The 60,948-nt window shown below is 40.9% G+C and overlaps 3 protein-coding genes across 3 annotated transcripts; 2 read left to right on the top strand and 1 right to left on the bottom strand.

Annotated features, from left to right (window-relative positions):
- Positions 1-303: 303 nt before the first annotated feature.
- On the bottom strand, positions 304-27,512 carry cfap57 (cilia and flagella associated protein 57). The gene is made up of 23 exons (XM_061722803.1): positions 27,356-27,512; positions 26,030-26,343; positions 25,141-25,400; positions 23,859-24,033; positions 23,633-23,785; positions 19,899-20,071; positions 19,611-19,776; positions 18,554-18,667; positions 18,213-18,425; positions 17,525-17,698; positions 17,235-17,396; positions 15,738-15,893; positions 12,366-12,459; positions 12,088-12,278; positions 10,886-11,059; positions 10,547-10,705; positions 7,568-7,711; positions 6,713-6,829; positions 4,757-4,891; positions 4,465-4,605; positions 2,380-2,483; positions 1,405-1,481; positions 304-320 (listed from the first exon to the last, which is right to left on the bottom strand). Exons 1-23 carry the CDS (start codon positions 27,510-27,512, stop codon positions 304-306), a joined length of 3,570 nt encoding a protein of 1,189 aa, XP_061578787.1.
- Positions 27,513-28,400: 888 nt separating this feature from the next.
- ska1 (spindle and kinetochore associated complex subunit 1) lies at positions 28,401-40,791 on the top strand. The gene is made up of 7 exons (XM_061722712.1): positions 28,401-28,644; positions 32,332-32,417; positions 32,506-32,621; positions 33,866-33,960; positions 34,315-34,452; positions 36,257-36,426; positions 39,001-40,791. The coding sequence occupies exons 2-7, from the start codon at positions 32,336-32,338 to the stop codon at positions 39,147-39,149; spliced, it is 750 nt and encodes a 249-aa protein (XP_061578696.1). The 5' UTR covers positions 28,401-28,644; positions 32,332-32,335; the 3' UTR covers positions 39,150-40,791.
- A 1,567-nt stretch (positions 40,792-42,358) lies between these two features.
- On the top strand, positions 42,359-52,136 carry fem1b (fem-1 homolog b). Its single transcript, XM_061722270.1, has 2 exons — positions 42,359-43,032; positions 48,451-52,136. The coding sequence occupies exons 1-2, from the start codon at positions 42,785-42,787 to the stop codon at positions 50,084-50,086; spliced, it is 1,884 nt and encodes a 627-aa protein (XP_061578254.1). The 5' UTR covers positions 42,359-42,784; the 3' UTR covers positions 50,087-52,136.
- The last annotated feature ends 8,812 nt before the right edge of the window (positions 52,137-60,948 follow it).

Below are 60,948 nucleotides of genomic sequence, written 5' to 3'. Positions count from 1 at the left end.
CCCCCGTGGACCACGCCCAATCTTCCACTATGCCACACACATTAAAAAAAAAAGTCAGGTGATGGTGAGAAGGGGAGGGGTTGCTCACTTTCTCACAATGATATTTGTTTTATCACCTTCCATCTTTTCAAATCTGTCTAGCACACGAGGAATGGACACAAATGCAGACACAAAGGGAAAACGGTTCAAAAGATTTATTGGAGTAAATCTGAGTAGGCAAGGATCAGGCAAAAATCAGACGAGGGGCAGGCAAAGGTCAAAGTCCAAAAGGCTGTCAGCGAAGGCAGAGGTACCGGCAAGGGCTTAGGCAAAAACGTGGTCTGGGGGCAGAAAATGATCAAGAGGTCAAAGGGTCAAAAACTTGGAGAACTCACTTGGCTTGATAGACGGCTGAAGGCTTGGAGAACACAAGACAATCTGGCATGGACTGAAGAGTGACTGAGGCTTAAATGCTGTGGGCATGATTGCACCAGAGTGATTGCAGGTGTTGCCAGGTAGGTGGGGAGGAGCCAGACACACCCACTCAACCTCAGACCGTGACAAAATCTTACCGGACCACTGCCCTGAAAGAACTGCCATCTCAAGACTGTTGAACTGTTTTATTAACAACTTACTGACAATTTAAATGGAGAAATTCACAAAAAGAGAAATAAAAATGCTTTTATCCACCTTTAAATGGTCAAAGTGTAAATCAAAAGTTAATATTGTCTGTTCTCGCAAAAATTACTGAGATAAGAGAAATTCAAGCATCAGGGTTCATACACATTTTAACCAACAAATTTCCATGACTTTTCCATGAATTGGCAGCAAGTTTCCATGACTATACACGACCTCTAAAACATCAATGTATGAATGAAATATAGGAATAAAACTATGTAAAAAGTCACCACAGTGGAGATCTAATGATAATTATGGTTTTATACAAAATAAACATTTGTTTAAACTAACACTGACATACCAGCAATATGTTGTAGTATATGTTGTATAGTAATCTAATATAACTGTAATAACTGTAGTAATAACTGATCTGCATGATGGGCAAGATGCTCGGCACGACTTTTCTATACAAATTATTTATTGATCAATTTTAAATCTACCTTATAGGCTGTTATTACTAAATGTTATCATTAAGTGAGAAAAATAAATTCCATGACTTTTCCAAAACTTTTGGGGTGAACTTAAGTTTCCAAAACTTTTCCAGGCCTTGAAAATCACATTTTCAAATTCCATGACTTTTCCAGGTTTTTTCAAAACCTCTGAACCCTGAAGCCTTTATTCTAAATGTCTACAGCACACACTTGCTAATATAGATACATTGTTTTAAATGAAGACAGATTGTGTCTTTTAAAATACAAACAACAATAGTTTTCATCTGTTTTACTGTGGACTGCTCTGAGTGCTCACCGAGGAGATGGTTCTGCTGACCTTCCCTGGGTTTACTGTCCTCTTCCGGTCCTTTCTCTGTCTTAGGGCCTGATTTACTAAAGGTTTGCGTGCGTAAAAACGTGTGCAAACTTGACAGCACCCGCAAACCAATGTGCAAGCTGATCTACTAACAGCGTGCAAAGAGGACTGCGCCTCTCAAATGAGCAAAATAGCACACGCTGTTCATTTAGTACTTTTGCCCTGATGAATAATCAATATGGGGCGTACCCGCCAGAAAGCGCTAAACACTGGGAGGGGAAAATGCAAATAGGTCCATTTACCACACGCAATGAGATTTACCAAGCCTGAAAGTAACTGCGGGGATTGTGATTGCGTCTGTATTTAATACGTTGGAAAGGAAGGTGCTAATCTGCCCAGCATTACGCACCGATGGCTGCTGTTATTGTGGCAAGGAGGCGACATCGCCAAAAAAAGAATAGCAGAGAGAGAGTCTTTATTCTGCTGCATGCTATTTTAAAAATGGTTGCACAAGTTTTATTAAAGGCCACTTTTTCTTTAGTTCTTCGCCTTATATCTTGCCACCTTCTTTTAACCTCATCTGCCGTTCTTTTTGTCTTACCAACTGCATTTATTCTATCGCAGATTTTCTCCCATATTGCGTTTCTTTTGGTAATGTTTAAATTTCTTTGCTGTAGTTCATGAATGTGTTTATTTGCCTCTTCCACTAATATCTCTAACTCCAACTCGTCAAATTTCATTTTGCGCTTACTATCCTACTTTCCATCCAGACTCTCCATGGCGCAAACCGTAAGACACGCAACACCTCATTTAAATACTGCTGTTTGCACCTGTTATCAATTGCGCAAGCATTCTTAGTTGATCACCCGCAAAACACACAACAGCACGCGCAAACTTTTTCAGTGCACACGCAATTTAGTACTCTTTATTTAGGATCTTAGTAAATCAGGCCCTTAGTGCGGAACGTTTCTGGACTTCTTTAACAGGAGCAGCTGAGACTCGCAGTCTTTAAGCTGACGTCTCACCAGCAGCAGCTCCTTCTGCAGCTCGTTGTTTTCAGCAGCCACAGTGGCTTTTTCCTGCAAAGACCAGCGTCACTATTACAACACAGCTCGCTCACTCGGGACTGACAGTTATATGTGAGCTTCAAATGAAGAGTTGCCGTGGTTACATGACCATTATATGGTTTAATGATATCCTTTTTACAAACCTTGTGCATAGGCTTGCCACCCGTCCCTTGAAATACAGAATTGATACGTAATTGGGAATTAAAAGTTGCGTTCCGTATTGAACCAATACGGACATATATTATGCTCTTATTTATTAATGTCATAATATACAGGTGAAGGTCTGAACATTTGAATATATTGCAAAACTTCATTCGTAGTAAATTCAACTAAAGTGAAACAAATATATGATTTCCCACTACATTCAAAGTGAGATATTTCAAGCCTTTATTTGTTAGAATTTTGGTGATTATGGCAAAATTATAACAAATAAAGGTTTAACACATGTTGCTTTGCATGTAATGAGACTATGTAATATACCGGTATTAGTTTCACCTTTTAAGTTAAATTATTGAAATAAATTAACTTTTACACCATATTCTAATTTTCCGACCTTCACCTGTAGCTATATTTATATTTACCATAGGAGCATAGGCAATTTCATTTGCTAGTATGGTTGGCTGTCTGCACAGTCATGCAAATTCAATGCTACTTTAAACTTTAAATCAAAGCATTTTGTTTTTTCATATAAAATAAATACATGTCTATGCAGTTTAGAAGTTTTGGGGATGTCCCTTTTTTTACTTGTGCACCAACTACTTCTTGGAGTTACTACTAGAGGACGTTCTTGGGGAATGACAGGGATGGATAACATTAAGAACAGAGGGCTGAACAGGAGGGGAAGTAAGAGAGTGGATGGACATGGTTGGGACATAAAGAGCAGAGACGGATGGAAAAAAGGGGAAGAGTAAAGATGAGATTTATAGATGTGGTGACAGAAGGTTTGTCGTTGGTTGATGTGACAGAGGAAGATGCAGAAGACACACGATGGAAACTAGCGCTCCATGGGAGAGAAAAGAAAGATACAGCACTGGTATGGAGTGTCAGAGGACGAAATCAGCAAAATCAGACTATCCAGAGCAAACAAACGATAATCATGACAAAAAGTTCACCTCATCAACACGTTGCAACCAGTACTCGAGTTGTGAAAAAAAATCAGGGAGGATGGTGGATTTTATCATATGGGGACAGATAATTTGTGCTGATTACAAATAATATAACATATTACAAATAATAGCAGTGACCAAAACACCTGCAGAAATACTGCAGGAATGACATAGCAGCAGTTAAATGCAGCCTTCTGTAAGCTTTAAATATCCACTGGGCTTACATCAAATACATCAAAACACAACAATAAAAAACACTTTTCTGAACTTATCAATATGACTCTGTCCTTCACAGGATAAGTAACATGGATCACTGCAAAAACTCAAAATCTTAACAAGAATATTTGTCTTATTTCTATTTAAAATGTCTCATTTTAGTAAAAAAATCTCATTACACTTAAAACAAGACTCATCACTGGAAAAAACAACAATTTTCACCTGTTTCAAGTAGATTTTCACTTAAAATAAGTAGAAAAATCTGCCAGTGGAACAAGATTTTTTTGCTTGTAATAAGAAGATAAATCTTGTTCCACTGGCAGATTTTCCTACTTATTTCAAGTGAAAATGTACTTGAAACAGGTGAAAATTGTCAAATAAGTTATGTTTCTGGTGATGACTCTAAATGTTGAAATAGCAGTAAAACCACATCCATTGATGAAATGACATAAGGGATGGAAAGGGGGGATGGCAGTTTTACAGGGGGGATGATTTGGACCGTTTTTATTTCAGGGGGGGATGCCATCCCCCCTCATCCCCCCTCATCCCCCCTCATCCCCCTCATCCCCCCTCATCCCCCCTCATCCACCCTCAACTCCAGTACTGGCTGCAACTAATGACTAAGAACTTTTACAAGAAGAAAGTTGAGCATTTCTCAGCTTCTTCTTTACCGCCATCATCCTGCAGTAGACCTTCTCATGCTTCTCCTCTGACTTTGTCAGTTTCATCCTCAGACTATTGACGGTCTCCTCCAGGCGACTGTGCTGCTGCTTCAGTACTTTCTGAACGTCGTCTACGCTGCGTTCCTCCACCTTGGAAGACACAAATCCACATGGTTCATGTCTTTCATCAATCACAAACCAGAGCTTGTGTTTGGGACCAGCCGACTCTCACTGTGCACCATCATCTCAACATTCAGTCAGCTCTCAGATCTTCACCAGCGGCCGAAACAGATCAACTCACCCTGTCGGTCTTTGACACGTAGCTGGAGTAAATCTTCAGTATGCTGTCCTTCAGTTTACTCGGCTCCTGGATGAAGCCGACACACTCATGCAGATCCGACTTGAGTCGCCCAAGAAGCGTCTCCGTATTTTTTACCTGGCCGGGGGAAGGTTGGGAAATACAGGTTTCACATGAATTCAGGCCTTTTTGTCAGTCCGGATTCTCAGCTACAGTTTCATCAGCCTCAACGAGACAAACATACAGTACACACCAAACGTTTGGACACACCTTGTCATTCGAACAAATGGGGAAGTGTGTCCAAACTTTTGGTCTGTACTGTAAGTGCAATCTTTACCTTATATTGTCACGTTAGTGTCCCTCCAGAGACGGACAATCCAGATAACTCTCTGTTTTTACTAACTCAGAGAGCTGAAACGAACATGTGCTGGATCAGGGGACGGCAACGCAAAATGTTGAAAGAGCCATATTGGTCCAAAAACACAAAAAACAAATATGTCTGGAGCTGCAAAAAATGAAAAGTCTTGTATAAGCCTTAGAATGAAGGCAACACATGCTGCATGTTTCTATATTAGTTATAACTATATTAGTTATAACTGGGGGAAGATTTTTTTTTTCATTATGCACCTCGAGAAAAAAGTCGAAATGTCAAGAATTATGATTCAATCAAGATTAACGTTGAAGTACAATCTTGAGACAAAAGTCGTAATGTTTCGAGAAAAAAGTCGAAATGTTGAGAAAAAAGTCGAAATATTGAGAAAAAAGTCGAAATGTCAAGAGTAATGTTGAAGTACAATCTTGAGAGAAAAGTCGAAATGTCGAGAAAAAAGTCGAAATGTCGAGATTCAAAAGGAAAGGAAAAAGGAAGAAAACAAGAGAAAAAAAGAAAAAAAAAAGAAAAAAAGGAAAAAGGAACAAAGAAGAAAAGAAGAAAAAAAGGAAAAAAATTTGGAAAAGAAAAGGTCAAACATTTTTAAAAAAAGCTCCAGGGAGTCACTAGGGCGGCGCTAAAGAGCCGCATACGGCTCTAGAGCCGCGGGTTGCCGACCCTGTGCTGGATGATTAAGTGGGTTTTCAGCGTATTTACTATTATTAAAGGTATTGTGACATCATTTTGAACATGCTTTTAACACTATTAAAAGTCTTGGCCAACATCCCTCAAATGTGTCTAAAAGAGTGTAACAAGAAAAACTTCACTCTAGTACTCCATTCCTGGCTTTTTATGACAGTGTTTTTTTGCGCCGTGAAAAACGCTTCCTTTCCCCCCTTTCCTGTTAATCATTGCCCCGCTCCTCCTCCCAACCTCCTCCTCCTCCAGCCATACGCTCACAGCGGCGTCGGAGAGCGACAGGCGAAGCATGCACGGAAAAGCAGCACGGCGAACCACAGCAAACAATCATAAAAATAAAGGCATGCAAGCAGCAGTGTCCCCTTATCTTAAGTCCAGTCAGTGGCCGCGGGTCTTCTTAGCAGTTTTCCTCCGGTGATTAGAACAAAAGAGGCTCTAAACAGCTCCGTGTTAAGCCTGATTTATGGTTCTGCGTTAAATCGACGCAGAGCCTACGCCGTAGGGTTCAGCGTACGGTGCGCGTCGCCGCGTAACCCTACGCCGTAGGCTCTGCGTCGGTGTAACGCGGAACCATAAATCAGCCTTTATGGCGCGCTGGAGAGGAGAGGAGGCAGGGAGCTGGGTGGAGGGGGCGGTGATTTAGCGGGTTTATACGTAACGACCCGCCACCAAACCACATGCGCCGTTTTTGCACAGTTATGCGGAAAATCCCAGAAAGCACACAATACACTGAATGTTAAAAGTTCGTTGTTTTTTGGGTGTAATTGACGTCAAGACACCCAACAAAACACAAAAAATCAAGAAAAATGTGATTTTCATGTCACAATACCTTTAATGTAATTTTTTACACTGGATTGTGTGTGGAAACCTAATGTTAGCATTGTGCTTACTTTCTCCGCCTCCTTGCGCAGCTCTTTATCTCTGGCCGTCAGTTTGAGCTTCAGGTCTGAGACGGTGAGCTTCAGCTGAGTGTTGTTCTTGTCCATCTGCAGCAGCTCCTCTTCCAGCTGTTGAACACACCCAACAGCGCAGCACTCTCAACATTACCAACACTTTCACCTGACTGACGTGAGACAAAGTGGAAAAACTGTATAAAACCAACTGTAACGTTGCCAAGGTGGTGAGTTGGGCAGTATGTAGGCCACTAAAATAGAAATCTGGCCCCCAGGAAGAGCTCAGATCAGTGAGAGGACAGCTGCCGTCCGTGGGCGGGAGGAAGGCATGGCCGGTTTGGAAGCAGGGTGGATTCAATTCAATTTTATTTGTATAGCGTCTAATACAACAGATGTTGTCTCTAGACGCTTTCCAGAGACCCAGAACATGAACCCCCGAGCAATTATTACATAAAATAACAAGTTATTTTCCTGGTAATGACTATTGTTTTAAGTGTAATGAGAGTTTTTGACTAAAAATGAGATATTTTAACTAGAAATAAGACAAGTATTCTTGTTAAGATTTTGAGTTTTTGCAGTGTAAGATCTCCTTGCAGCGATGTGTCTGTAGCCTAGCAACAAGGGAGCTCAGAGACATTCAGTAGAGGGACTTTCTTTTTGATTTTTGAAAAAGAGGAGAAAAAAAATCATGCAAAAATCTAAATAAGGGGAACCAATGAATTATATTTTTCAGTTTACACGAAATAAAGATTAGAAAACCTTTCATAACCATTTAATTTAGACATTGGTAACAAACAGGGTCTTTTCTCTGACCATCATCTCATTGTAGCTTTCAGACAAACACAGACCCACCTGATGGATCGTGTCCTCCTTCCTCTTTACGTCCTCTTGCTGATGCTCAGTCTGCTTTATTAAGTCATTCAGCTGCGACTCCAGGACAAACTTGACTTTCTCCAAGTCCAGATTCTTCTTTTTCAGGACAGACGTCCTTTTATCCTGTATGAACGTAAATGGCTGTTATTATTACCATGTTGGGCCCAAATTCAGCCTATGTGCTTATTGCTGAATCCAAAAGGTGGCCTCATTCATTTTGTGGTCACTTGCATGTGTTTTTTTGTTCCTCCCAGCTTAAAGCTGTCTGCTTTCAACATGCAGCTATGACCTTCAACAGGGAATACTTAATGTACTGACAGATGAGATGCAATATGTAATGTTTCACATAATCAACTGAATAAATAGGCCGGACCAGGGGTCGGCAACCCGCAGCTCTAGAGCCGCATGCGCCGCCCTAGTGGCTCCCTGGAGCTTTTTCAAAAATGTTTGACCTTTTTTTTTCTACTTTTCTTTTCCTTTTTCCTTTTTTTCTTCTTTTCTTCTTCTTTTTTTTCCTTTTTTCTCTTTTTTTCTTCTTTTTTTCTCCCTTTTTCCTTTCCTTTTTAATCTCGATATTTTGACTTTTTTCTCGAAATTTTGACTTTTTTCTCGACATTTCGACTTTTGTCTCAAGATTGTACTTCCACATTAATCTTGACATTTCAACTTTTTTCTCGACATTTTGACTTTTTTCTCAACATTTCGACTTTTGTCTCAAGATTGTACTTCAACATTAATCTTGACATTTCGACTTTTTTCTTGAAATTTTGACTTTTTTCTCGACATTTTGACTTTTTTCTCAACATTTGACTTTTTTCTCGACATGCTGACTTTTTTCTCAACATTTTTACTTTTTTCCCGACATTTCGACTTTTTTCTCGAGGTGCATAATGAAAAAAAAATCTTCCCCCAGTTATAACTAATATAGATACATGCAGCATGTGTTGCCTTCATTCTAAGGCTGATACAAAACTTTTCATTTTTTGCGGCTCCAGACAAATTTGTTTTCTGTGTTTTTGGACCAATCTTTCACACTTTGGGTTGCCGACCCCTGGGCTGGACATTCTCATATATTTCTCTGAAACGCATGGTTCTAAAATATTTGAAGAAAAAGCTGTCCTACATTCTGTTATCATTAAACACAAGGCTATTGATTAAGAATTGAGACAATCGTTGGATGAAATTAGAAATCTTAACCATTTATTTGCACTCCTCCTAACTGTCTTCTGACATTAAAGAAAACACAAAAGCATCAACGTTGAAGGGAAAAAGGAGCCTTAAACCATGTTGGAATCATTGTTAGTGTTCAATTCTGATGTAAACTTCCTGCTTTTTACAAAATCACCTTTCTACCTGCTTCTATCTCATCTTTGTCTGTATTTACCAGATCAGCGTCTCATACAGGATTCAGACAGAATATTGAAAAAAAGCCCATTAATATCAATGTCAGCCCTTTTTTAACGTGAAAAATGGATAGATGTCTCCCCGGCGGATGTTACGTAGATACACAATAAACTGATATTAACACTGATTGTGATATTCTTTTGTAAGTACTGCTCTATCCTGAACTTGATTGACCCGGAACTTACCTTTAAACCTCACATTGATTATACTGTTAAAAAAGCATATGGCTGTCTCGCTTCACTTTACCGTTCAATCAACTGTTTCACACTTCCTGTCAGAAAAAGGTTCATTTCTCAACTCATACTACCACTTGTTGATTATGCAGATATTGTTTATCAAAATACTCCAGATACTAGGGGTGTAACAATATATCGTGCCACAAAGTTTCGTGAAACAAAAACGTCACAATACGTGTCGTGGAGGTGAAAAAGTGTATCGCGATATTGGAATATTAATATTAATCTATTGTGTTGACTAGTAACGCGCATCCGAAAAAAGAAAAAAGTCAAATCATACATGAGAGAAACTATTCAGTTTGTGGCAAAATATTTGTACTTGTATGAAACTGAAGATCATAATGCAAACCTGACATTTACTTTTAGTTCAGTTTGTGGAAAATGGTTGACCTGGTTTTCTCTTTAAAACTTAAACAGTTATAAAGCATTACAAACTGTAACAATAGGGCAAACACACAGCATTGTTTTGTATTTTGTGTTTTTCAAATAAAAGACCATTTTTTCCAGTCATATGTTCCTCATTCAAGGTTGTTAAAAAAATACTGCTATAATATCGTATCGTATCGTTATCGTGATCTCAATATCGTGTATCGTACCGTATCGTGAGATTAGTGTATCGTTACACCCCTACCAGATACCCATCTTAAACCCCTGACTGTATTATTTAATTCATTATGTAGATTTGTGTTACATTGTCCTTTCAGAACATCAATGTTTTATGTTTGATTCATTGAACTGGTTTCAACCCAAATCTAGACAGCAGTTTCACCGGCTTCACTTCCTTTTTAAATGTGTTTATTTTCACTGTCCTCCATATTTAAAAGAACTCATGATTCCATATAACTCTCCATACTCACTCAGACATAGGAATTTTCCTTTTTTCTTTGTTCCTAGAATTTCAAAAGAGGTTGGTAAAAGATCATTTTATTTTAAAGCTCCATCAGATTGGAATAATCTTCCTCTCTTTTTGCGTTCTATTACCTCTTTTCATTGTTTTAAGTTGTCATTATACTCAAATCTTAAAACAAATTGCCTATGTTTTTAATTTATTTATGTATTTTTTTGTCCTTTATTCTATTCATTTATTTATTATTTTTTTATTTTTCCTCTCTGTTATGTTATATTTATCTCATTGTTCCGGTTATCTATTTTGTAACTAGACTTATTGTGTGTGGGAGGGTGTGTGTGTTTTATGTCATGTATGTCTGTACTGTAATGTGATATATTGTAATGTATGTTTTCTTGGGACCCCCTTGAAAATTAGATGTTACATCTCAAGGGGCTGTCCTTTAATAAATTCTAAATAAAGCTCCATCACCTGCTCCTGGCTCCTCTGCTCCTGTTCAGAGATCTGTCTCCTCAGATTCTGGATGTTGCTCTCCAGGGAGCCAACAGATCCCAGCAGATTCTGCCGTTCCTGCTTCAGCTTGTAAACGTCTGCACATTTGTCACTAACGTCTGTCTGTACGCGGTTTAACTGCAACCACACAGACATCAAATGAGAGAGATCAGAGAGAGGAGATTACATGGGGACGTAGTCAAGAAAAAAGAAGGTTAAGAGATAATAAAACGTTCAGCTTAAAATCTGCAAACTATTAATGCAGAAAGGATCTTTGTCAGGAGAAAAGCTTTGCTCCATAGTTGCAGATTTAGTCACCTTATGTGTCATGACATCAGTCTGTCTCCTCAGGTTTGCGTGGCTCTCTTTCTCAGCGTGCAGCTTCTTCTCGTAACTCATTTGGATAACATGGATCATCTTCTCCCCGTCCTCCTCCATCTGCTTTACGATCTCTTGAAGCTCAGAGATCTTCAACTCTGCGTTCTCCTGACACTGTTCAAAAATAATAACCATAATTTATTCACAAACTGTATTTAACTCCAATTAAAATGAACAACATTTTAAAGGATATCTCTTCAAAATGTCCAAGATGTGAAAGAACCGATAGAACATTTGTGCATATGTTTTGGGAATGTGATCTTTTAATACGTTTCTGGAAATCAATTCATTCCTTCACACAATCAGTTTTAGAAATTAATTTTGAGTTAAGCTCCAATTTGTATTTATTAAATGATACACTGGATCTTCAGTTAGACTGGAAAAAAAGCAGGATATTAATTATGATCATCACATACTTAGTTAAGAAATGTATACTTTTACTTTGGAAAGATGATTCTCCTCCAACTTTCAAGTTCAGTTTTTTTTACCATTGGAAAATTTTACTTTGGAAAAATACAACCGTGGTCATATCTTTCAGGAATTTTGGTCTCCATTATTTTCAAAACTGGAGAACTTTTCCAAGGGGGACCAATGAGTATCTCTATTTTCAAACTTGTGCCTTATATGTATGTATGTTTGTATGTATGTATGTATGTATAGATATATATAGTTTGATATCGCTGTTGCTGCCATTTTTTTTACTTCTTTTTCTTTTTCTTTTTTTTATTTGCATTTTTTTTATATTTACTTAATTTTGTTTCCCTTAATGTATGATTTATTTTCATAAAATACGACTTTATTCTCATAATATTACAACTTTATTTTCATAAATTACGACTTTATTATCATAATATTACGACTTTATTCTCGTAATGTTACGACTTTATTCTCGTAATATTACGACTTTATTCTCGTAATATTACGACTTTATTCTATTACGACTTTATTCTCTCAACATTATGACTTTATTTTCGTAATTTTACGACTTTATTCCCATAATATTATGACTTTATTCTCGTAATTTCCAATTATTTATTTTCGTCTTAGTTTGGCCCTAATACTCCGTCGTAGGTTTGTAATGGGCTGCATGCACAGTTAACTGACTCCTACAATCTGTGCCTTTTTCTATCATTTAGGCCGACCTGAGTGAGGAGCTGAGTCTTCTCCTGCAGCCTTGTCTCGTACTCTTGTGTGAGCTCCTCCAGAGCTCGGGATCTGCTCTCCTCTGCACACTTCTGCTGCTTCTCATAGTCCTCCTGCATGCTTTCATGTTTTTGCTGAAGACCCCGGTGCTTCTCGTGCTCCACGATCAGCCTCTGGCTGTAGGACAGCACTGTGTGTGAATGAACAGATAATCCACTGCTCTGTGAATACTCAAAGAATCATGTGTTTGGTGGAACCTGAAAAGTTTTCTTCTTACCTAAATCGTCCAGCTCTCTTGAGTGATTCAGGGCAACTATGGCAGAACTCTCCTGATGCTCATGCTTACACTTCTCCATGTCTGTTTTCATGATCTGCAGTTATAGTATTAGAATGAGAAATCAATACAATTACACAATTCATCAGAAACAGCAGCAGCTTCTTGAAATCCAGCAGTAATCTCAGCAGACCAACTCCAGTACAGAAAGATGGATCTCCCTGCAGTAAGGAGCCCCCACTCCACTCTTCTGTCTTCCTCCACAGCCGCTTCAACATGGTCATGTCCAGTACTCGAGTTGTAAAAGAAAATCAGGGGGGATGGTGGATTTTATCATATGGGGACAGATAATTGTGCTGATTACAAATAATATAATATATTACAAATAATAGCAGTGACCAAAACACCTGCAGAAATACTGCAGGAATGACATAGCAGCAGTTAAATGCAGCCTTCTGTAAGCTTTAAATATCCACTGGGCTTACATCAAATACATCAAAACACAACAATAAAAAACACTTTTCTGAACTTATCAATATGACTCTGTCCTTCACAGGATAAGTCAAATGGATCACTGCAAAAACTCACAATCTTAACAAGAATATTTGTCTTATTTCTAGTTAAAATGTCTCATTTTAGTAAATAAATCTCATTACACTTAAAACAAGACTCATCACTGGAAAAAAACAACAATTTTCACCTGTTTCAAGTAGATTTTCACTTGAAATAAGTAGAAAAATCTGCCAGTGGAACAAGATTTTTTTGCTTGTAATAAGAAGATAAATCTTGTCCCACTGGCAGATTTTTCTACTTATTTCAAGTGAAAATTTACCTGAAACAGGTGAAAATTGTCGAATAAGTTATTTTTCTGGTGTTATTTTTCTGGTGATGACTCTAAATGTTGAAATAGCAGTAAAACCACATTCATTGATGAAATGACATAAGGGATGGAAAGGGGGGATGGCAGTTTTACAGGGGGGATGATTTGGACCGTTTTTATTCCAGGGGGGGGATGCCATCCCCCCTCAACTTTTTTCAAAGTGTTTTTTATTGTTGTGTTTTGATGTATTTGATGTAAGCCCAGTGGATATTTAAAGCTTACAGAAGGCTGCATTTAACTGCTGCTATGTCATTCCTGCAGTATTTCTGCAGCTGTTTTGGTCACTGCTATTATTTGTAATATATTATATTATTTGTAATCAGCACAAATTATCTGTCCCCATATGATAAAATCCACCATCCCCCTGATTTTTTCACAACCAAACAAATACTTTACAGTTGCAGAAAAAGCATGTGGCCAAGTGGACCTTCCTTCTTTGAACCTCCCACCCAGACACTGTCATCGTCAACAGAATCACAGCCAGAAACCTCCCAAAGTAGGGGGGAACTAGACATGGAGGCTCCCGCTCCCGGTCTTTACATACTATCTTTTCTAAACCATTAGCACTCACAGAGTAAAAAAAACACTGCAAAAACTCAAAATCTTAACAAGAATATTCGTCTTATTTCTAGTTAAAATGTCAAATTTTTAGTCAAACAAATCTCATTACACTTAAAGCAAGTGTCATTACCAGAAAAATAACTTGTTATTTGACAATTTTCACCTGCATGTTTCAAGTAGATTTTCACCTAAAATAAGTAGAAAAATCTGCCAGTGGAACAAGATTTTTTTGCTTGTAATGAGAATATAAATCTTGTTCCACTGGCAGATTTTTCTACTTATTTCAAGTGAAGGTTTACTTGAAACAGGTGAAAATTGTCAAATAACAAGTTATTTTCCTGGTAATGACCTGGGGCCTCATCTATAAAGCTTGCTTGCGCAGAAAAAGCGCCTGAAAGTTGCGGAAGCCACCTTCTACGCAAAGTCTCGGATCTAAAAAGAAAAAACTAACCGGGGTGACTGCCGCTCCGAACCCACTACTCCACTCCGAAGAGGAAAAAAGAAAGTGTTCTGATTAAAATAAGGAAAGTTGGACTATATAACAATTGCGTTCATAAGGATAAAGTTTTTAAAAAAAATAAAAATGAAAGAAATAGTCCCTTCTCCCCGTGTGTGTCTGCCTGTCATGCACGGGTACGTGCGCTCATGTTGTTACAGCCGGAATTATGGTTCTGCGTCACACCAACGCAGAGCCTACCGCGTATGGTGCGCATCGCCGCGTACCCTACGCCGTAGGCTCTGCGTTGGTGTAACGCGGAACCATAAATCAGCCTAGAGCAGCTCTGAGGGGAGACGGGAGGGAGGAGGGGGAGCGGGGGCTGCCGGGCTGCCGTCCCGAGTGTCTGGATGATTTGCTGATCCTACCGTTATTTTTTAAACTGTAAAAAGTGGGGGGGACAAATACATCATTTTGAAAAGACGGGGGGACGTGTGCCCCCCTGTTGCGCCGGGGAACTCACGGCGTTTAGCGCAGCAACGGCGTGCTGCCACTCACTCGCTTTATTTTATTGTATAGCCTACTATTTATATACTTATTCTAACTTTTACTGTGACCACCAAATAATGTGGTTTTCCTGTCCTCCACATCATATCTAGGTCTCCGTGAAAGTCAGTGTCACGGTGGCTGCTACTTCTCATTCATTCTGACGCCAAACCATGGATCTGCGCCAAACAGGCTGCAGAAAGCCACTGCGCATGCTCAGCAGGCTCATCCATATGCATTTCTGGGCGTGATATGAGGCGGATTCAGCTACGCAACCTTCCAGCTGGACTGCGTGGAAGTCTGCGTGCACATGGTTTTATTGATCCGGATTTTTTTTTGCGCACGGCATTTTCGGCTTTTGAGAGTACGTGCACTTTTAGTATGAATCCTACGCACTCCATTTTAAATGAGGCCCCTGGTAACTGATTTTTTGACTTAAAATGAGACATTTTAACTAGAAATAAGACAAATATTCTTGATACGATTTTGAGTTTTTGCAGTGCAGCTATGATCTCTGGTAGAAGCCCCATCACTTCTTCCACCTGCCTGTTGTGTGCTGTCGACGTCCCTGACTCCCCCAGTCTGGCCTTCGGCAGGAGGGTCCCCCCTTATGATCCTGGTCCTGCTCAAGGTTTCTTCCCTCCTAAAGGGGAGTTTTTCCTTGCCACTGTTTGGCTTAAGGCTTTTCTCCCACTAAGGGAGTTTTTACCTGCCATTGTTTATATAATAATTGCTCGGGGGTTTATGTTTATGTTTATGTTTATGTTTATGTTTATGTTTATGTTTATGTTCATGTTCTGGATCTCTGGAAAGCGTCTAGAGACAGCATCTGTTGTATTAGACGCTATATAAATAAAATTGAAATTGAAATTGAATCACACTGCTATATCATCACACTTTTGCTGCTGTTTTCAACCACACTGAACATTCAACGTGTCTGAGGGCAACAGACCTCTTGTTCTGCTTTCAGAGCCTCCGTTTCCCGGAGGAACTTGTCAGAAATCTCCCTCAACTTCTCGTTGTAGCTCATCTCCTTCAGGCGGAGCTGGTACTCTTTCTCCATCTGCTGCTCCTCCAGACGCATGTTCAGCTCCAGCAGGTTCTGGGTCTGGAACACACAGACGAGACCATTGTAATGGGTCATATGGTATGTTGAAACTGTATCTGTATTCTATCTCAATTCTCCCAGCATTCTGTGTCTCCACATTTCTCCTAAACGGAAAGCTGTGCAGGGATTCCTGCAGGTGCTTTGACTTCCTTCCACGGTGCTAGAGGGCTCTTCGTCCCTCTAACATGCCGTCTAAGTGAGCAAAGACGGTGAAATGGAAAAACTCAGGCTTCAAAGTAATTATCTGATGATGACTACAGCTTTAGGAATACTTTGATCAAAATAGTTCTGACAGAAATTAGAGATCCAAAAACAAACATACAAACATAGTCACAGACAGTTTTTGTTATTAGGATTGCTGCTGTAGTTCAATGAGGACTAAAACATACAAATGAAACGCTTTTTTTCTGTTCAATAGAAGCAAGACTTATCTACAGTAAGTTAGATTAAATCATTTCAACAGTCTGGCCACATTAATCATGACTACAGTTTCCCCTGAGTCATGTGTGTCATCATGTACTTCCAGCTGGTTTTTAACTATCTAATGATCGTTTCATTGCTGGGCTGGGAGAAACACTGATTAGAGATGGAACCAACTGTAGGCAGCAGCAGCAGCTCCATCAGCAGTAGTCTTTGCCACATATGGTGCTCAGCGCAGATTTATATCGTCACAGTCACTGTCTACATCAGAGGTCGGCAACCCGCGGCTAGTGGCTCCCTGGAGCTTTTTCTAAAATGTTTGACCTTTTTTTCCTTTTTATCATTTTTTTCTTCTTTTTTTTTCCTTTTTTCTCTTTTTTTTCTTCTTTTTTTTAATTTTTTTCTTCTTTTTTCCCTTTTTTCTTTTTTTTCTTTTTTTTCTTTTCTCAACATTTCAAATTTTTTCTCGAAATTTTAATTTTTTTCTCGACATTTTGTGTTTTTTCTCGAAATTTTGACTTTTTTCTCGACATTTCGTCTTTTTACTCAACATTTTGACTTTTTTCATGAAATTTTGACTAGTTCCTCGACATTTCGACTTTTTTCTCAACGTTTGACTTTTTTCTCAACATTTGACTTTTTTCTCAACATTTCGACTTTTTTCTCGACATTTCGACTTTTTGCATAATGCATAATTGCATTATGAAAAAAAAAAATCTTCCCTCAGTTACAACTAATATAGATACATGCAGCATGTGTTGCCTTCATTCTAAGGCTTATACAAGACTTTTCATTTTTTGCGGCTCCAGACATACGGTATTTGTTTTTTGTGTTTTTGGTCCAATATGGCTCTTTCAACATGTTGGGTTGCCGACCGCTGTTCTACATAAAATGTCTAGTACACAAAGAAACAACAGGAACCTTCTCCTCCAGGTCTGCCTTTGTGACCAGGATCTCCTCCGAGTGGACGATCTGCTTGTTACTCTTCAGTCTCTGACCCTCCTTATCCATGATCTCCGATATCAACAGACAGCCGTCTTCAGACACCGTCAGCAGGAACCGATCGTCACATGTGATCACCATCTGGGAACAAACTCAGCTCAGTCAAAGTCTTTCATAACAGAAAGTTACATTATGGCAGCAGTTATAAATTAGCTCATCATTAAGCTGCATGAATCATCTCCATTCCAAGGTTAGGGGTTTCCACTAACCTTGGTGACCGGGCCACAGTGGGCCTGCTGGGTGATCCATTCCTTCTGGAGGGGTAATGGATACGTGATGGCTCTGATTGTTCCACTGGAGGTTCCAGTGAAAACCACCCGGCCGGAGGGAGACACTGCAAGAGCAGCGTGGGCTACGTCATCACCTGGAACTTCCTTCAGAACCTGCACAACCAATGACCAACAAAGTACTCGACTGGGAAGACGAGTACTTTTTTAGTGGCAGATATTATATTTGAACAGTAACTCTGGTAACTGGTTCTGGCCAGAAACATTGCAGATCATTGTGTTGTTGTATACGACTGTTTCCATTTTATGACACTCTCATGAGCACTATTTTTTAGATAAAACTGCAGATGTTTCACTCTATAGTGTGTCTGCTTATAGTCACTTGCACTCCATGCAGTTTATTAGTTTATGGTACATGAACATCAAATACCCATAATTCTGGTCCATGTTCAGTGTGGTGCACACAATGATGAAAACACATAACGGGGGTGAGAATTCATTTAAGACACCTGTCAACCTGTACTGTAAATCCATTTTCAGAGGAATAAAGCATTGATTCAGTGTTCTGTGCCAACAAATGTCTCCACATCTGTGCATAAATACGATCATATGCTGCTCTACTCATATTTGCTGCTTGGAGCAGCTTCAAGAAAGTGTTGTGTTTACTCACCTGACAGTCCTGGATCTCTTTCAGGCTGAAGTCTGTTCCCACAGCCAAGATGGTCTTATAGTTGGAAGAGAAAGCAGCACCCGTGTAGCTGCAGGACTTGAGGATGCTCACTGACTCCCTCTTCCCTGTCTCCATGTTCCACTCATACACAGCTCCATCCATCCCACAGGACACCAGCCGCCGGTCATCCAAACCCCATTCAAGGCCAAGTACCTGGTTGACAGGCAAGCATACAGACAGACAGGCAGACTGGTAGATAACTAGAATGGCAGAAGAATGGACACACAGACAGACAGACAACTGATTTGATGGATATTAATATACTCTCCTGCCCAGCTCACCTTTCTACTGTGACCCTTCAGGTTGAGAATATTCTCAAAAGATGTAGCAGAATAGATGTGAATGTCGTTGCCATCAACAGCTCCAAACATGTGGCCACCATGGCTAAAAGCACACTAAAGGTGTGGCCAAAGATAGAGAAATAATAAGAATTAAAGCTGCAAGCAGCGATGAACAGGCAATTATCACCCATAAAGATCAAGGACTCAAAACTAAGTCCGATGACACCACCCATGACTCTTTATGTCAAACCATTCAAACAATATGGCAGAAAATAGGAACTGTCAAATATCAACCAATCAGAATAAGGGGCGGAGCTAATTTGAACCAATTAAGGTGAAGGAGTCAAAACCGAGTCCGATGACACCACCCACGAGTCTTTATGTCAAACCATTCAAAAGTTATGGCAGAAAATAGGAACTATCAGATATGGACCAATCAGATGAAGGGGGGCGCGCGCGCTTTTTGGCGTCTAGCGTCGCCACGGTAAAGCTTTTGACTGAGAACAGTAATGCACGTCGTTGCAGGATGGAGACGCACATTTTGATGTATAACACACCAATTATAAGTATTAACGGCCGAAGAAGTGGCATAAATTGCGCCAAAATTACACGATTCATTCAAAATGGCCGACTTCCTGTTCGGTTTCGGCCATTGCGCCAATAGACTTTTCTTTAAGTTGCGACATGATACAGGTTTGTACCGATTTTCGTGCATGTACGTCAAACCGTATTGTAGGGCTTGAGGCACGAAGTTTTCTAGGGGGCGCTGTTGAGCCGTTTTGCCACGGCCATTAATGTAAACCATTAAATATCAAATTCTTCACCAGGCCTGGCTTGCGTGCAAAATTTGGTGACTTTTGGGGCACGTTTAGGGGGGCAAAAAGGCCCTAATTTCGTCGGAAAAATAAAAATAAAAACGAGGAAAACAACGAGAACATCCCCTACGGATACAATAGGGCCTTCGCACTGTAAGTGCTTAGGCCCTAATTGTTGTAGCGCATCATACATTTGGATTTACTGCAGACGTAGCAAAAATGACACAAACAGTGGGATGTACCTCTTTGCAGCCACGCACTGGGAACTCCATGAAGGTACGGATGTCGTTTAAAACCAGGTTCATCAGCCGGAGTTTGTCTGAAAAGCCCACCAGGATGAAGAGGCCGGTGGGGTGCAGAGCTACACTGTGAGCCTCCTCCTGGAACCCCTTGTACAACTCTAGATCCCTTGGGGGGGAAAAAAACGCAAGGGAGAAACATGTTTACCAGACTTAAAGGTTAAGTTACCTGCCTGAGAAGAAAAAGCATTTTACGGACAAAATGCCAAAGACTTTGCAATGACTTTTTACTTTGTCTCGTAGTTCCATATGCGGACAGAGCAGTCCAGAGAGCTCGTGGCTACCAGGGGCTTGCGAATGCAGACGGACAAACCAGTGATGGCACGAAAGTGGAAGGGCTGGGACAAGAACTCAAAATGTAGACGTTCCCCCTGATGGACAGAGAGACAACAGTTTCTATCAGCCTCAGCAGAGAAAGTCAAGGGGACGCTGCTCTTAAGCCTTAAAGAAGCAGGAAGGATGACAAGAAGAAGAACGAGAAAAAGGAAGATACATGATTCATACACGTAAAGGTCATTTAAACTAAATGTATAAGTCTTACAATACTCGTCCGTGGATATATATCAACTGCTCGCCAGCAAATCATATTGCGGCAACTCATATTGTATTACGTCGTGCAGACATGGTCAAGATGGCTGCTGAAGCTCAAACTAAGCCCCAGATTGGGGGAGGAAGGTGTCACAAGTCAGTTTGAATGCAGCACTGCTGTTGGTACTTGATGGGCTGGTCTGTGTTTCAGAAACTGCAGATAACCTAAGCATCTCCGTGGTTACAGAGAATACTCTGAAAAAGAGAACGATAAGCAATGAGCTGCATGTCTGGGCAAAAAAGACCTATTGTAGTCAAAGCACTCACCAAGATTAATGACAGAGTAAAGTTCCTGTCCAGGAAAGCCGATGTATTAGACACCTTTACTTTAAAAATCACTGGCATTGGTTTTATGTCACTTTGACTATGCTGCCACCTTCTGGTACAGTAGTTCGGCGCAGTCTTTAAAAACAAGTTGCAGACCGCTCTAAATAAGTTAGTCAGAGTCATTTTAAAACTACATCCTCATACTCGTTTGGAAAACGCTCATTTTAAATTAGTACATTTCTTAAATGTTAAACAGAGGGTGGTGCAGACCAAAATGGTAATTGCACATAAAATAGTAAACAGAACTGCGCCTCCCTGTCTTGCTGACCTTTACCCCGTGAGAGCCGTGCACACACACAACACTAGAGGCAGCCTGTTACATTTCGTTCCTTTGAGCTTTAAAGGTATTGTGACATCATTTTTAACATGCTTTTAACACTATTAAAAGTCTTGGCCAATATCCCTCAAATGTGTCTAAAAAGGTGTAACAAGAAAAACTTCACTCCAGTACTCCATGTCTGGCTTTTTTTATGACAGTGTTTTTTGCCTGTGAAAAACGCGTCCTTTTCAAAAATTTGTTTTTCATGTCACAATCCCTTTAAAAATAATTTTGGTAAAAACACTTTTTCATATACGGCGACATGTCTCTGGAATGAGCTGCACACCTCCCTCAAACTGATCTCAAATGAAAGTAGCTTTAAATTTCACCTGTAATTACACGTGTCCAGGGCAGCTGACAGTCCTGCCGGGGCCCGGGACAAAACAATCTAAGATGGGCCCCCCTGCGCACGGATCTCTCCTTCTCTCCTCTTCCTCTCCTCTCCCCTCCCTCTGCTCTTCAGGTTTTTATACAAGCTAATGGACGTTAACATTAGAGATAGCCAGTTAGGTTAAGTTACAAGGTTGGTAAACGTTGGCTGCTGTTTCTTACCTTGCTCTACGCTGACTTTATTAATTCCAGCTTCACCGTCACCCCCTTTTTATAATATTTGTGTACAGAATCTATGAGGCCTCTATTTTCTTCTTCTCTTCTTCTCTTTTCTCTTCTTTTCTGAGCACCAGACTTGTGCTGACCGGACATTTTGACCATTCTAATGGTTGAATTAAATGATATCAAATTCTGATCAGCGGCCAAACCATTTTTGTGTTGGGGGTTCTCGACCACAAGGACAATTAGGAAGAAAACAAATAACAAGCTTTTATGTAACTCAAATACTACATATTTTTTCCACAAATAGGCATATTTTGAAACAATTTGATAAATGATTCCATAATTTAATGAGATAAATTTTTTTTTTTTTTTTTCAGTTTTGGCCCCCCCCCCACCCTGGGCCCGGGACAACAGACCCGTTTGTCCCCCCCTATCGGCGGCCGTGCACCTGTCCACTTGACATTTGTGTTTTATCTTTCTGTGGTTTGATCTGTGTTGAATGTGTCTGTGTTTTTAGTTGTGTTTTGTCTTGTTTGTGAGGAGCCAATAGTGAACAGACATCATACTTGTCGACACCTGAATTTTTCGCCAGCTTTTATAAATATCGAGGACCGCAATGGAAATAAGCCTGTTGGCTTTATTGTGCTTTAATCCTCGACCATTTTTATCATTAATGTATGTGAGACTGCAATGCAGTTATTCGTGTATGTTTTTTTTAAAGATTGTCTAATAAATCAAGGCAGTATTGATAACACTGAAGATGTGGCAGTCTCTCCACAAGAAGTCTTTCATGCAGTTATGATGCTAAAAGATAATAAGGCATGTGGTAAGGACAAGATTTCTGCTGAGCATTTAAAATTTGGAAGTAGAAGACTCTGTCCTCTGCTTGCCATTTGTTTTACTGGGTTTTTAGTTCATGGTATTTTACCTGATTCCATTTTATCTGTTGTATTGGTGCATATTATTAAAGACAAAGCTGGCAAAATAAATAGTAGCAAAAATTATCGACCTATAGCCTTAGCCAGTATTTTATCCAAAATCCTGGAGAGGACCTTACTGAATCGGCTAGAACGGTTTGTCCTGACATCTGATAACCAGTTTGGTTTCAAACCTAGACATGGGACCGATATGTGTATTTTTGCTCTAAAGAAGATTTTAGATCTGTATAACAGGCATAATTCCACAATGTTTCTGTGTTTTATTGATGCCTCTAAAGCTTTTGATCGTGTAAACCATGAAAAATTGTTTTATAAATTGCACAGCAGAGGTGTTCCCAAGTATCTTATAAGGATTCTGGTTTTTTGGTATGCTCATCAGGCAATGCATGTAAAGTGGGGTAACTTTTTGTCTGCTCCGTTTGGAGTATGCAATGGAGTTAGACAGGGTAGCATTTTGTCTACATTTTTATTTATTATTTATATGGATGACTTATCCAAGCTGCTCAGTGGTTGTGGTACAGGCTGCGTGGTCGGACATTCTCTACAATGCAAAGAAAAGCAACATAATGATCGTCAGGACCAAAGAGGACAGCAAACTGTCATTTCCTGACTTCTTTTTGTCTGGCACTGTCCTCAAAGTGTGCAATGAGAATAAATACTTGGGACACTTCATTAATGACGACCTGTCCGATGATGGGGACATTTATAGACAGTGTCGTGCATTGTATGCGCAAGCGAACACACTTATACCCAAATTTGGTGTGTGCTCTGTACCTGTGAAGGCTGCACTTTTTAGAGCCTATTGTACCCCCATGTATACTGCTCACTTGTGGCGTCACTATAAAAAGAGCAGTATGCAGAAACTTTATGTCGCCTATAATGATGGGATGAGGCTGTTGCTCAAGGTGCCACGCTGGAGCAGTGCAAGTCAGCTGTTTGTCAGTGTCGGTGTGCCGTACTGCACTGCTGTACTGGTAACCTTATGCACAGATGTATGTGCAGGTTGTCGGACTCTGTGAACAATATAATTTCGACACTGACCAATCCTGCACAGAGCTCAGTCAGGTTCTTCTCCAAAATCTGGAATCATTGGCATCTCAGCCTTTATGTAAATGTGATGTGATATGTGATTACTGTGGATTTTATCCTTATTTCTTGTACCCTTTGTCTGTTGTTTGTTGTGCTATGGACCTTGTGTTCTTATGAAAATGGTGATCTAGGCACACGTGTCTCTGCATTACCCTGCTCTTATCAGGGGATGAAATGTTGACGCTGTACAGCTGTCCTTGGCTGGTGCTGACGGCCAGAGTCTCTTCTGCTGGACTCATGCACACCGTGTCAATCTCCAGCCACTCTTCTGGGGTTAAATTGTCGCCATAAGGATCTGGAGGGATCTGAAACAAACGGAGAGATCCGTGTAAACACGAAGCCCACCGATGTTTTCATATGGGAGGTGTTGTCTTTTACCTGTATCTCCCGGCTTTTCCTGTAAATGTTCTCCTCTGTCTTTTCAAACAGCCATACGGTGCCAGGACCCGTCGTGCACACAAAGCCCTTGGAGTAAGACAGAATAGCTGAGATGCGAGAGATAGTCGGACCTTCCCTGACATCATTTTCTTGGATCCTCTTCATCTTCAGTTGCCTGTGCAGCCGTTTTAATGATCACAAGCCAAAGATGAGGAAAAGAATTGTGGGATTCATGACTGCAGCATCAAAATGAATCCATTTATTCATTGCTCCATAAAACTTCATTTTCACACAAAGGAAACTTTGAATTGAATTCTAGTAGATAATGTTTCTCCCTTAGTAAGCAAAAAAACCTACCCAAGATTTTTGGATTATTATTTTCCACATAAAGGCATGAGGGGGGGAGGAGAAATAAAAACGGTCCAAATCATCCCCCCTGAACTGCCATCCCCCCTTTCCATCCCTTATGTCATTTCATCAATGAATGTGGTTTTACTGCTATTTCAACATTTAAAGTCATCACCAGAAAAATAACACCAGAAAAATAACTTATTTGACAATTTTCACCTGTTTCAAGTAAATTTTCACTTGAAATAAGTAGGAAAATCTGCCAGTGGGACAAGATTTATCTTCTCATTACAAGCAAAAAAAATCTTGTTCCACTGGCAGATTTTTCTACTTATTTCAAGTGAAAATCTACTTGAAACAGGTGAAAATTGTTGTTTTTTCCAGTGATGAGTCTTGTTTTAAGTGTAATGAGATTTTTTTACTAAAATGAGACATTTTAACTAGAAATAAGACAAATATTCTTGTTAAGATTTAGAGTTTTTGCAGTGATCCATTTTACTTATCCTGTGAAGGACAGAGTCATATTGATAAGTTCAGAAAACTGTTTTTTATTGTTGTGTTTTGGTGTATTTGATGTAAGCCCAGTGGATATTTAAAGCTTACAGAAGGCTGCATTTAACTGCTGCTATGTCATTCCTGCAGTATTTCTGCAGGTGTTTTGGTCACTGCTATTATTTGTAATATATTATATTATTTGTAATCAGCACAAATTATCTGTCCCCATACGATAAAATCCACCATCCCCCCTGATTTTATTTTACAACTCGAGTACTGAGCAGGATTGATTAAAATATGATAGCCAAACTCCCATAGGACAGAAAAGCTGTTACCTTGTACACCTATTGAGATAGACCATTGATACTTTGACCTGGAAATTATTTGTAGTCATTCCAAGATAACAGTATGATATTGTAAATAAAATTCTAAATCTGACCAGTCAGTGTGCCCCAGCACAGCTGTAGAAGTCATCTTCAGCTCCTTGCGCAGCTCCCCTGATTCAAACACGAGCAGCCTGCCCGTGTCCGTTCCAGCAACGACCCTACTATCCGACATCCATGCATGACACAGGAGGTTCAAAGACTCCACCTTTGCAGAGCTGCTTCGTTTCAGGGCTCCCTCTGCGTAGCGAAACAGCTTGAACACGCCCGTGCCACTCAAACAAAACTGCAGGTTGTTGTGGGGGTTGAAGCTCACCTGATGAGTCAAGACAAGTGTGTTCAGTGTGTGCAGTGTTCAACCTGTAGCTGCATTGATAAATCATGCAAATTATGTTCAGAGCAAAATCAAAAATGCTCCCTGACTCAATACAGAGGTTTTTTTTTCAATTCAGGAGACTCCGTATAATCTTAGACGTGTCTGCAATTTTACTGTACAAAAAGCTAAAAAAGGTATGAAAGGGAGACGTGTCTCCATTACTGGAGTTAAAGTCTGGAATGATGCCAACATACATTTAAAAACATGTCATTCTCTTTTGGTTTTTAAGAAAAATGGTTTGTAAAGCTATTTTTGAAGCTTATAAGTGCGATTGACTATCTGTTAATGTTTCTTTGCCTTTTGTTGTTTCTTTGCTTTTCTATTCTCCTTTTGGTTTTCTGGAGGTCAGTAGCCACAAAAATAAAGTTGGTAATATAGGATAGGCTTTATAAGCAGTTTGCTTCAGCCTATGCCTTTTCAGTCATTGTTCAACTCATGATTATTGGTTTTGTGTGAAATGTTAATGCTGTGCACAATGTTTTTTGGTGTTGTGTTGTTTTTTGTGTTGTGTTTTTTGTGTTTTCATGACTGAATAAACTTCATTCATTCATAAAGATTCAATCATTCACCTGCGCTGCAGGATTATTTGAGGTTGTTGTCTTCACTGTTGCCACCACTTTGTTTTTTTCCCAAAGCCAGAGGATCAACGTCCACTCCGGCTCCCCTGTTTGGCCGATCAGATACTTGGAATCGGGGGAAAACGCCAGGCACAGAAATTCCTTCAAATGCAGATCCCCAGTATTCAGAACTTTCCTCTTCCTGCCCTGCTCGTGCCGCAGGTCAAAAACAGTGACGGTGGCTTTCTCTCCGCACTCTGACACCGCCAGGTAACGACGGTTCACACTGATGGCCAGAGCACTGATGCTCTGAGTTTGGTCTGAACCTGCAGAAACAGCACAGATCATTTCCAACGGAAATATCAAGTAAGTGCAGTACTGGAGTTGAGGGGGGATGAGGGGGGATGAGGGGGGATGAGGGGGGATGGCATCCCCCCCTTAAATAAAAACGGTCCAGATCATCCCCCCTGTAAAACTGCCGTCTCCCCTTTCCATCCTTTTTGTCATTTCATCAATGAATGTGGTTTTACTGCTATTTCAACATTTAGAGTCATCACCAGAAAAATAACACCAGAAAAATAACTTATTTGACAATTTTCACCTGTTTCAAGTACATTTTCACTTGAAATAAGTAGGAAAATCTGCCATTGGGACAAGATTTATCTTCTCATTACAAGCAAAAAAAAACTGGCAGATTTTTCTACTTATTTCAAGTGAAAATCTACTTGAAACAGGTGAAAATTGTTGTTTTTTCCAGTGATGAGTCTTGTTTTAAGTGTAATGAGATTTTTTTTTTTACTAAAATGAGACATTTTAACTAGAAATAAGACAAATATTCTTGTTAAGATTTAGAGTTTTTGCAGTGATCCATGTTACTTATCCTGTGAAGGACAGAGTCATATTGATAAGTTCAGAAAAGTGTTTTTTATTGTTGTGTTTTGATGTATTTGATGTAAGCCCAGTGGATATTTCAAGCTTACAGAAGGCTGCATTTAACTGCTGCTATGTCATTCCTGCAGTATTTCTGCAGGTGTTTTGGTCACTGCTATTATTTGTAATATATTATATTATTTGTAATCAGCACAAATTATCTGTCCCCATATGATAAAATCCACCATCCCCCCTGATTTTTTTTACTCGAGTACTGAGTAAGTGTAACAAGAAAACACAAGGTAAACAGAAATAATTGATGAAATCATCTGGTAATTGATAAAAGGTTGGTGTGTTAAAATGATTAGTTGAGTGAGGAAAGACTGTGGTGCTCCAGAAAACTATTTTCAAACCAACATGGTGTATACAACTAAAGAGAAATAAATGAATGAATATGAGTCAGAATACCAGAGATGAACCGTTGAGATCGTTGGATGTAGTTGTGGCATACAAAGCTGTTTCCGCTGGGATACAGGACTGTTTGCTCATCAAGGAAACACAGATTATTCCTCACATTCCTCCGGAGGCCGAAAATGAAATGAGGCTGTGATATCACAGAGGCCATGTTTGTCCCTATTTGTTGATTGTTCTTTTCAAAATTCACGAAAACACTTGAAAAACCCTCAAATCTACCAAGGAAAGCAGCACGAAATCTTTAAACTAAGGCTGATTTAAACTTTGAAAAAAAAAATGACCAAAACAGCAGGAGCAGGAGCCTGTGTATCGGTCGCTAGGCAACGGCAGGCCTGGACATCCCGCGAGAACACGAGCGCTAATGTAACGGCAGGCCTAGACATCCCGCGAGAACACGAGCTCATGTTTCGCCACTAGATGTAGCTGTGGTGTTATGGCCATAGAGAACGGTGCTTTGGTTTATATATTTAATATTTTTATAGCATTTTTAGAGGATATAATTAATATTATTTGGTATTTAAGTGAAAGTAAAACAGCAAACTTGATAAGCTTTGTTTAAGGTGACAGTGACATCAATTCTGGTTCCAAAAGCAGTCCGGTAAACAGGACCTGATATTGATCTTTTAATTAAGAACAATAAAAAAAGACAATTAGCGATTTCAAGACTACATGTTTGTCCACTTGCAGGCCAAATCGGTATGTTTGTAAATTATATATTGTAACGTCTCGTACAAATTCACCGAGACGTTCCCAGTTTAGGGTTATTTATTAAATATACACAGCCGTAACCTACGACGGAGTATTAGGTCCAAACTAAGACAAAAAAAAAAAGGAAATTACGAGAATAAAGTCATAATATTACGAGAATAAAGTCATAATATTACGAGGATAAAGTGGTAATATTTTGAGAGTATTGAGTGGGAGGGGGAGGCGGAGTTTATTTCATTTTTTGTGACCAGAAGGTGGCAGCAGTGCAACTAGTTGGATGCAAGCTGCCGTAAAACTCCAAAGAAGAAGAAAAAGAAGTTCCGTTTGAAAAGCGGCGGCACGGCAGCTGCGGCGTCACAGATTCAGATCTGTGACTAAAGACTGAAGTGACTGAATCACAGACGGAAGACTTTATTGTCTTTAACTGTGTGTTGTTTGCAGAGTAACGTCAGTAACCGCCTTCGCTGTGAACCGACAGTTTCTCTGGTAGGGGGTCGTCCCTGGTCTGTTATCTGTTACTGCAGCAGACAGTCATCACTGTGAATCGTCGGTTACCTCAGTAAAGGCTCGTCTGTGTAAGTAACTTTTTTTTTTTAAACAATATTTTTATTAATTTTTTCACTTTTACAAGTAAAGAATGTATACGTAGAATAACAACCAAAACAGGCAAACAAACAGAACCAACAAAAAAAAAAAGAACACTAGCTCAGATCCATATAAATAATACCCTGGGTTACAATAAAAAATGTACAGTATGACCAGTCAAGAAAATCCATGATATTAGAGACATCAGTCTCTACATAGTTCAAGTAGGGCTCCCAAACTTTATAGAAATGGTCTGTTTTAGAATGTGTGTTAAACTTTGAAAAAAAAAACGGACGAAAACAAATGAGCAGGAGCCAAGCTGTGTTCCAAATCGTCCACTCGTTCACTCACTCCCTACTCCCTACATAGTGTACACTACATAGTGCACTACGTAGTGCACTATGTAGGGGATGACCAGAGGAGATTTCGGACACTACAACGTAAATTTTTTTAACGTGTTCGCGTCAGTAAATGCGCCGGATGTTCCTGTGACGTAGCGGACGCGACATGCAACATGTAAACACTCCGAACCATGCTCCGGGATCTGATACTTCTGTGTCAATAAATTGTTGAAAATGAATGGTGTAGAAGTGTGCTTTTGTCAACTACTGTTGTGTGTTCCAATCCTCAGCTATAACTGCTCACGACATTGCACGAGCTAAAACCTATTTAGTACGTCCGACGGTACCGTCCGACGGTACCGTTAGCTACTGGCTGCTGGCATTTAACCGACGATTGCTTTGATACATCTAAGAAATATGATTCCTGTGGTTGTTTGGGTGCTTTTTGCACAACTCCTGCTTGTTGATGTAACTCCAGTTACATCAACTCAAAGTTATAAAAGTCTCAAATTACCAATGTATTTATATTTAACACGAGTTAAATTAAATTACTAATTAACCAGTTATTACATTAATCACCAACTGCGGTTATCATTGATTAATTCGTTCGAGTACTTGCAACAATACTTCTGTAATTTCAGTTTGTTAGGAGTGTTTAATGGTTTCTCATATCCTGACAGGGAATTGGCTTGTGAGCAGTACTCGAGTTGTAAAATAAAATCAGGGGGGATGGTGGATTTTATCATATGGGGACAGATAATTTGTGCTGATTACAAATAATATAATATATTACAAATAATAGCAGTGACCAAAACACCTGCAGAAATACTGCAGGAATGACATAGCAGCAGTTAAATGCAGCCTTCTGTAAGCTTTAAATATCCACTGGGCTTACATGAAATACATCAAAACACAATAAAAAACACTTTTCTGAACTTATCAATATGACTCTGTCCTTCACAGGATAAGTAACATGGATCACTGCAAAAACTCACAATCTTAACAAGAATATTTGTCTTATTTCTAGTTAAAATGTCTCATTTTATTAAAGAAAAAAATCTCATTACACTTAAAACAAGACTCATCACTGGAAAAAACAAAAATTTTCTCCTGTTTCAGTAAGATTTTCACTTAAAATAAGTAGAAAAATCTGCATGTGGAACAAGATTTTATTGCTTGTAATGACAAGATAAATCTTGTCCCACTGGCAGATTTTCCTACTTATTTCAAGTGAAGATTTACTTGAAACAGGTGAAAATTGTCAAATAAGTTATTTTTCTGGCGATGACTAAATGTTGAAATTCCAGTAAAACCACATTAATTGATGAAATGACATAAGGGATGGAAAGGGGGGTGATTTTGACCGTTTTTATTTCAGGGGGGATGCCATCCCCCATCATCCCCCCTCAACTCGAGTACTGCTTGTGAGTAACTGTACATTTGAATATATCATTTCGGCTTTCCACTGCAACATTTTAAAACAAATAAATAAAAAATGTTAGAGTAATGAATCACCATTGTACCATTGAATAGTAATAAATAATGTACGCAATTAACTGATAAATCATCTAAAATACCTGCAGCATCCTGTATTTATATACCTTAAAACAAACTTAAACTCATAAAAGGAACATTTCAACCAGGAAAGACAAATATGAATTCAATAAAAAATTTTAATTCATTATTTATTACTTTGAAAAAAGCTTCAATAAAAAGGTCTTAAGAACAGTCTTCTCCACCCAAGGGAATCATTCTGGAGGGAGCTGGAGATGACAGCAACTGTAAAACACAAAGCAAACGTATTACAAGTTAAGAATGTTTTTTACAAAGAGACAAATCTTACCTTGTAAGTTTTTTTTTTTTTTAATTTTCCCATTTCTTCCCAGCCCTGGCTGGGGATATCACCCCCTCCAGCCCCATTTCTTTCAGGACAACCCTAAGAAATACAAGAAAAGTATTTATTTCATGCATCCATCAAATACAATATTAAATATACCTACGTGTTACTGTTTAAATTGTATAACATGTCAACGAAAAATAAGAAAAAGGTCTGCACACCATAGGGGCTCCCATGCAAGTGTAATTTAATTAAGCATGACGTTTTATGCGATGGCTCTTAGATGCTTATAAACAGGGTGAGTGGATGTGCATGTTGTTTCTTTACCATGGTTTAATAACATCCAACCTCATAATTGTTAGATTTCCCTACATCTTTTGTCACGATTTACAGAGTACAATGCACATATTTACACAGGTAATTCGAGGTTAGGACCAGCATAATTTGACAAGATAAAATCCACTAAGGAAAAACATAAAGCTATCACTGAAATTTGTTTGCTTACTCCCATCCATGAAACGCGGCGTTACGCCGCCCCGAGAAGAGCCTGTTATGCTGCATACGCAGCTTAATCAGGCCCTCAACATCATCATCTGTCCCTTTTGAAAATAACAGACAAGCATATACTTTTATAACAAGTCGCAAATTGTGAACTTACATTTATAAGTGAGTAAAGAGCTCCCGCGCTCCCCCGCCTCCTGTTCGGCTGCCATTTTTTCTTCTTCTTTTTCTTCTTCTCCTCAGACAAAACATGACCGCATTGCATTGTGGTATACGGGAGTAAAAAGTAGGGTACATGGCTTGTACACTAACTTTTGCGGTGCATTGTGGGTATTTTATAGTGAACGAGGTAGTGGACGAAAAGTAGTGAAGAGAATTGGAACAGCACTACAAAATGGCGTGCACCCTATGTAGTGCACTATATAGGGTATAGGGGGCGATTTGGAACACAGCTAACAAAAAGTGTATCGGTCGCTAGGCAACGGCAGGCCTGGACATCCCGCGAGAACACGAGTAAGGCCATTAGACCTTACATGTAAGTACTGGAGATACGGGGTCCATCTCCAGTTTTAAACCCAATATCTTTTCTATTTCAGAAAGCACATCAGACCAATACACCTGCAGTTTACGACATGACCAAAAACAATGAGTTAGGGAACCAATTTCTATCTTGCATTTAAGGCACGTGGGTGAGAGTAGGATTAAATGATGTCTACGGTTGGGGGATATGTGCATTCTGTGTGTAATTTTTGAACTGTATTGCTTGGTCGCGATTGCAAAGTGAAATTGATTTAAGTAACTTTTTGTTAAAACTAAATTCAACAAACCTGCTGCTTTCATTGTTATTTTAGATTTACTGTCATCAAGATTTTATGAGGAAGATCTTCCTCCTTATGTCAGCTGACTGGATGTGATTTAGATAAGCTGTATAACAGCAACGCCTGACATCCCCATCATGGATTTATTTTTATCTTGTATCTAACTTTTCACTGTTACAGAAAAATGGGTGACCTGGAAGATATCAGCCAACATGTTTCTGACAAAATATCACTGGTTCAACGCATGTTGGATTTGTCCGTGATTGGTATGAGTTTCCCTTTGGCATGTAATATAAGACTAAAGTTGTGTATATACTATAGCTTACAAATGTGTTCTGTTTTTTCCACATTTAGAATTACCTCAACATAAGGTAAAGAAACTGGAACTGGAGCTTTTTGCCATCACGAAACTTCTGGAGGATTTTGAAGAATGTGTTAATGAACAGAAAAAGCATCTGAAGGATCTCCAGGTACAGAATCTTTAACATAAGCTCTTCTATTGTGGGTTTTGGGTAGTGTTGCTAATTCCTCATCAAGGAAAGTTGCTAAATGACATCACATCATAATTCAATTCAATTTTATATAGTCTATTACAGTACAAGTTGTCTCTAGGTGCTTTCCACAAACCCAGAACATGATCCCAGAACAATTTATACATGGACATGGCGCCCAGAACTGGGAATCAAAGCTGAGCCAAGGCCTCAACTGTTCTTATAATCATACAGTCCATAGTTCATATCGGACTGTTGGCCCACAAACTCAGCGGACATTTATCAGTGAAATATTTACGACACGGCAGCGCGTACCGCAGATCTACGGAAGAGTATTAGGGCCAGGCATGAGAAAAATAAAAATAATATTTTAGACGAATATTTTTTTTTTCATTGTGCACTTTGAGAAAAAAAGTCGAAATGTTGAGAAAAAAGTCGAATTGTCGAGATTAATGTTGAAGTACAATTTCGAGAAAAAAGTCTAAATGTCGAGAATAAAGTTGAAATGTTGAGAAAATTTTGACTTTATTCGCAAAATTTTGACTTTATTCTTGAAATTGTATTTCAACATTAATCTCAACATTTTGACTTTTTTCTCGAAGTGCACAATAAAAAAAATCTTCCCCTCTCAAATATTTTTTCTACTCCATGGCCCTAATACTCTTCCGTACAGATCCAAGCAGCTCCTAAATCCGATGTCTTCTACAACAGAGAGCGGCTGATGAGCAAAGCATATGAATTCATTACCTTAGTTCTTTATTTTTCTTGCTGTTGTTTATATGTCTCTGTTACATTCAGCGGAGTTGGCGGCGTTGCTCCTTTTTAGTGGCAGCCAACTTTGACAACTCGATATACTCACTCGTGTGAAAAACTTTCAAATGTCTTATCAGCTTCGTGTTGTTGAAATTCTTTTGTAACATTCCTCCCTGGGGTTTCTCCTTTGGACACACCTTGCAAACTGCAAATTTGTTGTCCTTTTCGGACATTGTAAAACTCCCATACCGGCAAGGCCATTTTCAGTGTTGTTTTGTAGAGACGGCTACGACGGCTACGACGGTTAGGAGACCTGGTCACGATCTCAAGTTCAGCATTACTTTCTGAATGAATCATGACAAGCACTGTCCTTTTGCAGTGTCAGATGAAGTCGCCTCCATTAGTAGGCTGTTTTCCTCTGGTCTGTTTCTTCTAAATTTATGAAGCTTTTTTTTATGTTTCCATTTCAGGACATTGATGAGTCCTACCAGAGATCTCTGAAGACCGTCCACCACATGAAGGGCAACATACCTCTCCACATTCCCAGGAAGAAAGACCTGGTCAAGTGAGAAGCTTAATTTACTTGAAGTTTTAGACAGATAACTGGAAGGACAGTTCTGTAAATGGAAACTTAAATGTCTATGGGCACAAGAGTTTGATTATTGACCTCTGGCCAAGTCCCTTGATCCATAGTTGGTCAGTGTGGCTGCACAGCCAAGTGTAGTAAGGTCTAGTGTGCCAAATAGCAAAAGGGCATGGTGGTGATCAAGACAAAGCCAACAATAAAACTTTTTTTTTTACCTTTAAAACTGGACTGAATTGCCTAGAAATGTGTGTTCTATAGAGATGCAGGATTTGTTCTTTTCTCTAAGAAATCATCTTGCAGCTGTAATTTAGTCACTGATCCTTCATCTTCCAGTGGGAACGAAGCCACAACGAAGCAGAGCGACGCAGCAGATACTCAGCAACCTCAAGCAGAGACGGTTAAAAAGACCAGCAAGACCGTCGTCAAAGAGATGGAGTTTGTCACCATGGCAGAGTTTGAGAGCATCCCTCAGTAAGTTTCCTTTCATATGGGACGATGTTACTGGATTACACGGAAATGCTGCAGAATAGTTTTTGGTGAAATGAAAACAAAAGAAACTCTACAGTAAAAGTTCACTTTTACTGTTGAATTTTAGCTTCAAACACATTCAGACTGAACTGATAAACGTGTGACAAGCATATTTTGAGGCTTCGCAGAGGTCAAGTATAATTCCAACCTAAAAGAATGTTTAAAGCGATCTGAAATATTTATTTGGTTATAGAGCATCAGAATGGCAATTCGGTGAGCGAACGCTGGCAGTCGCTGCTCTCTGGTTTATAAATATGAATAATATTTCTAAATAAAGTTATTGCTTTATGTTAAATCATTTAACGTGGAACAAAACATTTTCATCCTCCCTGACACTTGACATGGATGAGGAATCTAACTATGGTGACCAAAACTTTTTTTTTTTTTTTTACCAGATGGCAAATATGCAGATTTTTACTGTCAAGTTCAACATTTTTAAATGGATGTCAATGGATCAGTTGGAGCAATCCTCTAGCTGAGGAACTGCATTTTTTGTGATTTCCAGGTTGGGTTCAAATTGGAAGTTAGGTGGTTAACTCTTGTTCACTTTCAAGGGGTAGCGCAAATTGTCTCCAGGTGCTTTCCAGAGATCCAGAGCAATTATTAAATAAACAATGGCAGGTAAAAACTCAGTTGGAGAGGTCCTGCCTCAGGTGGAGTTCACAAACCAATGGGTCACATTAGAGCCCTGCGCTGGACTGTTTTCTTCATCCCGCTCCCGCTGCATTTCTGACCATTACCGCCCGGTCCCGCAGTGTTTACATCCTCTCCCGCCCGCTCCCGCAAAACTCGCCTTTTGCACACGCATCAATTATGTGATTGTGGTTATAGCAACGAGAGTAGGTTGTGAGTGGCTCAAATAACACTAACAATAATAAACAATGTTAATGAATGAAACGAATTACTGTAATTTAACAAAGGAATTGCTTAGCCATTTCATTGCTGTGGAGGAAGATAATGCTGCTGACTGACTGCGTTCCCAATCCTGTGCGTCTCTCTTCCAACATGCGCTCACTAAATGCAGTTTCTCCAAATATCTGACTGGCCTTGCTTTGTCTTTGTTTTGTAAAGACCTTGTTTGAGGTTCTTTTACACGTCATTGATTTCCATCTGGTTGCTAGACTACATCCCCATTCCACAGTGTTTTTTTTTTTTTTTTGTCCGCCCGCTCCCGCCCGCAGCAAAATTCAAACCGCCCGATCCCGCGAGGGTTGGGTCCCGCGGGACCCGGCGGGACCCAACCCCAATGCAGCCCTCTAGGTCACATGGACCATCGAATGCTTTGTCCATTGTTATATACAGTCTACGCAAATGTATCAAACACTGGCAGAACCTATAAACAGAATCGTTAGGCAGGTGGGTTAATGATTCCACAGAATCTAACTACTGGCAGCTGGTTGTCTTTGAGAACCGGTTCTTGATTCCCATCCCTAGTTCAACTTCTTAATGTTACAAATCAAGGGCCGAAGAACATAACCTCCTATCTGAAAATTTCACTTTTTTGGGGAAACACAAAAAACTGTAGAATGCTATTTTGTTTTAAGGATACCTATATGGGTGGAAATAACGTACAGACAGGCTGATTAGGTGCAGCCCACCTTGTGATGTCATCTAAAGTGAAAAACACCAGTCAGACAATTTTGCAGATAGGAGGTTATGTTCTACGGCCCTCGAAATGTAGTTTAATGTGTGAGGCTATTTTTTTGTCAAAAGATGAAAGCTTTTTTTTTGTGTGTGCATTCATTAGGTACATGAGAGGACGTGTATCATATGACCAGCTCAATGCTGTGGTGAAATGCCTTAACACCACTGTAACAGCCAAGTACAACATCCTCCACCAGTCCATGAAAACGCTGACCAATCACTCGCGGAAGCTGCAGTCGCGCTTCAAAGAGCAGGAGACCAAAGACACTAAAGGTATTCTGCACACACATGGCACAATAAGCAGCTGTTCTCCTCCACTAATGGCCATCAGAGCACCGTCCTGCACCGTCTGTCTGAGGTGGTGCTGGTTGTGTTGGGGGTTGTTAAGGAACCACACCCCCTGGTTGTGTTGGGGGTGGTTCATGGTGGTTCTGGTGGTTTTGATTGTATTTGGGGTGGTTCTGGTTGTGATCTGGGTGGTTCGGGGTGGTTAAATGTGGTTGAGGCTTGTTAATCACTAGGGGTGTAACAATATATCGTGCCACGAAATTTCGCGATACAAAAACGTCACGATACGTGTTGTGGAGGTGACAAACTGTATCACGATATTGGATTATTAATATTAATCTATTGTGTTGACTAGTAACGCGCATCCGACCACGCCTCGACCCGCAGACAGAAATCTTCCTCCGCTCAGAAGAAACTAGTACCGTTTTGGTCCCGATCACGGGACTCTTGGGGGTTTTGAGCTCTGAACTTTTACTTATGTAAGGCTGGTGTAGAGTTAAGCCTTACCTTATTGAATTAAACCTTTTTGGGGTGGTGAGTAGGATAAACACGGGGACAACTTCTGCTGAGTTCCAGTGTACTTTAATGTCCCTCAACAGTGTAGGATTTTAGAACATCAACACAGCACCTAGTGCCGTACTGTGGCGTATCACTCCGTAAAATTGTATGTATTTATTTATTTTTATTTAATTTTAGTTGTTAAATTTCTGGAAAAGAAAAAAGTCAATTCATACATAGGCCTGGGACGATAACAAATTTTGCTGGACGATATATTGTCCCACAAATTATTGACGATAAACGATATTATTGTCAACATTGTCGAGACCAAAATAAGCACTTATGTAATGTTAATATATCATAATAATGCAAGTACACCCTTTCAAATGTAATAGTTAAACCTTTATTTGACATTGGAGAACTTTTAAATATGCAAAACAAGCAAACGGGGGTTCGAGCCTTCGTGCCCCCAAGTGCAGACCGTCGGGACGCCCGGTCGCGACGCCCGGTCGCGACGTGCGGGACCCGCCCGGGTACCCCCGCATCCCTCGCAGAAACCGCCACCCCCCAAACAGTAGCTCTCACCCGCGGGGGTGAGAGGTACAGGGAGTGCCGTCTCCGTCGAGCCCCCCGCTTGCGCGGTGGGCGCGGCTGCCGGTGGACTCTGGATCCGCGCTGCCCGCGCACCACTGCGCCTGCGAAGGCCGGCGGAGGCGGACGCACGCTCCCACTTGGGGATCTTGGCGCAACGCGTGGGGTGACGGAGCTCCGGCTCGTCCCCTCGCTGCGCCGGTGCGCCCGGCAATCACCCGAGCACTAAGCTCGGGCTGGAGGGAGACGGCCACCGCCTCTCTCCTCTCCACCCGCGCTCTCCTTTTTCTTCACCTACGACCTCAGATCAGACAAGACAACCCGCTGAATTTAAGCATACTACTAAGCGGAGGAAAAGAAACTAACAAGGATTCCCTCAGTAGCGGCGAGCGAAGAGGGAAGAGCTCAGCGCCGAATCCCCGTCCGAGCGGCAAGCGTGGGAAATGTGGCGTACGGAAGACCGGTCGGTCGGGGGCCTGAGTCCTTCTGATCGAGGCTCAGCCCGTGGACGGTGTGAGGCCGGTAACGGCCCCCGTCGCGCCGGGGTCCGGTCTTCTCGGAGTCGGGTTGTTTGGGAATGCAGCCCAAAGCGGGTGGTAAACTCCATCTAAGGCTAAATACCGGCACGAGACCGATAGTCGACAAGTACCTTAAGGGAAAGTTGAAGAGAGAGTTCAAGAGGGCGTGAAACCGTTAAGAGGTGAACGGGTGGGGTCCGCGCAGCCTGCCCGGGGGATTCAACTCGGGGGATTCAACCCGAGGCTCCGCCTCCCCCCACAGATACAAATAGTCTGAATGATTGACAAGATGGTTCACTCCGTTCATTTTTTTCCGCTAAGGAACAAACGCGCCCAGGGGCTAAGACCGATGCACAGAGTGAGCCCTCTTGTCATCCAGTGTGTTTGGAGGCCGGAGACGAAGAAAACAAATATGCGTGCATATGGCCATTTATCGAGGCCGGAAAAATTATCGAGTCCATTTTCATTTATCGTGCGATTAATTGATTTATTGATTATCGTCCCAGGCCTATTCATACATACTATTCAGTTTGTGGCAAAATATTTGTACTTGTATGAAACTGCAGATCATAATGCAAACCTGACATTTACTTTTAGTTCAGTTTGTGGAAAATGGTTGGCCTGGTTTTCTCTTTAAAACTTAAACAGTTATAAAGCATTACAAACTAACAATAGGGCAAATGCACAGCATTTTGTGTCTTTCAAATAAAAGACAATTTTTTTCCAGTCATATGTTCCTCATTCAAGGTTGTTGAAAAAATACTGCTATAATATTGTATCGTTATCGTGACCTCAATATTGTGTATCGTACCGTATCGTGAGATTAGTGTATCGTTACACAGCTACTATTAACATATCCTTCAAGTGCACAAATATAAGTGGAAACGAGGCAGGATAGAGAAGAGCACTAGAGACACTTCTTTTCTCACTGTTTGGTTGGAATGTTTTGCAGGTCAGTTTTTCGTCGTGGATGAGGACATTCGTGAATTCACGCAGATGAAAGTGGACAAGCGCTTCCAGGGCATCCTGAACATGCTGCGACACTGCCAGCGTCTCCGGGAGCTCCGAGGGGGAGGGCTCACCCGCTACCTTCTCCTGTGAAGAACATTATTGGCAACTGATGTTTGTGTATCTGGAACACTGAACTGCATCTCTTTATGGAGAAATGAGTGTGTACAAACTAAAATAATATAAAAGTAAGATGATCTTTCCAGGTATAATTTTGAAACAGTTTTCTTCTTCAGTTGTTTTAGTCTATTCTTAAGAATGTCTAAACATATACTCTTTATATTGTTCTGTTGTCTGAATCTGAACTTTGTAATGGAAAGAAAACTTGCCTTTGTATTCTATATTCCTGTCTTGTGTTTAGCAGCAGGTGGCAGGCTAAAATGCTTCACTACCACCACTATCACTGTCAGTGCTCGGGCCCTAATTAAACAGCCCATGTTTAAAGCAGTTTTTATAAACATATTTACAGCCTGGTTCACAAATAGCTTGGGTTTGTATTGTTTAATTTCACATCCATTACAGCATAACTCATATGAGCTGTATTATTTTGTTCGAGAGTCAGCTCAGCCAATGGCTATACCAGATGTCGGCAGCCCGCGACTCTAGAGCCGCATGCGGCTCTTTAGCGCCGCCCTAGTGGCTCCTGGAGTTTAAAAAAAAATGTTTGGCCTTTTTTTTCCTCTTTCTTTTTTCTTCTTTTTTTCTCCTTTTCCTTGCCTTTTTAATCTCAAAATGTCGACCTTTTTCTCGAAATGTTGACTTTGTTTCCTCGACATTTAGACCTTTTTCCTCTACATTTAGACCTTTTTCCTCGACATTTAGACCTTTTCCTCGACATTTAGACCTTTTTCTCGAGATTGTACTTCAACATTAATCTCGACATTCTGACATTTTTCTCAAAATTTTGACTTTCTCGACATTTAGACTTTTTTCTCGACATTTCGATTTTTTCCTCGAGTTTGTACTTCAACATTAATCTCGACATTTTGCCTTTTTTCTCGACATTTCAACTTTTTTCTTGAAGTGCAAAATGAAAAAAATCTCTCCCCAGTTATAACTAATATAGATACATGCAGCATGTGTTGACTTTTCATTTTTTGCGGCTCCAGACATATTTGTTTTTTGTGTTTTTGGTCCAATATGGCTCTTTCAACATTTTGGGTTGCCGCCCCCTGCTGTAGGAGAACACCAACATGATTAATAAGCCAACAGCACAATAATTAAAACATGGCAAAATAAGTGAGCAATATACAACATGTCATTCTGTATTCAATAGATATTTAGCTTTACTGAGGACTGAGATACTTGTGGATAAATTAGCTTGGACATGTAGAATGTGAGGTTTCCAACAGATCTTGTGGTCGATCATCACACCCAGAAACTTTGATTAACTCTGTCTATATATACACCTTCTACCCCGACGTTTAAATCACAGTTCCCCTTACAATTTCGCCAATAACAAAAACTTTTTGTCCAAATTTAAAGATAGTTTATTTACATCAGTTCTGAGGTGATTTCCTCCATAAGCTGCTGTAAATTCTCCCCTTCAAAGAAAATATTTGTATCATCAGCAAACAGAACAAATTGTGGTACTTTTGATACTTTGCATAGGCTATGTCATTTATGTATTGAAAAAAAGAGTTTTAAATCCCAATACTGACCCCTGGGGGCCAACATAAACAATGTCCAAGCATGATGATTGAAAGTCAACTATTTTCACAAATGGTCTGGAATAAAGGCTTGTTGACCAACTTCTGGAGTCGTGCTTCATCCTGCTACAATGTCATCATTTATTGTGTCAATAAATTAAATAAATCATAATCGGATTAAATCTAATTCAATCCAATTTTAGTGTGCATCTATAACAACACAAATTGTCTCGGAGACTTCAGAGACTCCCGTGCAAATGTTAAAGAAACTATTACAAGTTAAAAAACAAAACAAACTCCCCTAGCGGTAGAAAAAGGTTTAAGCCAAACAGTGGCAAGAAAAACTCCCCTCATTTAAAAAAAAAAATAATAAAAAAAATAATAATAATGATGTTTCCGAAATACTGAGGTGGAAGAAGTTTTTTTTTTTTTTTTGGAAAAAAGTACAATGATTACATAGGCTATCTTCACATTATGCAATGTCAAGTTGAACTATAACATAAAAAGAATATAAATCAAATAAAATACAAAACAAAAAGCACAACACATTATAACCAGCCAGGGGGGATGAAATTATAACAAAAAGCCAAAACATTTACATACATTTATGGTTTTGATTGCTTTTGAATTTGTAGAAAACTTAAGAGTCCAGATACTGATTGAATTCACAATGAAAAGTAAAAAAAAGTTTTTTCGTGTAAGAATTTGGATTTGTGGATGTGGAATTTTGCAGGTATGATCAACAAATTAATAATGTTTCTTTTGGCTTTGTTCTAATCGTTACATGGTCAAAAACACCAAACAACACATCCTTCCAAAATAATTTGAAATCAGTTCCAATGCTTTCAGACACAAAATTACACATATCACTCGAAAAAGTTTAAACAATGGGGCACATCCAGAATTAAGTGAGTCATTGTTTCTGAATTTGCAGAATAAAAAAGTACATTTTGAATCGATATTTCTTTTGAATCTTTTTACAATGTGCTGAGATGGAAGAAGTGTTGGGTAAACTTCGGTTCCCCCGCCAACTAATACAAGCAAATGGACTTATTTTCATAAATCGCCTTTCTACAAAGAAATTTACGTTTTACGTCTCATTTATTTATTCATACACGCACTAATATACTTGGGAAACAGTTAGGCACCAAATATAATATATTTAATTTTCTCTGATGGCCAAATATAAGAACTTAGGAGGTCCCACATAGGAGTAATTCATGTTATATCAGCAAAAATAAGAAAAATAGAGAAACATATTTTCTCATCAACCAAGCATATTTTACATAAACATATTAAAAAAATTTCAAGTAACAAAATAACATATTTGAACCATTTTTCAGATTTTTTCAGTTATTTTATTGTCTGAAAAATGGTTCAAATGTTATTTTATTGTCTGAAAAATGGTTCAAATATGTTATTTGAAAAATGTAAAATTAGTTTTTTTTTTAATGAGAAAATGTTTCTCTATTTTACTTATTTTTGGGAGGGGGGATATATATTGTTTTTCGGCACTACCTTGTTCTCTGCTGATATAACATGAATTCATGCATGAATTATGGTGCCGTTTACGTAAGGAACCGGAAAAACCCCGGAAGGAACCAAACTGCTGGAGAAAGTTCCAGCCGGAGGAACTTTCGCGTTGAACGTCAACTTCCGGGAAATCAGTTAGTGGGAAGAGGTGAAATCACCCGTTTTCGTCCTTTAAATCCTTGATGCCTCTTTAAGTCTTTAGCTCCAAACCCGCGACGTGAGTGGTTTTCGCTCACAATCAGGTATAAGATTAAAACCATCAGTGTTACAGCGTGAACGTGATGCTTGTTAGTGCCGCTGCGGAGCGGCTCGTCGCTGCCTCCAGGCTGACCGACGGTTAAACTTACTAAGAAACTAAGTTCGTAACCGCGTGAACGTATTCGTAGACAAGTCTTGCAGGCAGAGAGAAAACCCGCCCTTTCATTCATGTGACCCTGGCCGTCCAGTGAACATTTTAATGGGAGGCCGGCTCCTGCTGCGGACCGGACCGCGGGGGCGTCAGCTGCGAGGGGAGCGGGGGTTCGGGCCGCTGCCCGCCGGCCTCACATGGAGTCTCTGGCCGGCTACGTGTACAAGGCCGCCTGCGAGGGCCGGGTCCTGACCCTGGCCGCGCTGCTGCTCAACCACTCCGACTGCGAGACCCGCTACCTGCTGAGCTACGTGACCCACCTGGCCGGGCAGAGGTCCACGCCGCTCATCATCGCCGCCAGGAACGGACACGACAAGGTGGTGCGGCTGCTGTTGGACCACTACAAGGTGGACCCGGAGCAGACCGGCACCGTTCGCTTCGACGGGTATGTATGTGCGAGAGACATGGTGGAAATGTGCTGGTAAAGGGGACCTGTTATGGCGTTTAATGTGTATTTTAAACAGGCCTTGAATGCCTTAAAACAAGTTTTTGATTGTTTTTTTCTATATAAATTAGAAATTCAGCCTCTGAGCCATGTCTTTATCTTCCCATTCTCTAACCTCATTATCTATGCGGGATTCTGAGTGGGCGGGGCTATGATAATGAGGCTCTGTGCTGATTGGCTGCCTGAATGACGCGATACACCGCTACGGAAAAAATGGCGGAAGCTCCGGCCGGCAGAGTTAAGGCTGAATTATGGTTCCGCGTTACACCAACGCAGAGCCTACGGCGTAGGGTAGGCAGCGACGCACACCGTAGCCTACAGTGCGTGTCGCCGCGTACCCTACACCGTAGGCTCTGTGTCGATTTAAAGCCTGAATCATGGTTCTGCACTACACCAACGCAAAGCCTACGCCGTCGCCGTGACGCCGTCGTGAGCCCTTCAGACTTCTCCGTCACTCCATTTCGCCGCCGTGCAATATCCCCCGCGACCGCTAGGGGGTCGCAATCTTTTCCTGAATGGTTTATCCGACTTTTCCGGTCACAGTGAATCAAAGAGATAAGGACAACTATTGTGCAAAAAACCAAAACAAAAAAAAATCACACATACACGAAGAACAGAGTGCTGAAAGTTCACTACTGCTTCAAACCGGAAATTCGTTGCTACCAAACGAACCAATCACAACCCCCTCGGTCTGCATTTGGTCTGCGTCGCCTCGACGCGTAGTTACAATTTCTGGGAGGTGCACGTCAGGCTACGGCGTAGGCTGCAGCGGGGTGTGCAACACGGCGCAACCTGCGGCGTAGGCACGGCGTCGATTTGACGCAGAACCATAATTCAGCCTGTACACCGCTATGAAAAAATGGTGGAAGCTCTGGCCGGCGGAGTTGAGGCTGATTTATGGTTCTGCATTACACCAACACAGAGCCTACGGTGTAGGGTACGCGGCGACACACACCGTAGGCTACGGCGTACCCTACGGCGTAGGCTCTGCGTTAGTGTAACGCAGAACCATAATCCAGGCTTTATGCATGCGAGCGTCAGCGACAAAATCAATTCCATTTATTTATTTTCTATTGGACTGTCCTAACTGGCCGCAGCAACGCAGCGCTGCGCAGCACGGCGTGCCGCGCCGTTTTGAGCTGAACATTTGTCGGACGCCCTGCTTCTATTTTCTTCCTGTCACTTGCGTTGAAAGCCGGTTGAAAGCGCTGTAGGAAACAGTCATGGGTGAGGAACGGCTGATCCAGTTAGTTGAAATGAGAAGTTATCTCTATGATTCCTCCTCATTTCACTACAAAAACCTCAATAAAGTGGCAGCTGCTGGAGGGACATGGACAGAGAGCGTCCAATGTCACGCAGTGCTACGATAGTCGGACGCTCACATGCAGTTACACGGTTTTATTGTGGCAGAGGTTTGCATTTTGGTTATGTAACGAAAATGCGCCGAATCTGAGCGGCTCGTAGATCCACATCACACTAGATGGCTCATCCGGGCGGCTGTACAGACACTGCAGAATTTAGGTTGCTTTCCTCCTTCTCTGAGTTGGCAGGCTGAGGGGAGACCACTTTATATATGTTAAAGCAAGAAAAAAAACCTGTTTTTCATAATAGGTCCCCTTTTAAAGGTTCTGTCTTGTCAAGAATGTCTAACATGAAGAAGTTCATTATTTTTTGCGTGTATTTTCAGTCTGACGTGAGTAAAATATTGCCCTTTAGCTCGCAGAAGTGGTGACTTTGGAAAGAGCAGACTGACTCCACCGCTGATCAGCAGCTGCTTTAGCCTAGACGGCAACATTATTACTGATGTACCGTGCAAGTTTTGGAACTTCATTTTTATTTAGTTTCTTTTCAACAACAATACACCACATACATTTTCTTCTTTCTTTTTCAGCTGCATACAACATTTGTACACATTATACTTAGGTATTAAGCAAATAAAACAAGAGAAAACAACAACATAATTATTCACTCCAAAATATACGTATATAATAACAAACCCATTAAAAATAAATAAATTGTAAAATCAATAATAATAATTGTCCACTCCAAGGTACAACGGTGTGTATAGAAAAACAGGCACCATATTTACTCTAGGAAAAATTGGCATGTGTATAAAAGATGTGTATAGAGGGAATACAGTAAGAATTAGGCAGGTGGGCCGAGCAACATTGGGTAATAGACCTCATTGTGTTAATAAAGCTATGACACTTTTGGAGCCTTAATAAGTAAGTGATTTGATAGAGACTCCATTTGATAGAGGTCCCATACTTTTTGCATCCATATATTGTATGTGGAGGGTCTGGTTTCAGCTATCTGATAGTTCTGCACTTCAAGGCTGCAGTAAATAATATACTTAAAAGGTATTTCTTGGCCCCCCCCGTCCAGGTTTTTGGGTATTAGTCCCAGCAGTGCCACTGTGGGGTCTTGTGGGATATCCTGTAGGAAAACCTCTTAGAGGGCATCAAATACCTCTCTCCAGAATACTCTTAATTTAGGACATAGCCAGAATATATGGGTGTGATTGGCAATGTGTGTCCCACAATTCCTCCAACATGAGCTGGGATGTGTCGGGCCCATTTTGGATATTATTGCTGGCGTTCTGAAGAATCTAGTGATTATTTTCCATTTAAATTCCCTCCGTGAATTTAAATTTGTGAGCAGGTGTACCTCAGTGCACACCTCCTTCCAGGTGTCATGTGATATGACCATGTTCGTTTCTGCTTCCCATCTCTGCCTAATCTGTAGGGAGTTATGTACATTCATAGATAAGAATATGTGATATAATTTACTAATAATTTTCTTTTCTCCGTTTCCCATTTGTATTTCTGTTTGGAACTTTGGTATGGGGGTAGGTTTTTTCGAGTTTTCCCCACTCCTTGTGTGTTGTCAGCTTGCTGCGGCCTGCTCTTAGAGTCCTTATTCGATCGGTTCGACGTCATTTCAGGCTCAAGTTTCCCAAATTCGACCTAAACCTTTCATTAACCTCTTCAGACAGCTGGTCGAGCAAATAAGTTGTATTCTGCAGGAATAAATGTACAAATATTTGTCACTAACTCAGGAGCAGTGTGGAGACGCGTCCTACATCCTCGGCTTCAAACTCCGCCCCCCCGTGTTGATTCAATATTAAACATGCAGGCCAGTGCCCTTGAGGACGGGACTGCCGACCCCTGCTCTACAGTCAGCTCAAAATTCCAGTAAAGGACTTTGATTTTCATATTGCTACAGACATTTCCCTGGAGGTGCCAACTGTTGTAAAACACTGCCAGCAGAGGTCATGGAGCAATAAGAACATGTGGCTAAACTAGATCATTGGTTTGTTGTTATATGGGAGGAGGAATGTACCCGTCCCATTTTCTTTTTTTTGTTTCTTGAGTCATTTCATTGAGAATCAGCCAATACCAAATCCTGATCCAATACTTGGCAAATCCACAAAAAAAAGTGCAAATACAACAGTCGCGCACAAATCAATTAAGATCACTGACAGGATTTGGCAGGCGCACTTTACATTACCGTAAAGCCTGATTTATGGTTCTGCGTTAAATCGACGGCGTAGCCTACGGCGTAGGCTCTGCGTTGGTGTAACACGGAACCGTAAATCAGGCTTTACTCCTAGACCGTTTAAAAGTACACTTGGCGCTGCAGCGGGTGGTTTTTGCAGGAGGTTTATTCCCAGAGACATCTTTTTTCGTGGGGGTTCAGGTCGTGCTCTGTCTCTAGGATTCTGATTCCACTGCTGCTGGTGTTGCCCCTCTAAGTTCACGATCTCAGCCTGGAATTCAGCCTTGATTTCAGCCAGTGCGTTATCATCAGTCTCATATCCTCCGCGGTAACGAGGGTCGAGGAAAGTGCACTTTCACATTAATTTGCGCACTGAATCAGATTCATACTTGGCCTCCAGCTTTTTTAGAATTGCAGTTTTTATTGAATTTATTAGTTCGAGGTCGTTTTCTTTTTTGACACCAAGTCACTCGATGCGCGACCTGCCATCTTTCTAATTCAATTTTATTTGTATAGCGTCTAATACAACAGATGTTGTCTCTAGACGCTTTCCAGAGATCCAGAACATAAACCCCCGAGCAATTATTACATAAACAATGGCAGGTAAAAACTCCCCTAGTGGGAGAAAAGCCTTAAGCCAAACAGTGGCAATAAAAACTCCCCTTTAGGAGGAAAAAACCTGGACCAGGACCTGGATCATAAGGGGGGACCCTCCTGCTGAAGACCAGACTGGGGGGTCGGGGACGTCAGCTACAATTACAGGTGTCTGTCCAGGTGTTAAGAGAGAGATGGCGATTTTATCAGGAAAACTATGAGAGCTGCCAAGACAAAATATTTTTTTGGTATTATTGCATATAATAAAAAAGTAATTAAGAATTAAACTTGTTGATAGATGTTAAATAAATTAATGATGTCATTTTTTTAAATATCTTTTTATTTCACAAAAGAAAGGCAATCAGATACAGCCTTGATGACGGTAGGTCTTACAATTTTCTTTTGTGCATGCATGCCTACTCCCGCCTACCCCCCCCCCCCAAAAAAAAGCACTAAACATACACAAAAAATAAATAAATAAAATAGATAAACTGGAAAAAAAAAGTGAGTTAATAAAAATATGGAAAATAACATCAGTAAATAACAATAGGGGCATCAAAACTCAAATACCTACAGATACATAAAGTAAATGACAGCATTCAGCGGAAAATGAAGTTCTCTAAACCAGAGAATAATGGGAACCAAAATTCACCCTCCAAAAAAAAAAAAAAAAAATCATCACTGGGTTTGTATGTGTACGCATATGTATGCGTATATATATGTATATATATTAAATATAGTAATAATGCACATATATATGCCTTTGGTTTTTACCGGCATGGTATCAATCATTAATATGTGTGCAGACAAGGTAAAAAAAGAAAGAAATTGATGGCCACGATTATATTTTTCCAAGGTTAGTTTTTCTAAGGGTAGAAATGCTGTGAGTTGATTTACGAAAGTCTTATAAGATGGAGGGGAATCGTTCTTCCAAAATAAAAGTATACATTTCTTTGCAAAGTAAGTGATCAAAATTAATATCCTGCATTTTTTTGTTATCTAGTTGTAAATGATGTGATTTAATGAAATGAAAAAAAAAAAAAATCTGATAATTTATATCGGATACTGATCATTCTGTGATCAGCCCCAAATTCCGATCATGTGACCAGATTGAGAACAACATAAAAAGTTTTCAGCAGATGTTTTGACTGTTTGTCCATAAATTCCTCAGCTGACATCAACTGGTGTGTTCAGTCTTGTAGCTGCGAGCCTCGTGATGGTCAGAGCGGTGGTGTTTATAACGACGTGTCTTTTCTGTGTCCACAGCTATGTGATTGACGGGGCCACGGCGCTATGGTGTGCAGCCGGAGCGGGACACTTCGAGGTGGTGCGGCTCCTGGTGAGTCACCAAGCCAACGTGAACCACCGGACCATCACCAACTCCACTCCGCTGCGCGCCGCCTGCTTCGACGGGCGGCTGGACATCGTCCGCTACCTAGTGGACCACAATGCCGACATCAGCATCACCAACAAGTTCAACAACACCTGCCTGATGATTGCCGCCTACAAGGGCCACACGGACGTTGTCAAATTCCTGCTGGAGCAAGGTGCGGACCCCAATGCCAAGGCCCACTGTGGGGCCACCGCCCTGCACTTTGCAGCCGAGGCGGGTCACCTGGAAATCGTTAAGGAGCTTATGAGCCGTCAGGCCGCAATAGTGATGAACGGACACAGCATGACGCCACTGAAGGTGGCGGCAGAGAGCTGCAAGGCCGACGTGGTGGAGCTGCTGCTCGCTCACGCCGACTGTGACCTCCGCAGCAGAATCGAGTCTCTGGAGCTGCTAGGGGCATCGTTTGCCAACGACAGGGAGAACTACGACGTGCAGAAGACGTACCACTACCTGCACATGGCTATGACGGAGCGCTACCGCGACCCTGACAGCGTCGTCAGGAAGGAACTGCTGCCGCCAATCGAGGCCTACGGCGGGCGCAGCGAGTGTTTGACGCTCCAGCAGCTGGAGGCCATCCGGGTGGACCGGGACGCCCTGCACATGGAGGGGCTGATGATCCGAGAGCGCATTCTGGGCTCCGACAACATCGACGTTTCGCATCCCATCATATACAGAGGTGCCGTGTACGCTGACAACATGGAGTTTGAACAGTGCATCAAACTGTGGCTTCACGCGCTGCGCCTTCGCCAGAAAGGGAACCGGAACACGCACAAAGACCTGCTCCGCTTCGCCCAGGTCTTCTCCCAGATGGTGCACCTGAAGGAGCTTGTTCCCGCCGCCGCGGTGGAGCAGGTGTTGGGCTGCAGCGTCCTAGAGATCGAACGCAGCATGGCCAGAGTGGAGGCAGCGGCCGAACTGGAGCTCCCGCAGGCCTTGGACAACTTCGAGTCGAACATTTTTACCTTTCTCTACTTAGGCTGCATCTCCACAAAGACCACGTGCATCGAAGAGGAACGCGCGAGGATCAACAAGCACATTTACGACCTGATCCAGCAGGACCCGCGCTCGCGCGACGGCGCCTCCCTGCTCCACCTGGCCATCAGCTCCAGCACACCGGTCGACGACTTCCACACCAACGACGTCTGCAGCTTCCCCAACGCGCAGGTCACCAAGCTGCTCCTGGACTGCGGCGCGCCGGTCAACGCCGTGGACCACGAAGGCAACACGCCGCTGCACGTCATCGTGCAGTACAACAGGCCCATCAGCGACTTCCTCACGCTGCACGCCATCATCATCAGCCTGGTGGAGGCCGGCGCCCACACCGACATGACCAACAAGCAGAAGAAGACGCCGCTGGACAAGAGCACCACCGGCGTGTCCGAGATCCTACTGAAGACGCAGATGAAGATGAGCCTGAAGTGTCTGGCGGCCCGCGCCGTCCGCCAGCACCAGATCACCTACCGCAACCAGATCCCCAAAACTCTGGAGGAGTTTGTGGAGTTCCACTGAAACCAGGACGCTCCACAGACACGAACTTGTACATCTTGCCTTTTTAATGAATACTTTTTGAGTTTTCTAACTAATCCCAACGGTGCTGAGGGTTTGGACCTTTTTTGAGCAAGTTTTTTTTTTTAAATTCCGAAAGTAGCAGCAGCGAAAACTCCCTCCCAGTGTAAGAACTGGATGAAGGAGAGATGACCTGAACGAGTAGAGAAACCAAACTCCTGCAATATCCCAGAACCCCCAACTCTCACCTGATTTGACTTTTATAATTAACTGTTTTTACTTGTTTTATTTTTACTGGAATACAAAGATTGGACTGTTTAGAAAATGAAAAAGAAGCTGTTATTATTATTCTTATTCTATTGTTCTACTGTTTGAATCATTGATGCTAATGAGCAGGTTTCTGGTTAAAGGAGCATGAGGCTAGAATAAGAAATGAGACTCATTAGCGCCACGACGACCGTCTGGGTTCCTGCAGTCAACAGCGAAGCCGGCACGGGAGCGTAGGGCTGGGCGATATGGACCAAAAGTCATATCTCAATATTTTCTAGCTAAATGGCGATACTCTATGTATCAATATTTTTTCTGTGCCATAATTGGGGTTTCCCCCAAAGCATTATAGCATAGCATCTATGCTAGCTTCATTTTTTTCTGAGGCAAACCCTTAAAAAAACAGTCAGTTTTAATACAAAGCCTCGTGCCAAATGTCACACAGGTTCCTTTATTAACAGAGGTCTGCACAATATCAAAATGTATAAAACGAATGAAATAAAAATAACCTGCCTGCATATATAGAATAAAAATGCTTGTTGAATAAAATAAAATAAATATCCCTTTCCTGCATAACAATTAAATTAAAATACACTGTGCAATTAATACAATGTAGACAGTAACAGGCGGCTTTTCCACTGAGGTTGACAGTTGTGCAAATAACAAAACATTTGTGCAAATCTCAAATAAAACATTCAAGTAAATTTGTCACAAAATAAGCTATATCAAAATCATACTTTTTTTTTTTTTTTTTTAAATCGATATACCGTAAACGATATTGTCTCGTACCATATCGCGTTTGAAAATATATCGATATATATTAAAATCTCGATATATCGCCCAGTTCTACGGGAGCGCCGTTCAAATCAAGCTCTAAATCAGACTTACAATGTTATCTTACCTGGTCAGTAGGAAATGAGCCATGTCAGCATCTGTTTTCAGTCCCAATTCAAGTTGAAGCTGCCTCCATGACTCAAACGCGTATCCAATGTTTACTCGTGCGCCGTCGAGAACGCGCATGCAGCGTCATGTGACGTCACATCCGCAGGACAGCGCGGGAAATTCGGGCCCAGAATTGCAGCATATTTTGCAGCACACAGCCTGTTCAAGGCAATGGAGAGATACACTAGAGGGCTCATTCTTTTTGGTTTGGAACGCTTCACCTGACATTATTACTAGAAAACTAACGTACAAATTTTTTTCATAAATCCTGCCTCTATCCTGCCTCATGCTCCTTTTAAGTTCTAGTGACTTTGATTTGACGGTTTTTCTGACTATGGTTGGTGAGCCACCGGCCCCGACTACCAACAGCCTTCACCGTGCTGCAACATGCAATAGGGCCATTTACAGGAATGTTTCAGGTCTATCTGTTTAATGTAACTAAATCTCATAAAATACATTTAAAAAATGAACCAATTGTCTGCAAAAAGTATTGTCACCAAAGCCAAACCTGGATTATTAAATCAGTTGTTTTAGGCTGAAAAAATGTTAATCAAAGATGTTTTGGGTCCTCAGGGTGATGATGATTTCTGGGTTTATTATTAATGTTTTTGGAGAGATTAAGGACCGTCTTGTGTGTCTGCTGCAACCTGGTGTGTGTGTGTGTGTGTGTGTGTGTGTGAGGAGGGGGATTGCTAATCGGATAAAGCGTTTTATTTTGGGAAGAATATTGAAAGTTTAAAAAAGTAAAATGTTGAAGATGTTTTAGATGGCCGCCACCACAGATTATCTCCATTTTCATCAGTTTCTTTTGTTTGTATGCAAAATAAAAAGAAATTGAAATCAATTTTTTCTGCACCTTTCTTGGTTGCAGTAACCGGGATCGGGTGGGAACTTCCTCTCCAGGAGCCTCATGTGCAGAGTGCGTGGCTTTCATCGTGAATCCTTGCTGTAAATCTTGCCAATGCAAAAAAAAATCTGATTTTTAAAACTGTGCCTACGCCCAAATCAACGGACGTTTCATTTGAACATCACAATCAATGTGACAATGAACGTGGACACGGGAACAAAATACTCCTTGACTCCTCCCTGAAGTATATCAATTTGAATATGATGATGAAGAGAAATATCCATGAAAAACCGCTCATCCAAACAAGGAACTTGTAAAGAGAAAAAAATAGGCCGTGAGGCCTGTAAAAATAATTAGTTTGGCAGCATTTCTTCAGATGTAAGCTGTTAAAGAATACAGAGTAGCTGCTGTTTGTGTTGACCTAATTGCATTATGGGTATCATTGTTCCTTGTTTTCTGTTGCATTCCCTGAAGCGTTGTGTTTTAGGAATCGACCCCAGAACTTAAGTTGATGGGATGAAAAACCTGCTTTCCTCGTTCTATTCTGCTTTGACGTGTATTATATACTAACAGATTAAGTCCAATATACGTGTGTTTTGAGTCTTAGATGACTATGTCCGCAATCACCTCTCTCATAAGTAAAACATTGTAACAAACTTAGCCGTTAAACTTTGAAAAGCTCACAATTTTTATGTTTCTTGCCATCTGTTCTTTTAGTTATTTGCAGGTCGTCTAAGCTATTTATTAAATAAATGGTCTCTGCTCTTGACCAGCGTTTACTGCTGCTGCATCTTGAAACTTTGTTTGGAAAACCAGCCCAGCAGGAATATAAGATCATGGAGACAGACGGGCGAGGGAACAAGCAGAAAGACCGGAATTAATTTAAAGAGGAATGAGTGTAAACATGATCCCGGAATTATTATATTTGGATTTAAAATCGGAATAAATCAGCTACTTTGGAATTAAGTCTAATTCAGAATGGCCATTTTTATTCAGAATTAGGTGTTTACATGGTAATTTTTACTCATTTTAAATTGGATTTGATTTAAATTCTGAATTAAAGAGGAATTAAACTTCCCATGTAAACGCACTGAATAAAGGCCAGGTATGCCACAAAAACCTTTAAAAAAAGAAAAGTGACGTGCCACACTCTGTACATGAGGCAACTGGTGTCCATGTAACCCTGCAGACGCTCTGTGATGTGCTTGGACTTTTTTTTTTTTTTTAGAGTAATTGTTAAAAATCAGTGGAAAGTACATTTTGGAGCAAAGTGTTTTGTCAGATCAGCAGCCATAACCTGTGAAACTTATTTCTTACACAGCTACACAAATAAAGCAAATTCTGTAAAAGTGTATTAAAAAAACATAAAGACAGCAGATCAAACATACAGTGGGACAAAAAAGTATTTAGTCAGCCTGCCACAAACTGTTCTCCTACTTAAAAAGATGAGAGAGGCCTGTAATTTCCATCATCGGTAACTTCAACTATGAGAGACAGAATGGGGGGAAAGAATCCAGGAAATCCAGGAAATCACATTGTAGGATTTTTACTGAATTAATTGGTAAATTCCTCGGTAAAATACGTATTTGGTCACCTACAAACAAGCAAGATTTCAGTTTTTTTACAGACCTGTAACTTCTTCTTTAAGAGGCTCCTCTGTCCTCCACTCGTTACCTGGATTAATGGCACTTTTAGATAACTTTTAAAACTGTAGACCTGCACCAGCTGGGAAGACTGAATCTGCAACAGGTAACAGCTTGGTGAAGAAATCAACTGTGGGATCAATTATTAGAAAACGGAATACGTACAAGACACTGATAATCTCCCTCCATCTGGCTCCAAGATCTCACCCCGTGGGGTAAAAATGATCACCTCAAAACAGAGGTTATCATTCTTGGTCCAGAGCATCTTAGGAAGGGATTAGATGGTGTTGCGATGGCTTCCAGTGCAACTGTGAGAAACCTTGGTGTTGTTTTCGATCAGGATTTGTCGTTTAAACCATATGTTAATCAGGTTTGTAAAATAGCGTTTTTCCATCTCTGTAATATTGCAAAAATTAGGAAAATCCTCTCGCAGAGGGATGCAGAAAAACTAGTTCATGCGTTTGTATCTTCTAGACTGGATTACTGTAATGTGTTATTAGCAGGATGTCCAAGTAATTTGCTGAATAGGCTACAGCTGATCCAAAATGCAGCAGCACGAGTACTGACAGGAATCAGCAGGAGAGACCACGTCTCTCCAGTGTTAGCGTCGCTCCATTGGCTACCTGTAAAATTCAGAATTCAATTTAAAATTTTATTACTTGCATATAAAGCCCAAAACGGCTTAGCTCCGCAGTATTTACAAGATTTGATAGTGCCTTATGTTCCTGGCAGAGCTCTCAGCTCCCAGGGTGCAGGTTTACTCGTAGTTCCTAGAGTATCCAAATGTAGATTTGGAGGGCGGGCGTTCTGCTATCAGGCACCATTACTATGGAACCAACTTCCAATCTGGGTTAAGGAGGCTGACACCACCTCCACCTTTAAAACTAAACTTAAAACCTTTCTGTTTAGTAAAGCCTATAGTTAGTGTTTAGTAAACCTCTAGCTGGTGTTGGTAAATCTCTAGGTAGTGTAAACTCTAGTGTGTTAGAGTCAGTAGTCATAGTTGCAGCTATAGAACAAGACTATAATAGTTAGTCTCAAATATAGCTTCGCGGTAGATATGCTGCTATAGGCCTATGCTGCAGGGGGGCACCGACATGATCCGCTGGGCGGTGCCTCTCACCCTTCTTCTCCTCTCCTTTTCCCTTCCTCTCTTCTCCATTACCATTTTTATTTATTATAAATATCTCATAGCTATCATTTTTGTCCATCGTTCCTGTAGTTTCTTGTGCCGGCCCCCCTTTTTTCTCTTTTGTGCATGTTTGCAGGCTGGAGCCTCGGGAGCTGCGTTCTGGCCTGTGTTCCCGAGGTAACAAAGGAACCATCAGTAACACACTACGATCAGGGACTCAGATCCTGCAGGGTCAGACGTTCCCCTGCTGAAGACAGGACATGTCCAGGGGCCTCATGTACAAAACGTGAGGTGCACAAAAAACGTGCGTATGCCACTTTCTACGCTCACGGTCGGATATACAAAAATGTATTTGAACGTAGAAAGTTGCGGTCCTTCACTCACACATCGAGGCTGGCGTACGCACATCTGAGGTTTTGTCCGTTGGCGACACTCACTGGTGATGCAGTGAAGTGCAGAATATGAGGAAACGTGACGTCAACAATAAGTTATCGACCACGTGAAGGACATGACAGTCCCGACATCACCAGATAAGTTACACAAGAGTGGAACTGCAACAATCTCACAATCAACCACATGATCTGAACATAAAACTAAAGGAGATCAACGATGGAACCAGCAAATCCTGATGGAGCTTTGGCTCCGTTAGAGGAACCTGCTGATGATCAGATCACACCGACCTGCTGGTCCAGGACTAAGACTGGACCATCAGCTGGTTTAGTCTGGATCTGCTGGTCCAGGACTAAGACTGGACCATCAGCTGGTTTAGTCCTGGACCTGCTGGTCCAGGACTAAGACTGGACCATCAGCTGGTTTAGTCTGGACCTGCTGGTCCAGGACTAAGACTGAACCATCAGCTGGTTCAGGTACCAAGAGGATCTTCTGGATCTCTGTCCTGAACTGGACCAGCTGCTCCGGTTCAGACCAACATGATGCTTCAGCTGGAGCTGCTACAGGTCGGACATCTGTCGTCATGACGACCGTATGGGACGAGTACTGGAGATTAAAGCCAGATCCTAAAACATCCCATAACTGTGTCTGGACAGAAAAACATTAAAATACATTTTGCAGCGAAAAATCGGTTCTGTAAAGTTGTCTTTTATAATAAAACTAAGATGTAACGGAAAGGTTGGTTGGTACGACTGATGTGACTCAGAAATGCATGAATGAAGTTGAATAAAATAAGTTTTTATTGAATGTTTTGGCGACTTTCAGAGTCTCATACCGAGTCGGCTGCAGGTTCTGCAGGATCCAGAAAGTGTTTCTCCAGTAATGGAGGCCGGGACTAAGAGTAGTCTCTCCTCCCAGTGATGGACCGAGACCGGTCTCTCCTCCTGCGGATGAAACACTCCGAGTTACAGCAACTTTGCTCTTTATTTCTCACGTTTGCACCTCGATAATCCCGTCGGCACAAGTTGTCTTTATTTCTGCAGCAGAGGAATCAGGTCGTAATGCTTCATGTTTTAAACATAAGTTTATATTGTTCATATTGTTATACTTATGAGAGAGTTGATCACGGACATCCACAATGTGTAAGACTCAATACACGTGTACGTTGATCTTAATCCGTTAGTTTATAATACGCGTGACAATAAAGCGGAACGAGGAGCCGTTTTTCATCCACAAATTTAAGTTCTGGTGTCGGTTCTTAAAATACAAACAAGAAAAGCAGAGTGTCATGATGCACTAATGCTGCCCATAAACATTCACAAACCCTACGATCATAATAAAACAACAACTCTTCACGGAACGCAACACAAAGCAAAGAACAACAATACCCATAATGCAATGCAGTTTAAATCAGAAGAAATGCCTCCAAATAAATTATTTTTTCCAGGCCTCAACTTTTGACAGGACTGTCTTCAGCTCACAGCCGATGTTTTTTTTAATTTGTTTTACTTGTTTTTGCAAGTTCCTTGTTAAGATGAGCGTTTTTTAATGGATAATTATCCTCATCATATTCAAATAAATGTATTTGAGGGAGGAGACAGGGAGGAGTGTTGTGCTCCTGCATATACGCTCAAATCCCCGTTGATTGTGATGTTCAAAGGAACCTGCGTGGATTTGGGCGTACGCACAGTTCGGAACATCAGAATTTTTTTTTGCGTACGTGAAAATTCCACGCACGGATTCACGTTGAAATCCACACACATTTTGATCATGAGGCCCCTGGTATGGGTTCCAGACCAAAATGCCCTCCGGGGGCGATTCAGGCTTGGTCGTGTCGAGGAGGCGTGTCCAGATGATAAAGGTAAGTGAGAGTTTGTCATAGTCTTCCTATCAGCGTGGTCCAGGCCAGGAGGAACCAGGAGCCGTGTCCTTCAACGGTGCTACACAGGGACGTCAGACGGTTGGTGGTGCTGCTACCAGTAGAGCAGCAGGAGGAGGCTTAACTTACTCTCCTAAGGACTTGAAAGTATGGACAATTGAATGCATTTGAAAACATCTGTGTCACTGGACAGTTATGTTGTTTTTGTATTTTCTCAATTGAGGGGTTGCACTTTATCTGTGTATTTCATTGGAAAATTAATATAGGTTATTGTGGCCTACTTGGTCGAGCACAAGTAGCCCAAGTGGGAGGTGTGTGAATTTTTCTTGTTCGGGCATGTTATTTTGCCTTCTACGATTCATATGGTTTTATTCTTAGTGTAAACGGTTATTCTAACAGTAGTAATATCGGCCGTTAATTTGCTTCTTCTGTGTTTTTTTATACTGCAACTTGGTTTAACTGGTGAAGCTGAGCTGTTGATTACCTGCTGACAATGATCGTTGTTTAAGTTGGCATATGTGGAGTTGCTAACGAGGAAAATAAACCCGTGAAAAGGTTGTGTGTTGGAGCTGAGAGCGACACTGTTTCAACGGTCAAGCGCACCTGGTGCGGTGGGATTTATTAGTCATAACAACGTTACGCTGGTAAAAACTGTACATGTATCTTTCTCCAAACTGTCTCCAACTATCTACAAACAGTCTCTAACTATCTCCAAACTGTCTCTACCTATCTACAAACTGTCTCTAACTATCTCCAAACTGTCTCTAACTGTCTCCAAACTATCTCTAACTATCTCCAAACTGTCTCTAACTATCTCTAACTATCTCCAAACTGTCTCTACCTATCTACAAACTGTCTCTAACTATCTCCAAACTGTCTCTAACTGTCTCCAAACTATCTCTAACTATCTCCAAACTGTCTCTAACTATCTCTAACTATCTCCAAACTGTCTCTACCTATCTACAAACTGTCTCTAACTGTCTCCAAACTATCTCTAACTATCTCCAAACTATCTCTAACTATCTCCAAACTGTCTCTACCTATTTACAAACTGTCTTTAACTATCTCCAAACTGTCTCTAACTATCTCCAAACTATCTCTAACTATCTCCAAACTGTCTCTAACTATCTCCAAACTGTCTCTAACTATCTCCAAACTGTCTCTATCATGACTCAATCTGGGAGCCGATCTTTGTGGATGATGCAGGTATTGGACTTGGCGATCAAAAGAATAAGATGGAGCCGCATGAAAACATCCTCTTGAGCACCCTGGATATCAAGAATGACATGGGCGTTACAGAGCTAGCTCTGGGTCTCAATGACCCACGAAATACCATGTTAACATATGACAGATGTAGGAGACCAGGAGGCAGGAGTTCCAAAAAACAATGATTTATTAACAGAAACCTCTGCTGAGCAGGATTGGAAAAACACCCGAACATGAACGTTACAAAAACCTGAGCTGAAAACACAGAGGAATCAACAGTCCAGACCAGCGGGGAGCAAGGGAAAGACAAGACCAGATATACAGAAGGGTTAACAAGACACAGGTGCAGACAATCAGGGCAGATGGGAAACAGGAAAGTCAAACCTGAACTGAAACACACAGGCTTCAAAATCAAACCGGAATTAAAGCTGCAAGCAGCGATGAACGGGCCCTTGTGTGCAATTTTCACCAATAAAGGTCAATGACTCAAAACCGAGTCCGATGACACCACCATCAAGTCTTTATGTCAATCCATTCAAAAGTTATGGCAGAAAATAGGAACTATGAAATATGGACCAATCAGATGAAGGGTGGGCGCGCTTTTTGGCGTCTATCGTCGCCACAGTAACTCTTTTTACTGAGAAAAGCAATGCCCATCGTCGCAGGATGGAGACTCACATTTTGATGTATTGTCCGCCGCCTGATAGTTAGGCTGGGCCTGCATTCTACGAACACGTCTTTGATGTGTGCTGTGATTCAGACACCTGAACACCTGAAATTCCTTAGATATTGTTACCGTTGGACCTAAACTGTGTTTCCACTGCCTCTTCTCTGCTTCTTTGTAGTAAGACAGGACTATAGGTTATCCTGTTCCTGTGGATGCCAAAAAAATGGTTTCATGGTGTAAGCTGGCTTATGCAATGGGGCCTGAAGTTATCCTTTTTAGTTATTTGCCGCTGTGAACACATTAAAAGAAGTGCACATGTGTGCAGACCTTAATAATGGAGTCAAGCGTGTGTATTCCGCTGTGTATGCCCTCTCTGGGTCTGCTGATCCACTTGTTTTCTTCGTGTCCCGTTTGTCCTCCAGCTCCGCTTCTCTGCCCTATTTCACGTCTCCTGAGCTCTGTCCGTCTTCGCTTCTTGTTTTAGGCTCTTTAACTGTGTCATCCTCTGTTACTCTCTGTTTCTGCTGGAGCCCTGTTTTAGCAGCTCAGAACTGTGTCACTCCTTCCAGCGCCGTGATGGACAGACGTCTCGGCTTTATCAGAGAGGACACAGCGCTTGATGAATGGTCTGCTGCTCTTACGCTTGCACAGGGGATGTGCTGCTGGAATGCAAACATCACTCTACCACTTGTTAGGATTTTATGAAATTGTTTAAGAGTTTGAAGGGTTTTTTCTATAAGATTCTACACTGGTGGCTTTTCTCTATTTTCAGAGTCTGCCCCTGTTTTATGGCTAGGCTATTTTCTCTAGTTGCAGGGTTAACTCCTGTTTTATGACTAAGCTGTTAAAATAGTTCTGATATTTACTCTTCGTTAAGTCAAGACAATGGAGATAAAGAGATGTTGTAACACTGATGGGTCTTATCCGTTATCTGGGTTGACATCTTAAGTAGGAAGCAATGAACAGGGACGCTGAAGGTCTGATATGTTTGGCAGATGGAGTTCACGTACAAAGAACACCTCCCTTTTCAGTATAAATACGACTGAATCAATGACCACCGGGTGCATTTCTCTCCTGCCTATGTGGTTTGAGAAAAGTGCACCACCGGACGGAAAACATTGTGCACCATATAATAAAGTTTGTAATAACTTTGATTCTATTTCACTGGTTTTCTTATGGTGTACCAGACAAACGAACACGAGGATCTTTCACACTTTTTATTGTTTTCTCCTAAAATAATGAGCTAAAGTTCACAAGCACGAACTAAAAGAGGAAGTCATGAGTGCCAAAAAACAAATGATCACAGTTTTCTTGTTTGTTACAGCTGCTTGCTCCTCACCTCAGAGATGCAACATGATGGGAAGTTTGGTAGAGCTAAAGAGTAGGAGGCCGGATAATTCTCTAATGTCACAATACCTTATAAATCAGAGCCACTTACATTTTCAAGCACAGTCCATCCCAAAAAATTGTCAAGGTTGTGTAATGTTAGGGTTGTTGAGTTTGTGGTGACCTTAAGCCCCAATAAAAGGTCTAAACAATGGGAAACATTGGGAAATGTCCCCTTTCAAAATCTGCCAGAAGCTGTTGTTGATGTTATTTGACACAGTATCTTATCAATTTAAGAAATATAAACTAACTTGATGATGCTGATTTCACATCAGGTCTCTGCTGGACTTACCAATTGATAATAAGTTGTTAGGTTTGCTGCACATGTGGAAAGTCCAGTGTTTCTTTTATTTAGTGTTTGTAATGTGTTTGATCAATGGATCTCCTTTGGTAATTGTCATTTTGTAATGATTTTTTTTAACCCCCTACTTGGGGAGGTCATTACAATTTCTTCAACTCTTGTAGCAATAATAAATACATGACTGGAACGGATGAAAGTATATACG

This window comes from Cololabis saira, chromosome 5 (assembly GCF_033807715.1).
Source record: "Cololabis saira isolate AMF1-May2022 chromosome 5, fColSai1.1, whole genome shotgun sequence".
In the NCBI taxonomy this organism is placed as follows: Eukaryota; Metazoa; Chordata; class Actinopteri; order Beloniformes; family Belonidae; genus Cololabis; species Cololabis saira.
The sequence above is the reverse complement of the archived record's forward strand: the minus strand, read 5'-3'. Positions and strand labels throughout refer to the sequence as shown.

Coding starts and splice junctions, on each gene's coding strand:
- cfap57 (XM_061722803.1), bottom strand. CDS start 27,512: ATGGCCTCTGTGATATCACAGCCTCATTTCATTTTCGGCCTCCGGAGG. Junction 25,401..26,029: donor CAAATAATCCTGCAGCGCAG/GTGAATGATTGA, acceptor TTGACTCATCAG/GTGAGCTTCAACCCCCACAA. Junction 15,894..17,234: donor AGGCAGACCTGGAGGAGAAG/GTTCCTGTTGTT, acceptor TGTGTGTTCCAG/ACCCAGAACCTGCTGGAGCT.
- ska1 (XM_061722712.1), top strand. CDS start 32,336: ATGGGTGACCTGGAAGATATCAGCCAACATGTTTCTGACAAAATATCA. Junction 32,622..33,865: donor AGCATCTGAAGGATCTCCAG/GTACAGAATCTT, acceptor TTTCCATTTCAG/GACATTGATGAGTCCTACCA. Junction 34,453..36,256: donor GAGTTTGAGAGCATCCCTCA/GTAAGTTTCCTT, acceptor TGCATTCATTAG/GTACATGAGAGGACGTGTAT.
- fem1b (XM_061722270.1), top strand. CDS start 42,785: ATGGAGTCTCTGGCCGGCTACGTGTACAAGGCCGCCTGCGAGGGCCGG. Junction 43,033..48,450: donor GGCACCGTTCGCTTCGACGG/GTATGTATGTGC, acceptor CTGTGTCCACAG/CTATGTGATTGACGGGGCCA.